We start from the raw sequence: 72,089 nt of genomic DNA, 5'->3' as shown, positions 1-72,089 counted from the left end.
AAACGGCTCCAAATTTCAAAGAGATCAAGCCAGCGAAGAAGAAGCAACGGGAAAAAGAAGAAGCTGTACCTTCAAGCTTTAAACCTTCAGAAATTGAATGGGCATTTGCAAACTTCAACTGTAGCAATCTAATTTTAACGACCACCACTATTTATGGCTTGAGGAACCATTCAAGGTTGCGAGGAAGGATTGAAATATTTTTTGCATATATTGAGGTAAATTTGAATAATTTTTTACATAAACTTTTAGGTCTTATGAGTATTATTTTTTTTTCCGTGAGTCATTTTAATAATTTGTTCCTTGAGTATTTCTTTTTTGTTACCATTCCGACATGTTGATTTATGGCTATGTCTTGAAGAAAATAAGTTATATATTTATTTTTGTTCAGCATTCAATTGCATAAAATACATAGATTTGATAGTTTTTTTTTTTGCCAGGTTTTGTAATTTTAATTATTGGTAATGTACAATTTTATGTTCTTGTTATGAGAAATTCTATCGTTTTTTGCATTCCTTGCGCTAATTCGTTTCCATTTTCTAAAAGATCCATTGTACGCTGCTTTTCATGATGAAGAGTGGAGAGTTCCTGTTCATGATGATAAGTATGTGACTCCTTCCAACTTTATTTACTTTTTTGAGTTTTTGGCTTCCAATTGTTAGACGACCCTATTTTATGGCTTCCTTAATCTTTTGACAATTTGCTGGAACCCTTTTGAATTGTTGAGCTTCTCCACGACATTGTCTGAACTAACATGGCCTGCCTTCTTAACAAAAGGGATATATTTAGGTATCTTAGTATTATATGTTATATTTTCAACAATCAGACAATGGTTGCAGAAATTTGATTATTACAATTTTCATGAGCTCTATTGTCGCTGATTACATATGTGCGTGTCTGAATGTAGAGAAGTCTTTCCGGACTTTGATCCTATTTCAATGTCAAAATTAAATGAGAAGAAAGTAGCAACACTAGGAACTCCTGCCAGCTCTCTTCTGTCGGAACTTAAGCTGGGAGCAATAATAAAAGATGCACCTCAAATCTTGAAGGTAAGTGATGATCGCATTGTTTATTGTAAATTTTACCACACTACAAGATTTACATTTTTCCTGATTAGTTTCAATGATGTTATTAGAATGTTCGTGATCTCTTTGTCAGTGTTATTATTGTTTTTCTTCTTAGGGATAGGCAAACATTGCCTTTTGAACCTTGAGCTGTAGTAAAAAGGCTTCAGATATTTATTAGATTGACAATGATGAAGTTAAGCCCCTGTTTGACAACCATTACTTGGGAAAAACAATGTTTTGTATAGTAATTTTTAGGAGAATATGTGGTTAAAAGTAGTAAAAATTTTGGATTTACAGCAAAATATTTTATTGTGTGATTAAAAATGAGTATGTAGAACACAAAATTTTCAAATAATGATTGTCAAACGGGCTAATATTAGTTTTTATGTTTCTCATAGTTTAGCTAACAAAATAGCTTCTAAGCACTCACTACTCAGGCTTGATACGAAAGCGAGTATCTCCTCGAAAAGGTTAAGTAACTACATGTTTTAGGCAATTATCCAGTATTTTCTTTGACCAGAATGATTGATAAATGACAGGCAAGTAGTATATTGGAGAATTTGAATCACTTTATTTCCTTTTGCATGTATAATTTGGCAACATAATAGAAATGGGTTTACAACTGGTACCTTGAACTTATGGTGCAGTTGGGTTCACCAAGAACCAATGCCAAATTTGTTAATCCAGCCATCACTCCTATTGAACAATAAAGAGGCTATAAAGAAGGTTGAAAAAAAAATTGTAGTTATGAATAATGAACTTGTATGTACAATTGGTCTCACGTTTGTACCTCTCATGATTCAGATAATAGATGACTAGGGTCTTTCGACAAATACACATGGGGTTTTGTTAACTACAAGCCTATAATTTGTAATTTCCACTATCCTCAACCAGTTCCTATTACGACGTCAAAAGAGAATACCATAAGCAAAGACTTGGTTAGAAGAGGGTTAAGAGGAGTTGGACCTACGGTTGTGTGCTCATTTATGCAAGCGGCTGGGATTACAAGTGACCATCTCATCAGTTGTTTCAGATATCAAGATTGTCAGTTGTTTCAGATATCAAGATTGTATAACACCAGATGATTTAAGAAATGAGGATGATGGCCTCAAGACGATAAACGAAGGCGAGACAGTCAAGAGATCACTGAAATGGAACTAGGTAGAGCTATTGATGATTTGGGTTTTACCATTTAGCGGTAATTATTTTAGATTCACTTTGAAAGCGTTGTTATCTATTATGTGAAGAGGTAGTTTAACACACTAGGATTGGCTCATGTATGCCATGAAGTTTAATTGTTATGAATTAATTATTCAATTCTAATGTATCCATACTGAGTAGTAGTATTTGATTTTCTAGGATGATATACTCCATGTCTAGGCTAATTTTTTGTGCATTTTCATCTTAATGACAGTATTCTTTTAAGAGTTTATATTTAAGTCTTTGAATCAGAGTATAGACGGAGTGGCCCCCTCCCTCTTCTCCTTCTAGATGTATGTGCATGCAAAGGCGCTAGGGCTGCTAGTATCATTGTCCATCCCGCTACTTCTAAAGAAAATCAACATCGATTTGGAGACAAATACTCTTGCTGTAGAAAGGATTACCAAAACGACTAAACTAGCCGTTTTGTATGTTTTTTATTACAATCAAATATTCACATGTTCATATTCATTTAGTTATTTCACTTTGTTTACCATTATTTATTATCTTTTAGGGGCGATTGTGGTATGTATGTAGTGAAATATATAGAATTCTTGAGCATCAACGATCCGATAGAACAAGTTAATGGTTTTATATGAATAGATGAAGAGAAAAGATGGTTGTTGATATTTTTGCCCTTGATTATGAGCCCTAGGAACTTTTGATGTATTTGTATGTTTATGAGTTAATGAGTGTGAATATAATTTTCAATTATGCTATAAGTACACCTATTTTTACATTATTTTTTACAGCCTCACACATAACACAAGTGGGCTCGCGATTAAAATAATCGCGGGACCCACTCATGTGAGTGGGCTGTCGAAGTGAGTTTCTATAATTTTATAGTATATGTTAAATGTGGTTTTTTTGTGTTATAAATAGTAGTTTATTTTTTCAGATTGATTTAGTCTATATTACAATGGAGATAATGTTGAATTTTTTCAAAAATGTCGGTTGTTTACTGTAATTGTTTAGGGAAAATGACTGCTGTCTTTTTCCCAAATTACTAGAGTCGTTGAAAAAACTCCAATCTTTTCCTAAAAGAACGACTTTAAGACGTTTAAAAATACCATAGTCGTTTTGTAAAAAGGACCACGAAACGACTATGGTCTTTTTAAACGACTACACTCGTTTTTACGAAACGACTATGGTCTTTTTAAACGACTGCAGTCGTTTCGTAAAGCACAACTATTGTCTTTTTAAACGACTTTAATCATTTTTATATAGAACTAGAGTTGTTTGAAAAGAATCCAATTGTTTAAAATGTAGACAAATTGCATTGTATACAATTTATTGTACTCCTTACACATTGTTCAAGTATATATTGTATTTGATTTCAAGTACACGATTTACAATTGATTTGAATTAGTTAAAAAAAATAAGAAAACAAACTTCATTATATACAATTTAACTTGCTCTGCTAACAATATTCAAGTATACCGTATTTAAATAATAAGTATGCGACTTACAATAATGTATAATGCAAGATGAGGTGAGAATCAAACTTCTAATATTATTAAATCGTGTTTGGTTTTGACCTATTAATTTAAAATGAATAAAAAGACGCACTTCATTACATAGAATTCATCGTGTTCCACTAACAAGTTTAAATAGAAATCAGTTTTGCATTGTTATCTAAACGATATGCTATTAACTAAACAAACAATATATTAATTCTACAATTAGAAGGTATCAGACTAATACATGTTAGTCGGTTGTGTCCCATTTGCGGCATACTTACTATATTTGTGTCTTTTGAAAAATTCTTCAATAGAAGGAATCCTTGTTGTTTTAGTACGTCCACCTCGTCGTAGTACTAACGGCAGCAACACATTGAGGAAGCCAAAATTTTAGGAATTTATCAATCAACTTCATTTGGCACAAGAAAAATAGTAAACTACTCTTAATTTTCAATAGTATAATACAGAGATCAAAACATGTAAATTGAATAGCCACTCGTCTTTGCCACAACTACTACATGCTCGCACGGTAAATGTTTTAATTGAAATCATCTACAAATACAAGTTTTTCATCCAAATTAACTGTAAAATTCATGGTGCCATTTCTAAAGTAATCTAAAGTGATTGTAGTCGTTTTTATGATCGTCTTAAACGATTAAACGTCTATAGCTGTTTAAAACGGCCACAGTTGTTTAAACAGCAATTGAGTCGTTTAAAACGACCAGAGTCGCTTGAAAACGATTATAATTTGAAAAATGGGCGTTATAGTCATTATATACTAAAGGCATATGAAATGTTTCAACAATATGTATAAGGATAATTTGGACATTTCAACCTAAAAAGGGCCTCAAAAACTTTTCTATAGTAAGTAAGGCCAAAAAAAGTTTTCACTGATATGCTTAGGCCTTTTATAAAAATACCCCAAAAATATGTCGTGTTCAAAGTGCCAAAGTTCAAAGATTTCTCACCAAAACTATTTCCAATTCCTTGCAAAATCCTTGTTTGGGCCAACAAGTTCTGTTTTATTTAAAGAAAACTGCAGAAATTCGCATTTTTCGAGGTAAGAAATCTGAAAATTTCAAAAATTTGCCTTTTCTTAGCTTTTGTTTAAACTTCTCTATCTAAGGTCGTTGAGAATTGTTAGATTTTTCTAATTTTCCCACAGATTTTTGCCTCGAGTTAACTTTTGCTTATTTTTGGCTAATAAATGTTTAAAACCTTTAGGAAAGCAGGTCAATGGGGGTGAGGTTCGTGTTGGATCAATCATACTCTGCAGATGGAATTGGTGTATGTATATATAGTTTTGCCTTTGTTCAGAGAGAGAGAGATGAAATAGTAAAGTAACCAACATGGATTTGTGTATTTTACTTGAATATAGAAATGTGCACTAATGGTAGTCCCAAGTTTTAGTTTCGGAGTGTTTATTATGTCTGCTTGTGCAAGCCTTGTCTGGCTTAAATTTCTTTTATTATGCCTAATCTTGGATACTTGTTATTGCATACAGATCTTCATTAAAAGCTCAAAAAGTTCAAACATGACAGATGAAAGAACTTGAAAACCCTATGCGGATTTCTCTTTTGGCTAGAGGTATGTGATTCTTTTCTTTTACATTTGTATCTTGTGATTACCATTTAGAGTGATGACTTTCAATTATGTTGTAATATTTGAATATGGTAACTAGATTTCTTACTTGATCATTTTTGTTTTATCAAACATGATGTCCATTTTGACCTGGATAGAGTTGTAATCACAAGTCCTTTACGTAATTTCTAGGATTTCAATTAAATTGAGGTTTAAACGTCACACACTCCTAGGTTTCTTTCCACCACTTCCTAACCTAAATGCAATTCTTTTCCAATCTTGGGTCTCAGATTGTTCTATAATTATAAATTTATGAGTGTATGGCGATTTTGTACATGGGCTACATTGCACAATAACTGTATAACTATGAGACGTGTGACAATTGCATGATCAAGATATAAAAGACACCTGTGAAGAGAGAGACACAAAGAAATGTTCATAAAAACACAGCCTAAAATTTTTTTTACTGGTGACTTCAAAATAACAGCCTAATGGCAAATGCTCCTACTTTAAGCCACTACATGGTAACATAACACAATATTCAAAGCCACAAATGGATAAACACGAGGAAATTTAGTAACGCCGAGCAAAAAATGAGGACGATAAGACCCAAGTCATGGACCTGCCGTAATTTTGGAGGTTGGAGCAAGAACGAGATATGAGAGCTTTGAAATAACAATTGTATAATAACATCATAATAATTTTCATTCGGCAAAAAATTACAAGTTGTCGTGAAGCAGTTACACATTTTCTGTAATTCAGAATAATGGCATGGATTTTAATCCAAAAATGATGTGTAGAATAACTCCAGCTGTACTTCTATATTGAATCTGCCCATGGCCAATGGAAATATGAAGGGTTGACTAGAGTTTCATGATCATGCATGATCTTATGTGTTAAATTAGTGATAAAACATCAACAAATAAACTCAAAGACGTTGTACCATCAGGATTCTTGACATGCTTCCAACGAATGATATTTTTGAAAGGAATATGCCTTCTAGAGCCAGAACTATCCGTTGCAAACAAGTCCTGTACAACATACGTGCTTCGATCATATGACCTCAGATCAATGGCCACTATGTTGGGGAGCCTTACTAGGTACATCTGCAATAGATGTACATAATATAATTACATCATAATCTTGAAGTACAAGAGGAATATGTGCTCCTCGTGTGGATCCCATGATAACTTTTGTGGATAAGTTGAACATCTTATTTTTTGGAGTTTCTTATCGCTGTATGAACCAAATATGATGCAATTGAACCAAATAGTAGAATTATAGGAGAATGATAGAAGGGGAAAGAAGACGACAAAGGAGGGGGAAAAGAGAAGAAGAGTGGGAGATAGAAGGAGGTAGAAGAATTAGACAAATGAAAGCATTTCATACTTGAAGTAGTGTAAATTATGATACATATGCTCCTTCATTAGGGTTTCAAAGAGCCTATTCAAAGTAGGAAATATCTAATAAAATTCATTAAATCAAATTCTAATTATGTTTCATAAAATAAATTTTAAAATTGGAAACTAGATGAAATAATATCTATAGTATGATTCCCATCAATAAGCTTTAGGGGAAAAAAATGTCTCCAATACCAATTCACGTAGGATGCTAAAAGAAAAATAGAGAAAGAAATGAGACAAGAATTTCGAGAGACAAACACCCAATAAAGCAACATGAAATAAAGTAATGTTTAATAGCAACTGTCTTTCAATGAATGTGCATGAAAGAACTTACTCAACATCTGTAGTTTGTTCCAAAATTAATCACACGTTGCCTCAGTTGTTTCTGTAGGATGATTTGTGAAGTTTGAGTTTAAAATACCAATTTGAATAATTAGCGGATAGGCTTGTTTATAATTTTAGAGAAATATTGGAGTAGTTTTTCATAGCACCTAATTATAAATCAAGATTTAAGGGGGGGAAAAAGAGATGTGCTGAAAAGTTATAGCTCAAGTAATATAAGCGATGAGACAAACATTAGTTGGATCAACAGGGAGGATGCGGCTAGAAATCGTTAGGCAACAATGACTGGACAACGGCCTTGTCCTCTGGTTTAGCCATAGAATCTTGTTTTTTAGGACAAAGTTCTTTCTCATAATATTTCTCCTTGTCCGCAACGGGTCTCTATATTAGAAGTAAATTTGTAAATGCTGCTTGTGCATAAATATATAAATGTAACAATTGCATCAAATAAGTAGAAAAAAGGAGTGATTATTTTTCATAACATCTTATACTGACAGTTTCCTCATCGTCAATCTGGTTCTGAACTGTATGCTTGGCCTGATTTGCACGTTGCCATTCAGTGATGGATTTGTTATCATTTGGCCTCTCATTGAAGTGCTGCTTGGGGATAGAGACCATCCAACACTTAATCACAAAGAGTAGTATATCTGACCACGTATAGCATCATTTTGTTGAACATATTTGAGATACCATATTAGTTCGATGAAGGAGTGCATAGAAGATGGAGATTTTCAAGTCAGGTAGTATACTGTGGCATATTGGTACTATCATTCCTATGTTGATCTTTTGATTTATATGGATTGCAAGGAATGATTCAGCACAACACTACAACAGAGTTTGCTTTTTATGGGATGTAATGTATGTCATAAAAAAATAGTTTACGGTATATAGACGCATGTCGTAAATATTCATATCTTTTTACGGCATTTTATGCATGCCATAAAAAATAAAAAAACACGCCATTAATGAACTAGTTACGGCATGCCTTGCATGCCATAAATGCTTAACCTTTTATGGCACGAGTCTGCATGCAGTAATAAAATAATATTTTTTAAGACAAGCATTTTTGCATGTCGTAATTGTTCGTCTCTTTTTTTACTACGTGCACGAGCATGCCATAAAAATGATGAAATTTTATATGACATTTTACTTTTTGTACGCCATAAAGGTTCAAATTTTAAAAATTTATTTTTTGATAACCATTAAACCTATAATAATTAAATAACATGATTCTTGATAGCAACACGTGTAATCATTTTTTCCATAATTTCAATAAATAAAACCGATACAATTGTTGAAATATAGAGTTAATTTTGACAATTACTAATTAAACCTATAATAATTAAAGAACATGATTCTTGATAGCAACACGTGTAATCATTTTTTCCATAATTTCAATAAATAAAACCGATACAATTGTTGAAATATAGAGTTAATTTTGACAATTACTAAGAACACCATTAGTCTACTCAAATAGTTGATTTCAATATCAAAAGTATAGACTACAACTCCAAAAGTAAGTAATTAAAATAGTACAAAAGAGGAAATTACCAAAATAATCAACTTTTGACTTTGCATATACAAAAATGTCACTTTTTAAAATCTTTCCAAGATTGTCAATTTTGGACATTTTTGTCTCTCTTAAAGATTCAAATACCCTACACTTCATTGAGTTGACAACATAAAAAGTTGTACAAAAAGTGGAGAAAATGTGACAATCAATCACCTCACAAATCACAATTGTACTTCAAAGTCCTTACAATATATATATATATATATATATATATATAAAACAAAATTTTTTAACCCATTCATTTTTCCCTCTCTAGTACTTTTTTTGCAAAATTTCTCCTTTGTTTTCTTCTTTTATATGTTTCCTCTCGTAATTCTTGGAAAACTATATGAAATGCAAGTTTTTCCATTGGGATCTCATTTATTACGTTAATACAAAAGGAAGAAAAAGAATATCTTAGATAAGGTTTCGAACATATGTGTTTTTTCGATCGATTGAAGGTTTTGTTTCAAGTTTTTTACTAATGCTCCTTTTTTTGTGTTTCTCTTAGATAGCACCATTAATTTTGAGATCCCTACATCTAGACTGTGAGTTAGATTGTTCTCCATTTTGGATTCGACTTTGCTTAAAGTGTACATTTACAGGTAATTTGGATTTCTCCATTTTTTTAGGGTTTATAATTTTTTGGGCATTTTGATTTTTTTAAAATATTTTTGGGTGTTATATATGAATTTTTTTTATATTTTTCTAAAAAAATATTTCACGTTCTATCAATTTTTTATTTCACATTTCTTTGAATTTGTTTGATTTGTGGAAATTGATTGTTGTATTATACTTGTCATTCTAACCTCCCTTGTTTATTATATTTTTTTAGGTTAGACATGGGTATTGAGTCTTCTAAGCGAATTGTTTAATTATGTCACAATGAAAGTTTGTACAGTTATGAATTCTCGACACACGAGAACTTCTCAAAAGATCAGTTATGTAACCCATGTGTCGAAATAAACTCTCGTTCCTGACAGTTCGTTTCAGTTATTCTCGGTAGATGAGTCATCTTTCAATATGAGTTGTCATTCTCAACAGTTAAAGACAATATTTCTTGAATATTATAGTTTGTTTTTTGATTTCTTATACGTGTGTTTAGTATTAATATCTGAAAAATTCAAAATTTTAAATACACTCGTCTCATTTCGTAATATGCAAACTAGAAATATTGAATTCATGTCCATTAGTATTGTAATGGTTTTTTTCAATTAGATGGAGGAGGTATAAACCCGTGCTCGGATAATCATGAAGGTCCATTGCCTAGAGGAAACCAAGAGGTGAATGGTATGTGCATTAATTATGAGAAATTCAAAATTTTAAATACTCTCACCTCATTCCGTAATTTGCAAACTAAAAATAATGAACTTATGTCGGTTAGTGTTGCAAATGTTTTTTTCAAATAGATGGAGGAGCCATAGAGCTCGAAGTGTCGTGCTCGGAAACCGAGAAAGTTCCTTCAGCTTGTAGCATGATGGAGGCGGCCACCATACCTATCAAAAGTAACGATATTGTTAACACAAATAGGCAATGATCGACACATATTCGATTTCCTTAAGCATCTATTAGGATTCCATACATCGAGAGGAGAAAGAGAGTAAAGAAATAGTGTGACGAAATTTGTTAATACCACATTAGAATTGATTTGTGTATTAAATAACCTCATTTTGTTTCCCTCCTAGAATGTGGTTATAAACATGATTTGGTGGTTGCATCCACATGTGGTTACACATTTTATCAATTCTCGTTTCTCATACTTGTTGGATTGTTCAATTAGCATGAGAAAAATTGTTGAGTTATGTATTATAGTTTTGTCATGAATAAATATAGTAACGTTTTTATCAAATGTTTTGTAACAACTTTTTCCTTATGCATCTTATTTGTAGTTTCATTTTCTGCTCAAAACCAAATGTCGATAGTTTAATTGTCAAACTAAATTTTCACTAAATATTTGAATTTATGCTGGACCACATGTTGAATTTAGACTTTGAATTGCTGAAGATTGTTTTAAGTTTCATGTTTTGTAGATCATATGTGTAACAATTTGACCTCTGCCTCCAAGTCGTTAACTTACATACTGCCACTCTGGGATAGCTTGATCACATTTTATCCCTCATGAATTTCTATGGCATCCCCAAAACTCAAACCCAAGTCCTTTGCCTATTGAAAGACTTAAGTTGAATCATGTACCAAGTTTATGTCTCTCATATGTAGAGGTCTTGAATTCAAATTTTGGAGGATGCGACACAAAATCTTAATAAGGCAGATGTCCTCCTAAAGTGAACAATACATAAGAGAATGTCTAGACATAAAGTTTGGATCGTTATAAAAAAATATATATGTGCATTTTTGGTAACGATCTTATTTTTATGTCCAAACTGTTAACTTATGTATTGTAGGTTTTGGGATAGCTTTAATGCAATTAGCACCAGGATTCTGCTTAAATCTTTCATGAGGTAGAAGTCTTGAATTCAAATCTTGGGGATACAATAGAAATCCTTGAAGGATAAAATAAGTTCAAGCTCTCTCAACGAAGACATTACATAAAAGAACGATCGGCCACGAGATTCGGGTCATTAAAAAATGCACATTTATGTAACAGCTCGAGTCTAATACTCAGTTGGTCTCTTATGTCCTATCCGTCTTGGAAGTGTTTGAGTCCATCTTACCCCTAATGGATTTCTATTACGTGATAGTACATAAGAGAACGTTTGGACACGAGACTCGAGTAATTATATTATTCTTTATCAATGTATTTTTTTATTTTTTATTTATTAGTATTCAATTCATCTCTTTGCTGTGGTAAAACCAACTGCTGGTGGTAGCAGGGCGACAAGATAGATGGTTGAAGGATTATATAGATTTAAGTTAAATGTTTCAATAGTCGCTAAACTTATAATTTTGTTACGCATTATTCATAGAATGTAAAAGTGCTTTCGAATGATTATCGAACATTAGCATGTTGTACTCCATCACTCAATTATAATGTTTCATTATTTACTGAATTAAAAAAAATATTTTCAAGTGGTCACTAAAATTTAATGTGTTAACTCCATCACTCACTCACCATATCATCAGTCACTGAACTTATATATTTGCCACGCTTTATTCCCTAAACTTTAAAATATTTTTAAGTGGTTAGTGAACATACTCACTAAATCCATCTGTTCAGAAATTGAAAAGTTTGAAATATAAAATACATACACAGAGATAGATCCCTTTTCCTCTTGAATTATCTTGTGACAACTTTAAAACTTATATTTTGTTAGTCTTGATTAATAATATTAACTCTAAATCAAAAATTTCACTACCTATTTGAGATATAATTTTTTTTCTTGATTTAGGTCTACTATCTAAATCAAAATAAATGAAAATTTTCTCTATTTTATTTTCTCGACGTAAAGAAAAATTATGATCTAGATTAAGATTTATGTCAATTTGAGACTAGCATTCTTTTTTCTCCTTGAACATAGATTTTGACAACTAGAGAAATTATGTCCTTTTGGCCTATATCAATATTGTCATCTTAGATTGAGAATCTCATTATCTAGTCAATAGTTATATTTTCTTGGTTTAAGTCGAATTTCATAGAAAATCAACTTTAATAAAAAAATATTATGAAAATCAATGACCACTCAAAAGCATTTTAAAATTTAATAAGTAAAATGTGACGATGGTATAACTTATGTGACTAATGAAAACACGGTGAGCGAGTGACAAAGTGCAAACTGTTAAAGTGTAATGATCACTTGAAAACACGGTGTTAAAGTTTAATGATCGCTTGAAAACATTTTAAAGTTTATTGACTTATCCAACATGGTTAGTGGGTGATGGAGTGCAACTATTTTAGTGATTGCTCGAAAGCATTTTAGTGAGTAAAGTATGACGAAAGTACAAGTTTTTCAACTCTTTAGATTTTCATTTGGTGTTCAATTTTCATGAGCTAGAACAAGACGAAGAAAGCTACTAGTTGAATTGCGCACCCTCAATATTTTATCATGTTTGATCACAACCCAATAGCGAAGAAAAATTTCATAACATTTGACAATAGTTATCGTTTCTTGGCTAGGTTTTATTCATCTAACGAAGAAGATGAGGACATTTTGGTCTTTTTCAAATGAATTTTCATTTTGTTTTTCTTTTACATTTAACTATTAATTATTTTAGGGAGAGAGATTTGTCTTTCTGAAAATCTTCTCTATAATATGAGGGATTACTTTTAATCTCTTAAAGACTGGGACAAAATAAAACAAAAAAATGGTTAGGAACAAGATTACTACTTTAGTGAAAGAATGAGCTACATTGTAATTTAGTGCTTGTTTGGTAGGAATTTTGTTAATTGATTTTTTTTACCGTTAAAGATAAAGTGGATCCTACCTGTGAGAGAAAAATTCAAAAGTGATTGTTGAAATAGTGAAATAACATTCAAAAAATTGATTTTAATTGTATTAAAATCCCTATCAAATATGCTCTTACTCTTAGAATAAAGTGCAGTCCATGCTTCAAATTTTTAGAATAAAGTGCAGTCCATGCTTCAAATTTGATGATCACTTCGGACGGGATGGAATCCAGTCAAAGTGACCATTCACGCCAAGATACAAAAGGTTTTGTCACATTTTCGCTATCTTCTAAAAGTGTGGACCAAGAAAGCAATATGGGCAAAGGTTTAGACCACCAATTTCCCTTCGCCAGACAATACCAATTTCCCTGGAGAATAAATAAAGAAAAATGAAATAGCGGACAAGTTAGGGTTTCAGATCTCCATTTGCAGCAATTTCATCAGCATCACGCATCAGGGAGAGGGTAAAAAAAGGATAATGGCGAAGAATTTCTACAACGGGATAAAGGGGATGAAAGTGAAGGAGGTGCCGGAGCATGTGAAGCCGATGCTCTCCTTGAATTACCTGAAGAGTACCATAAAGAGGGGACTGGACAATTACCACGCCAAGTATATACAGACCAGCTCCATTGATCCGCTTTATCACGTCTGCTTTGGTGGCATGGCCTTCTCTTACCTCGTCGCCCTGCCCGAGGAGCGGCGCCACCTCGAGCACCAGCAGCACGCCAAAGAACACGGTGGCCATTGATCTGACGATGTTTTTAGGTATTTTGGAACCTCCCCATTTGAATTCGGTTTTTAATTACTTATGCTGGATGTCGATTAATTTGGGTAAAATTGACGTGGGGCAGCGGTCCCCCCCCCCCCCCCCCCCGTGATTTGTAGTTTTGTTGATTCCTGTTGGGATCCATGAATTGGTCCTGTTGAAAGTGTTGTCATTGTGGATTTAAATTCAAACGTGGTTATGTTCGCCTGTATTTTTGAATTATTCTAACTGTCTTGTTATTTGGTTTCCAGGTTTTTTTGAATATATTTTTGTCAATCATTCATAACATTGTGTGTCCAGTAGTATGCCAGTCAGAATGTGATTTATTTTTTAATATGTTCGAATCACAAAACCCTAATTCTTTGTTGGCATTGAGTTCCCTTGAAAAGCTTGAAATGGAAAACTATTTGCTGAATGGGAAAAGGGTTGTGGTGGGTGATTCATCTTGTTAATTTTCCATCCCTAGTAGGTTTGTTTGTCATTTTGGCAATATCTTTGTCCTCACATTGTTGATATTTTGTTGACAATTCCATGGATTTCAAGTGTGATATAGGGAAGTGCAGTATGTTTTGTAGGATATGATACTTAGAAGAGCTATTTTTGGAGTTTCAGCACATTATTACATCCCTTACAATGTGCTTCACATAGCTTAAGATTACAGGTTAAATTAATCCCCTATTTGTCATTCTTTACTTTACATTCTTTCCCATCATTTTTTCTACAACACTCATTTTTAACCACACATTTTTCATTAAAATAATATTACACGCAAATCAAAAGTTTTTCCTTCTTTTTTAATTACACATTCCCCATCAGTCACTATTCCATAATACATTTCTTCAAATTAATAGGTCTCAAACAAGGCCTAAGGGACTTCTTGGACAGTGTGTTGGAAAGTTTTCACCACTACCACACCTCATCTTATACACTGTATTGTGGTTATGCCTGAGTTTGTTGTGCAGTGCACTGTGATTTTTCCAACTTTTGTGGCCCTGCGGTCGTTCCCTATTCCCCTCATCTTGGTTTACCTCTTAATGCAGTTCTTAAGCATCAGTGGTTTGAGTTGTAAAGAAATTAATCCCCTGTTTGGCCCCCATTTTAGGAAAATGAAAATGGGTGGAATAGTATTTTTTTGAAAAATGAGTGGTTGAAAAAGAAGGAAAATTTTTCGATTTATGTGTAATATTATTTTATAAAAGATTGTGTGGTTAAAAATAGAAGAGAGAAAAATGAAATGTAATGGAATTTAAATTAATGGGGGCCAAACAGGGGCTAAGCAACAACTGTAATTTTTCTTCAATCAACTATGAAAGTTTTGATGGTCACAATGACCAATTGTTGGTTTCAAAAACCAAATCCATTCTTGGAACCGAAAATCGAAAACAAAGCGGAATGGGAGGTTTAAAATTTGTTTCAGATTTCTCATTCAAGAACAATGGCCAAAATCAAACTCATGGTGTTTATGTGAAAATCAAAAAAATGCATAAATAAAAGGAACACATCTCATAGCGTGATTTCTTTCTCTACTCGTTCAAGCAGATAAATAATGGACACAAACCATTACTTCCAACCATGAAATCTTCCCAAGTATCCTCCAAGGCAGTTATTCGAGTGTAGACTCCTTTTGGATTGGGAATTACAAATGGCAAGACAACGGAAAGAACCACTGCACACCTCCACATGGGGCCTAGTGATGGTGGCTCCTCCTTTATACTAACTGCTTGTCTTCTCTCTATTGGATAATGGAGGCTCCTGGCTAGTAGGGGTTTATATAGCCCCTATTCATTGTATTGCTGTAATTTTTAAGTTTCCATTAATTGCAGTGTAGTCCCTGATCAGATTATCCATACTGCCCTTATGGAGCTACGTAGGCACCATAGCTTGGATTTCAAGGTCCATTGAGTCTCCTAAATAGCTCCATAATTATAAAAGCAGTACTAACATACTTTTGGCTGACTAGGGACCTTACTGCAAATGAGATGGGATTTTGTCAAATTAGAGCAGGGCACATACGGGCTACAAATACCCCTTATAGTTGTGAGTCTCCATCACCTTTTGAGAGAGAAGGCACATAGTGATGTAGAGTTATGAGAGGCTTCCATCGCTGCATGGTGGTTCTCCTCCTTTGTGTTTCTTCTATTTTTGACTTCCAATTCAAAAGAAGGTGCTCACACACTTGTGTAGTTTCCCATGGAGAATATATGAGAAAATCACTTTACAAGAGGTATTCTTTGTTTTCGGGGATTCAGACTCATGCATACTACATGAATATGATTCGTGGCTTTTTGTTTTTTGAAAGAAAGTCTGAAATATTTTGTAAAAACTATACCCAGTTGCATTTTTCCAAAATGACCTGCGAGACAAGAAGATTGGATGAGATTAATTAAGTTGGACAGAGTCCTTTAGGGTAGGATGAAGAGCATAGCTATCAAGTGGTATGGGGATAGGGCAGATGGGAGTTAGGCATTTTGTTGTATTTCTTTGATAGCGACATCTAGGATCAACTGGCATTTAAGATGATCATCTGATCGTGTCCAATCCTGTGTATAGTCGATGCATGTCAAGTACACACCAAATGTTTTCCTTGGTACTGGTAAAATGGTGCTTCTTCGAATCTCCTTGTCTTTCATATGAAGAATCGAGTCTTTGAAAGGGAATGTAAATGTTTTCTCTTGTTAAGTAGCTGGAGAAAGTAACTTTAAAAAAAATGGAGTTTTTTTCTCTCTAATTCCACGGTTAAAGTGAGTTTTTTTGGTTGTTAACTGTTAAATTTCTTTTTGGTCACACCTCTCATGAAATGCGTGACGTGCAACATATAGGAAATATCTCTGTGCGCAGTCTCTTCTTAAAATGATTAAGGTAAAATCTTATGTGAATGCTAATGACATCAGATAATTTGTTTTGACCTTTCATACAATTATGCAGCAAATAGGAACTTTTCCAGGTAGAGGGAGGGATAGAGAATGAAAAAGGAAGCAAATAGCGTGCCCAAATTCAAGTAGATTGCTATTTTGATTTTTGTTTCCCATGCTTTGGCTTATAAAGTGGGCTTTGATGTTTATGACCTATATTTTCTCTCACATAAGATCAACTTTTTAGGAGATAACCATTTATTCTCAACTACAATTGACATACAAACTCTTCAAAATTCTCATAAAAGTTTATTTATAACTTTATGAATGCACCATGGTAAAAGCAGTAAGGCATTCACCACTCACCAAGGGTATTTGGGAACGTATGGAATTTACACCATTGAGAGGCCAATGAGACCACATATTCTTATTTAGTGCCTGTTTGACACACATTATTTTATTTCGTGGTTTACTACATGATCATTTTCAACCATACATTCACACAATAAAATATTTTACACGTATACTAAAAACTATTTTAACCACACATTCTACTAAAAATCACTATTCAAAACTCTTTTTTCTACAATAATGGTTGTCAAACAGGCTCTTATAAAGACGATGTTTGTTTTTTGTTTATATCTAGCATCGATTGGTATTAATATAAAATAACTCTGCCTTTTTTGTCTTTCGAAATTGAAAGAGCAGGCTAAGAAGCATAGAACCTTGGTTGGGAACTCGAAGGTCCACGTAATGCCTTGTATAAGCTACAGTCTACAATCCTTTAGAAGCATCAAATTTATGGAAGTGATGGATCTATGGGAATGCTTTTATATGTTTCTATTCGTGCTAATGCTATACGAAAATTTGATCCCAAAGCACTAATTTGTAGTTCCTGGTTATAGGAAAAATGCTTCTTATACGAAGATTTTGTTTAGACAAACTTCTTAAGCCCCACAAAACATTGTTTTCATAATGGCCAATTCTTCTTGTGCAATGACTTAGTGTACCATTTTATTTTATTTTAGTTTTTTTTTTTTTTTTTAGTACATGAATGAATTTCTTGTGTGGTTTGCAAACATCTGCTGAACAAATATTTACTATCATCATCTCTTATAGCAGCCCAAGTTTTACTAATCCAGGCATTTTACCTTGTGACTGCAGCTTTCTGCCGAAACCATGGGTGTTTCATATGGTGAAGGAAGCTTTGGAGTTTCTTGATTGCTTTCATTTCTATTTGCATTGAATACTCAAATGTAGTGCAGAATTGCACAGATAAAGTAATAAATTTGTCACAAAACCATTATTATGGTTTACCTTTTGACCCATTGGATTGAAATTTGGTGGTGTTATGATTGACTTTAAGCATAGTTTCCCAATTTCAGTTTTCAATGTCTGGGCATAGCACTGCCTGTGTTTTTAGCCTGGCAAATTCCACACTATAGGAGCATATTTAGTACATAAACACAAATTGCATACTTTGTAGAATGTCCCTGGAAGCTACTTTTATATATCTCCCATAGTTCCCACAATGCATCATTTTGATGAACTAACAAATCCCATAGTATTCTACATGATGACCAGACAATATTCTCTTCACTTTACAGTTTCTTCTGCAAATTCTACTGCAGATCTTGCGGTATCTTGTACTGTTTCCTCACCCTTGTCCATGTTTTTCACATCAGCCTCTTTCACCTTCGTTCCCCCTCTTTGCTGTTTTTTGAAATTAAGAAGCTACTATTGAGTTTGATCGGATAATTTTTTTAAATTGTCATGTCTAATTAAATTTTTTTTATCCATACGCTTGAAATTTTCAGAAAAGCTGACTTAATGTGATTTCTTCAAAACCTCTCCTACAAAAAGATCGGAGTAGAAACTATCTCGAACAAGCTACAGATGGCGTTTTCTTGCATGTAATGCTCTTCCTTCTCATCTTCATCCGCCACCACTTCCGTGGCTATGGCAGTGATGAGGAATAAGAAGGTGATGGACAAGAAGAGAATGAATATGACGTATCTTTGAAGCCTGTTTTCATCAATGAAAATGACGTAGAATCCACCAAGTAGAGGTAGTGTATGATTATATGAAATTGATGAGCTTTGGCATTAATAATTTATCTTGAAAATGAAGTTGCTAGCTTTTTGAGGAAAAGAAATTGGGTACACGTTTACACTTGAAGAAACCTGGGGTGGACGGGGGTGGGGTGGGGTGGGGTACAAGTGTAACCAGCTTTTTCCGTAGGGCCAAAAGATGACATCTAGCAAAATATTAGTTGTGCTATGGGCTCGTCACTTTGATTAGTCTCCATTGCTGCTGTTGATGTTCATAAATTTCAGTACAGAAACCATCGGTTTATTTTTAGATGATTAGACAGGTTGATTAATATGATATTAAAATTTAGTAAAATTTATGGGTTTGAGTCTTTATCATTAAAGTCGTTCATTTACAAAAGTTGTACCGTATGAGGTATTCGAATGAATCTAGCTCACAACTGTAAAGACATTTGAAAATGTCAAATAAATAAGTACCAATTATGTTTCTAGAAAGTGGGTGACATTTTTCTTGTGTTCATGTATTGGTTTACTCGATTTGTTTGGCTGAAAGAAGTTTGCTTATTTTTTTCTAGTTAAAATTCAAGCAACATTACCTAAACTCTATCATGAGTTAGTACCAACAATGTACTAAATTCCACACCCTGAAATAAAAAATAATAATAATAATAATAAGTTTAAAGAAAATATTTAATAAATTATTTGACCAATAAGGAGACTTTCTAAATAAAAAATTAATAAATGGATCATTTTCTACTTTGACAATCAAAGCATGACTTTTTGGAAAATTGCACATGTCCCTTTGTACTTATTAATGTATATCAATAAGTAAATAGAAAGAAATGCTCTTTGCTAGCTGTGATGAAGCTTCCGAAGGTATCATGATGCATAAAATTCTCAATTTCTTTCAATTTTGTCCCTTCTTATTATTTTCTTTTTAAATTTTTAAGTATATTTTGATAATGTATAGCACAATACAAAATAGATGTTTTGATTAATTTTCCTTTTTTTTTGTAACATCAATTAAATAGATAGGGCATAAATCAGCTTGCTCGACAAGATGCCAGAATTAAAACGATAAGAAAAATATAATCTTTTATAGTTTTTTTTTAATCAAAAGTCATTGTTTTCTTGTCGTAATTTAGCACCTATTTGATAAATATTAAAACAAAATTCCCTTTTTTTTCTCAGCCAAGCATTCTACCAATAAAATATTTTACACGTAATTCTAAAAAAATTCTACCTTTTAAACACACATTCTTCAAAAAATCTCAAGGAAAATTCTCGTCATAGCCCTATCCAAATAGCAGAGCCCAAATCCCAATTCCAAAATTCATTTTCGCCCAAAAAAAATAATAATAATCATTTTAAAGGTTGTCAAATAGTGGCTTAATTGCAAATATTGTTAGATCATAAATAACTATTTATTATTAAGTTTACTTGTATAATGCATGTTCTATATCTCTATGAATAAAGTATAAGTATTGCTTCAAAACAGAAAAAGAATAAAATATATTTTTACATGTTATGCACTCCAAATCCACGTGTACGTCATTTTCAACGCATTTATCGGAGTGTTCTTGTTACATCTTATAATTCTTCTTTATATAATTTTTTTATTATGAATTATTCTATTTGCCTTTTATTATTTGGAAAATAAATTAGTGTTTTGAAGCTTAAGAATTCAATTTATTTTTATCTATAAATAAAACGGAAGGTTCTCGATGTTTCATATTGGTCGACTTGGTCAAACATTCGTGGAATTAAAGGATCTTTAAAGGCTAAATTTTCTTTTTCTTGGTCTTAGGCCTCGTCTTCATACTTGACACGAGGATGTCGTTTCAGGTGCTCTTTGTCGAGGAAATTTGGATTAAATTATATTCATTTAAGTTGAAAATTGCATAGACGTGGACAATCCTAATTCGTTAGTCCCGGTCAAGAGGAAGATGACACAAGAGATCTAACAAAAATTGGCTTGTTTGAAATGAAACGAGAAAATATTACGAAATAAAAAGAAATTAACTAACATCTAACTAAAGATCACCATTTTCAGTAAATTGAGCATTTAAACGCGATGATTAATATTAAAATTTAGTAGAAGACGTGGGGCTCAAGTCTTATACACTGTATTTATGAAAATTGTACCATGTTAGGTATTTGAACCAAGCTAGCTCGTACAGGCAGATGCATTTGAAAATGTTATTTAAATAAATATAGAAATCTTGACAAACTAGGTAACATTTTTCTTGCCCTCACGTATAAAATAACTTGTATATTATTTGTTGATTTACCAGGTTTGTTTCGTCAAAGAAAGTTTGCCTATTGTTTCTTGAAATTGTGAGCCATTTTCTCTCGTAAAAATTTCGTTGGCAGAAACGATCCAATCCGAAACACGAAAACGAAACAAAGTTCATTCCCTTTCGTCAACTCAACATAAGCCCTCTCATTAGCTGGTATCAACGAGTGTGTATTAAAGTTCCTCATCTTGACCCAATTACTCAAGTTGAATATTCATTTATGGAAATAACAAAAATAAATTAGAGTAAAATTTTAATAATTTGACCAATAAGGAGGCTTACTATGACAATTAAAACATGACTTTTTGAAAAATTGACCATGAGCCTCTATATTTAATATATCACAATTGAACAAATATTGAAAATTGACATGCATGAACTCAACTTTGCCTACCGGTGATGAAGCTACAAATGTCATCATACAGCTGTGTTTCTTATCCCATTTTGATAATAACGTAAGGGTCACGATTTTATGCATAAAATTTTCATTTTCTTTCAATTTTGTCCTCTTTTTCTTTTTCATTTCTTCAATTTTGAGTTTATCTTGATATATTATAAGTAGGGTAGGCAAAAGTTATTAAAATTATTGGACCTCAAAACCGAACTAGGATCGATTGATTTAGTCTGATTCTACTCAAGTTATAATAAATTCCGAGTATTAAAATCAAGAAATCGATCAATTTTGGTTCGATCCGGTTCGTTGTTCTAATACCAAATATCAAAAATAAAAAAATAAAATCAGATTTAACTTGAAATATTTACTTTTATTGATCAAATTTGTATATGGATGAAATGGAAGGTTCTCGACGTTTCATACTGATCGAATTTGTCAAAATATTGATATTGATTATTTTTTAAATTATATTCACTCCAAGAAATTGATAATTGCATTGACGTGGACAATCCCAATAAGCTAGTCTCTAGAGGGAGACGACTGGAAAATCTCAACACTATCTAACTTGATTGAAGGGAAACGAGATAATATTAAAGAATAAAAGGAAACTAATTAAAAATCATGTTAATTGTATTACTTATTCGATATACTAAGCTCTTGTTAAATTTGAATAAAAATTAAATTTTTAGTAGATTTTGATAAAAAAAAAAAAAAAAAAATTGTGGGTCCTATGAAATATGTTTTTAATAGGTTGGTAAAAATTGTGAATACATAAAATGTGTGATTAAAATGAATTTGAAGAAAATGAAAGCCAAAGTGGAACTTTGTGTGCAATGGAATTCAAATGTCATTACTTTGGTGCTTGGATGTAGACAAGGGTTTGGCCATGTGCTTGCCTTTCAATATTACCTTTCAATAGTGAAAGCTCATCGGATTTAAATAATTGTTCGATAACGTACCACTAATAAACAAAATTACGAATTGATTGATAGAATTGTAACATTTGAAAGTTCATCAAATATAGATCATTGTTGGATAATGTACCATAATAAGGTCAAAGTATATCTTCCCACAAGTCAAAGAAAAAAAGACATTTCTAATATTTTTCTTTGGTGCTACTCGAGTTCTGAACCCATTTTCTAGCATGCAATCGGAACATTTCATGTTAAATAATTTCTCCATATTTATGTGATTGTAACGTTATTAACGAATTATTGCTATGAAAAAAGATCTTTCGCATACTTTATTTTTTATTATCAATTAATAATATTCTTGTCTGATTGAATATAAAATCTCACAAAAAAAGTATATATATATATATATATTGCACATTAAAAATACGTGTTTTCATATTAAAAATTCGAAAAATCAAAAGAACGTACTATGAACTAAGGTTAAAAACAAGTTTGAGTAAAAGTTGAATTTTTACACATGAGGATTGATCCTCGAGAGATCATTGATCAACTGTAAAGTAACACATACAATGATCAACAATAATATTTTGTGAAAAATGAGATTTTCTTTTCTTATATAATAAAGTTAAATATTAAGTTGATTTTAGTTAATAAAGTTTATACACGTAGCGTGTTTCAAACTTCAAAGATGCGCAATATGTATCACTTTATATCGTCCTTTCAAGTATGCGAACATGTAGAAAATACACATTTATGAGAGACGTTGCATCTAATAAATATAGTTTCACTGCTAGAGTTGCCAAATAATACATCTTGTATGTTTATATTATTAGCATTGGTAAAGGCTGGATTGTACATGCAATATTCTAAATATAGAGTTTGTAAAAAAGTAATTCCGTGTTTTGTGGTATAGGTAACAATAATACGTACCATGATAACGTTCTATGCATTCATAGATCAACAAAAAAGAAAGAAAAGAAAAGAAAACCCGACTTATGAGTTGATTAATAGAAATGCATATGGACTACACATTGTGAGTATAATATAGACGATACCTATATACGATTAATTTGTGATAAGTAATAAAATATTTTAATAAAAAAAATTAGTGGCAAGCCACTTGAGAGTTGAACTCATTTTCATAATTTGTAACTCGTAAAATTTTACATTAACGTCACTTACAAGATTCTAACAATAATATCAAATCATTGACATAGAAAGCATTTTAACAAATCGCAAGAATATATTTTACTATAAATAACTTTAAAATTTGGTCTTTTGCATGATTTAATTATTATTCTCGATTAATATTATTCTTTCAAATTGAATTCAAGATCTTGCATGTAAGTTGCATTTTTATATCTTTGTGTGCTTCATTTAATCCAACATTTAATTTTTATACTCATTATGAGTGAGTAGTGACCGAATAATTTTTTTATAACACAAAAATTTAAGAAAATTAAAGCATTGACAACAAATGTTGCAAAAATTTAATATGAATTATTTCACCCATTGCTGAATTTTATCATCAATTTATCTCATTTTTAATGATGATCTCGTGCTTAGTTATTTTACATACAAGGATTGATCCGTGTATGATCATCAACTTACTATAAAATGACATGTGAAACGATCAATAATAATATTTTGTAAAACATAAGAATTTGTATCATATACGATAAAGTCAAATGTTAAATAGATTTACTTTATAAATACATGAAGCTATATACCATACGACAAGATGTTGCATTTTCATTGCTAGAGCCAAATAACACATTTTCTAATCTGTATTATTAGCATTGGTAAATGTCAAATGTAGTGAATGCAATATTCTTAATATAGAGTTCAAAGTACTACCATAATTTAATGTATAATTAACATAATCAACACATTTTAATCACTTAACATGTAATAATAGATTTTGCGTCACCAATAAAGTCACGAGTACAGGAAAATATGTTAACAGAACTTGTACAGACACTGATGTGGCAAAATATAATTGACTATTTTTTTCTTTTCTTTTTTTCATCTTTCAATAATATCGCACCATGTGTTGTTTGTAGGATTTTTCTGTTAAAAAATTCTGTACCCATAGCATTGTTCTTGCGTCACAATATAATTCAACGCCCTATTCCATTATTCACATGAGTGAATAGTAAATTATAAGTTTGTGATGAGTCGAGCATGCCCACCCCAAAATAACACTTCACCACGCACAACTAGGAATGTTAAAGAGTCGAGCTAAGTCGGCCCATTAGCCAAAACTCGAAGCTCGAGCTCGATTCGAGCAAAACTCATTAGACATTTTTGGCCCAAGCCAAGTCCGGTTGAGCTTTTACTCAACCAAAAAATCAAAACTTGACCCGAGCTTTCAACTCTAGCTTTAACGAGCCAGCTTGATATATTTTTTTTTAATTTGCCTTAACAGGCTAGCCAGGTAATGGCAACAATATAGCTGTCAGTTAAGGCTGCTAGGCTTGATCCAGGAAAAGTCCAAGCAAACCCTGCTCGTGGTTCCGACCAAGCCCTAGTTAAAGCAGCAGGCGTAGCTAGCAAATTGAGCCACGAGTCAAAATTTACATTCCGATCCACAACCATTTCAAAGTAACTCATTTTTCACAAATTTGAACAACTTGCCCATCACGACCACCTCATAGTAACTTTTAAGTTGTTTGGTCTCCATTATTTTCAAAATACATTTTTCTCTATCTTATTTTCAGTCACATATTTTTCAATAAATAATATTACAAGCAAAACCCAAAAAAAAATTATTTTTTAATCACACATTATCAATCAAAATACTATTTCAAAATGAATTTTGTGAAAAATAAAAAAAAAAAAAAGAAAAGAAAAAGGAGTTCAAACGGACTATAAATTTTACTCAATGAAAGATGGAAAAAATCATTTGTACAGAAAATGTTTGTACAAAACTTATATAGATACTCACATGAAAAGTGGGATCCATGTAAATTAAATATTGCAAAAAAAAATCGGGCCCCACATGTTTGTGTGTATTCTGGAGGGCTTCTTCCTTCTGTACCTCAATCAACACTCATGAAAGATAGAGCAAATAACAGCATTTTATCTACAAGGTCAATCCATCTCTAGAGGACTATTGAGTTGCGTTTACATTTTCACAAGATTGATTCTTATTTTTGCAGCTAAAAAATTAGAAAAAGCAATAACTCATATTGACAAAATAACAAACGAGAATTTTACCCGTAAATTTATTTATAAAAAGTTATCACTCCCAACCAAAAGGAAGCCCAATTCAAATGTCTCGAGTTTTGATCCATCGAAAATATTTTCTTATAGCGCAGACATTTTCTTGTTAGAAGCATCCGAAACAATCTTCTCAATTTTATTCAACTAGTATCGTCGGCAACAAACAACATTAAATTAGGAGTTCGTAAAAACGTGAAGAATCTAACAATTTATCTGGGCTCGAATAAACAAGTTCATTTAACTTAGAAACATGCTAACATACAAACGTAAATAGTTACGACATTCATATATTTATATTTTGAGAAAATGCCAAAATCAATTGTGGTCAAATTTATATTGGAAAAAAGTTTCAGGACTAAATTACAAGAAAAAATATTTCTATCCACAGTAAAGAGACAAAGAGTGGAGGTGGGTTTTTCACCTTTTCATTTAAAAATTGTAAGTTGATATCATTATTACTCGCACGCAGAAAAGTAATTTATTTATTTATTTATAATTAATTTTCTGTTGCAATTTTAATTGGGAGAGGTTTTATTGCCAGACCAGACAATCCACCAGTCATTGCGGCTCCCTCAAGGCTCTCTGGCCAAGAATTTAGAGAGAGAAACCAAAATGTTTTAGAGAGAGAGTAGAACAAAGCGGTAGAAATATAGTGATGGGATCACACCAAAATCTTGTTTAACAACGACCCTTCTTGTAATACACACATATACTTACACTGCTACCATATATATTAATATGAACATGTTCCCAAATCTCTTTCAGATTTCAACTTCAGGTACTGCTACTGCACTACACATGTATGTTCAAGAAACAAACCTTCAGTTTTTAACTCTTTTCTTCTTATGCTGCCCTTTTTTACATCTTTTCTTTTTATTCTGCCCCTTTTGCCCTTTACATTCTGTTTATGTCCTGCTATAATGTAAGGGCTACTCCCAAATGGCTGTTTTTTAATGTTCACCCTTTTTTGTGCTAGAAATGGTGAAATGGATAACCCCTTTTTTAATTTTCCTTTTGTTCGTTGATAATTAGTTTTTGGATTTTGTTCTTTTTAGGCGCTTGTTTAGTAAAGTTAGACAAAGTGGGTATCTGTTTAAAGATTGACGTTCCGATTCCATCAAAAGAAACTGAAATCATTGTTCAAATTTCTTGATTTCCAGTGTTGAAAAACAATAGAGTCTGAGATAAATTCTTGTTCAAAGATTTGTGATTTCTGAAAATTAGCGAATTTGTACTCTTTTAGGCATTTTTGCAGTTAAATTGTGCTTTATAAGTGTATTTCATATTTACTTTTATTCCTTATTTTTTGGGAAAAGTCTTCTGGTTTTTTCCTTAATGAGTTGTCAGAGAAAATGAATATGTTCGTATTAAATTCTGTTGTTTTTCCCTGGTTATTGAGGAACAGCCCATGTGCAGCTCACATAGTTAATTACTTGTATTTATTGATATATCATCAGTTTTTGGAACATTCTTGGTATACATGAAGTCGTAGGAGGCAGTTTTTATCTACCTGTCTGAAAGGACTTCGTTCTAGAACTTTTCTTTCAACTATTTGTAATGATATCACAATACAGAGGGAAGTGTTGTTGATACTACTTCGTAATCAGTGATCTTCCGTTGTATCTCTCTCCCCTGTTTTTCAGTAAATCCAGATTCCTTCAATATGACTTCGTGTATTTAGGAATTTTGTATGTTAATGGTGTTTGTAATTTGTGTCTTCATATGTTTCGATTAGCCCCACATTCCCCTCGCACTCATACAATCTCTCTCTCTCTCTCTCTCTCTCTCTCTCTCTCTCTCTCTCTCTCTCTCTCTCTCTCTCTCTCTCTCTCTCTCTCTCTCTCTCTCTCTCTCTCTCTCTCTCTCTCTCTCTCTCTCTCTCTCTCTCTCTCTCTCTCTCTCTCTCTCTCTCTCTCACGCACGCACACTCAGTAAATCAATTCCTTTTGCATTCCATCTCTGTTATCTTGGCCTTTTTTGGGTGATAATTGGTGTTAAAAAATTGATCTTTTGAAATGCTTTGATAAAAATTCTTTTGTTATTGACCTTGTTTTGGCTCATTGTGGCATTTCAAATTTGATATTTTAGGGTCAAGGAAATGATTTTTAGTTTCATCTAGTTTGGTTGGCACATAAGTATAACCTAGAATATGCTCCGTGGTTTTGAAGTGAATCCTTTCAAAAGATCATCAGTGCTTAGTTTGTTCTTTCTTCTCGGTTTATTCAATTCGTTTGAAGGTTGTTAAAATTTTTCCATACATATAATGGTAACTTCATATAATTCTTTGGTCCAACCTTTATCTGTAATGCGAATGAATTCAGCTTGTTAATCCACTTAGTAATACAGCACTGCTCGCGTTTTTCTCTGTCGATAGTTAGCTATGCTTTTTCCTGTTCTAGATATTATTACAAGAGATTTGAATTTATTTTTTGGCATTATCGAACGCATTTTTAATTACAGTATTTGTTTTGCTCTTAGAGGCATAGTAATTCGACGATATAACAGAAATAGCATCTATTGCGTGTGCTTCTACAATTGATTTATAAAAACCCAATGGGTTCTCGATTCCCATCTCATCAGCTCAGCAATGGACTTTATGTATCGGGCCGACCGGAGCAGCCAAAAGAAAGAACGCCGACAATGAGCTCAGTGGCCATGCCCTACACCGGTGGGGACATCAAGAAGTCGGGTGAGCTCGGAAAGATGTTTGATATTCCTGTTGATGGCTCAAAGTCTAGGAAGTCAGGACCTATATCCAGTGCTTCATCGAGGACGGGATCTTTCGCCGGAGCTGCTTCACATTCTGGACCTATTAACTCCAATGCTGCAGCCAGGCCCAGCTATTCTACCTCGGGTCCTGTACCTTCCATGGGGGTAACCGGTTCAACATCAATGAAGAAATCAAATTCTGGGCCACTTAATAAACATGGAGAACCTATTAAAAAGTCATCTGGACCTCAATCTGGGGGAGTGACACCTAATGCCCGCCAAAACTCAGGTCCTCAACCTCCAAATCTTCCTGCAACAGGTCTCATCACATCTGGACCCATTACATCTGGTCCACTGAACTCATTTGGGGCCCAAAAAAAGGTTTCTGGTCCTTTAGACTCAACGGGGTCAGTCAAAGTACATGGTTCCTCAGTTGCAAACAATCAGGCTGTGACGACTCTTGGTCAAGATGATGACTATTCCTTCAAAAGGAACATCCCGAAACCTATATTGTGGGCAATTATTTTACTTTTCTTAATGGGATTCATCGCTGGGGGATTTATTATTGGGGCTGTGCACAATCCTATTCTCCTCATTGTGGTTGTAATTCTGTTCTGCATTGTTGTTGCCGTATTTGTATGGAATTCTTGTTGGGGAAGAAAAGCTATCCTTGGATACATTTCCCGTTATCCAGATGCTGAATTGAGAACTGCCAAAAATGGGCAATACGTCAAGGTCTCCGGGGTATGTACTTTTTAGAATATGTGGTGCCATATATTTTATTGATTTTTGTCCAGTAAAATGGTTTTAATTCCTAACTATAATCCTCAAAACTTGAATACTGTAGTTGTCGGATGCTGATGTTGTGGTTGACTGATTTGTTACACGTGTCCATTAACGAGAACGTTCACCTGTTAAAGAAGAAGAGTTTTTGAACTTTTCAAAACTTCTATCTATAACTTGCTCTTGGAAGCAGTGTATTAAATCTATATGGTCATGTAATCTTGTGAAATACGGCACCTCAGCCAGTAAGGCATGGTCTTTTTTCCCTCAGATTTTTGTTATTGTTATTCTACTTCCTTTTAGTTGTTAGAAGGCATGTTAACCCCATGAGGTTTCATGAAGTTGCTGATTACCCTATGGCAAAAGGTTTGCATGTAGAGGGGTGCTTGTATCATTTTACGTCAAAATTTAGCCTGTTAGCTGGATAACTTGACTAACCGGATGGAATCTGTAAATTATAAGGGAGTTAATAGCCTATTTCCTCATAAGTTACCGGGGATTATTTGATATTTACCCTTTCTTTCTCACTGTGTATTTTTTTCTTAAAAAAAAAAATTTTGGGATGAGAGAACATTGTGATTTAGAAAGTCAGCCCGAGGAAAAGATCCGCTTCAGCTAAGTTACTTAAAAATGTATATTTGCGAGGTGTTTATTGTATATTATATAGGGATGGAACATTTCAGTAACTGGTGGCAAATTAATCTAGATGAATTTTGAACTTGCTGCATTACTGTATAGCTGGTGTGTGCTTTGCAAGTTTTGTTGCAGTAAATTTTGCATTTTATATTCTCATATACTCAAATTTTCTTATCTGATGATTGGTTGTATTGTGGAAGGTGGTGACTTGTGGAAATGTGCCCCTTGAATCATCGTTCCAAAGGGTTTCTAGATGTGTCTACACGTCTACCAGTTTATATGAATATCGAGGATGGGATTCTAAGGCTGCAAATCCTACACACCGTTGTTTTACCTGGGGACTTAGATCATCAGAAGTGAGTACAAAATTTTATTACTCGTGCATCCATTTTAAAATTGTTGTCGGCGAAACACTGATTTTTTAAAAAGTTGCTGAAAACAAAGTATTCTTTAAGAACCTGCATTTTGCTTCAGTTCAGAATTTTCCATATGCAAGAAAGATTCGCAATTATATTATCAGTAATCCTTCTAAAAAAATATTAAAAGGGGAGTAAAAAAGATAAGGGAATATGCAAAAGTGAATAACAAAATTGCTAATCTCTGTAATTTTCGTTACCCCTTTAATCTTTATCATATGTTCTACACTTGAGGTAAGAGCAAATCTTTCCGGGATTTGTGAATTATTTTAAAATGCTGTCATTTTATGGTGCTTGACAAGAGTGCTTCTTTTGTTTTTTTTTTTTTTTTCTCCCTAATACTCCATGCAGAGACATGCTGTCGACTTCTACATATCTGATTTTCAGTCAGGACTAAGAGCATTGGTTAAAACTGGCTATGGTGCTCGGGTGACTCCATATGTCGACGAATCCGTTGTCATTGAAGTCGATCCGCTAAATAAAGAGTTGTCACCAGAATTTGTCCGGTGGTTGGGAGAGCGGAATCTTTCTAGTGATGACCGTATGATGCAATTGAAGGAAGGGTAGGTTTTTATTTGCCCCTCCCCGCTTTTACATGTTAAAGCATGTATGGCTAAGCTTAAAAGTGACTTTTAAGTGCTTTCTTTGCCAAACACATTTGAGCTTTTCTATAAGTTGTCACCGGAAGTGTTTATAAACGGTTTAATTTAAAAATAGGTCTATGTGGGTGTGATTTTTTAAAATCACTTTTCCCCACTCTCATTTCAACCACATTCTCCATAAAAAATCATTTTTTATGTTTTCCCCATTACTTTTCCTTTCTTTTTTTTTTTTTTTTTTATTCACATGATCTCCAAACAAATCACTTTTCAATCAGTTATCTAAAAATATCTCCCACACAAGCATTAGATAGAAATAGGCACTGGATAAGTGAGTAGTATTTATGAGTGCTATAAAAAAAGTGGATAAAAATAGATTTGACCGATTGTGAAATATTTTTGAGTCCCTTCCATGGATTCGGAGTCAAGACCCATGTTGCCTGCACTTTGAGACTTGGATGGTTGAATTCTCGCTGGTCAAACTCTTCAAGAAGCCAATTCAAGCATGCCCTGTAAGCTGCAAAAAGCCACTCCAGGTAAAAATTGTGGCACCGCTGATAGATAAATAGCACGTCAATTTGGAAAGAAGAAGCGGCTCTAATCTCCTCTAACTAATGGATATGCATAAGAATGAATGAGACAGGCCATCTACAACACAAGCTGTCTACTGGCCTTTGGCCGGGGAAGTCACTCACAATGGAGAAGGGAACCCCGTCCCAGTTCAAGGAAAAAGCTGATAATTTATATGGCAACACGATTCATTCACCTGGAAGCGTCAGATTATCCCTTGCACCTGCAAGAAGGGATTTTCTTGGTCTCCAAGAAAGTTCGAAGCTGTCTCTGTCTTTTCTGTTGCGGCATGCTGCTATTTGGCAATATGCAGGACTTCTTGTGGCTCACTCTTTGTTGTCGTAAAGGGAAGGAGCATTTTTGTCTAAAACAATGTTTCCGCTGGCACACATTTATTATCTCGATTGGTAGTCTTAATCTTGATTCACTCCTCATTAAGGAGTCAGGAATAGCTTCTTATAAATTAAATAGGTGCCAACAAGTGCTGGCCCATAGGTTGATTATAAACCTGAACTTTCTGCAAATCTGCCTGCATAATTAGATTGGAGATTTGTTCTGACTTTCTGAATTTGATTTTTGGTATGATAGGTATATCAAAGAAGGAAGCACAGTTAGCGTAATGGGAGTTGTTCAGAGAAACGAAAACGTGCTTATGATAGTTCCTCCTGCAGAGCCATTCACAACGGGATGCCAGTGGACTAAATGTATATTTCCCACTAGTCTCGATGGAATTGTTCTGAGGTGCGAAGATTCATCTAAGATGGATGTTATACCAGTGTAATAGCTTGTCGTGTTCGACTTGTCTCCATGTTTGTGCATTGTAAAAGTTTGTTCTTTTCATTATTGAAAACTAATTATCGTGGAGATTCTAATGTAGTTTTTAATCAAAGTTGTTTATTTGTTAGATTATGAAAGAATTTGTAATGTTAATGGTTTGTATTGTAGAAATGAGCAAGTATACAAGTTTGTGTTCTGCTTCAGCCTTGTCTGGGAAAGACAAAAAAGGCAGATTCTGCAAAAGCTGTGCCTTTATCCTTCTGGTTCTTACTCATGTGTTGGCTAACTTGAAAAGTTATAAATGAGCAAGTTTTAGAATAAATCACTTTCATTTATCAAAGTTGAAAATGAGTCGGTTAATTATTTTGATAGTAAGTTAAAAGTTACTTTTAGAAATATGTAAATTTAAGGGATTAATTTATTTATATATATGGCGTAAAGCAAATCGCACTAAACATACCTTCGCGAAGTAGATGAACATCCAAATTTCATTGTAAACTCTCAAATTTTGTATATTTCTAAAAACGAAATGGTTGCTATATCGGGTTTCAACATATGAAGTGGATTAAAGGAAATTTTCTTTTTCTTATCCACCACTTGTTCTATCAGATCGATTCATAAACACGATATACTTAACCCTTAAGCACGACAAAATGCGATTTCCCTTGAACCAGACATACACTTTTCAAGATATAAAAATGCGACTTTTCGTGCCCCATACATGAATAAGAAAATATAAAAAAATCCCGCGGAATTTAGGCCGGTGGGTTGCGTGTATTTATATCTGTATTTCTACTCAATTATGCACTGTAAATCGCTATAATTGATCTCTATCACACACACAGACACACACGGTAATGTGGTGTAATTGCAGCTGAATTTTGAGAGGTAATAAATGGAGTGAGAGATGGCGAGGGCGAAGCACAAAACTACCAAATTTGTGTTTATATTGGTTGCCATTTTGGGAGCCTTTTTTATTGTAGATCTTCTCTGGGCTTCCTCTTCCTCCGCATCCCAATCAGTAGCATCCAATTGGGCTTTTCAAAATTCTCACGCTTTTATCGTTCCGAACGTTGTTTCTCCCAACAATAACACTATTTCCTCCCTAATTAAGGTGAGTTAATTAATTACTTCGTGCTTAGTGGAATGTGATCTCAATTCTTGAAATTCTAGCATTTGGATAACTGTAATTTTGGAAGAGTCGATTATGTGTTTTAATTGTTTAATTTCTGTCTGTGGATTTATATTTGTTTGACTTTATTAGTTGCATACAAATTTGATTTTAATGTGAGGATCCATAGGTAGCATATTGAAGTCGTAAGAATGTTGTTCCCAGTTTAAAATTTTAATGTGTAAACACGAAATTAGAGTTTCTTGTGGATACTGTGAGTTCTTAAAGACATTAGATATTGGATCTTAATTTATTATTATTTTATTTTATTTTTAGATTGTTATTTCCTTGTATCTATCTATTAATCTTATTACTATCAAGTTTAGGGGGTGTGAGCACGTCTATATACATGAGTAAATACTTCATCTGAGTTGTTCCTCTGTTCCTGATGTGAACTTGAATTTATGGTGCCAATTCTCTTTCTAACAGGAGAAATCTAAGCAAGATAAAAAAGGAGTGGTTCCTGAGAGGGTCTTATCGGCAACTTTTGCTGATTTGCCTGGCCCAGAGTTAAAATGGGAAAAAATGTCAACAGCACCAGTGCCTCGTCTTGATGGTGCAGCGATTCAAATCAAGAATCTTCTTTATGTATTTGCTGGATATGGAACCATTGATTATGTGAGGATTCTAACATGCACACTGATCTTATGAATGGTTGATTGATGAAACATGCTGCTGCTTATGTTAGATTTTCCATTTTCCTGAACTATAACTTTGACAAGAATTAAATATCCTTATAGCAAAATCTCTCCTCTAACAAGTATTGGAACTGCCTGTTGCAAATTTGAAGCGTATGAAGAATTAGAAATGGAAAATGGATAAACTGTTTTTGGAAACAGGCAGGAACTGATTTCTCATATTTACAATTGTACCTCTTGTTTCACAACTTGAGTTAAGGTATTTGAGATTTGATATACCCATGGAAATTAAGCTAAACTCTTGACAGAGACTACCTGTTTTTCATGATATAGTGACTCTGCTTGTCATTTCAGTGATGCATGAGTCCTGGGATATTTATGTAATGTAATAATTTCTTCACTCTGCCAAAGTTTTGTGCTTGATATAAGTTTTGTGCTTGATATAATCCTGTAACTGTCGAGGGTTCAAGGCAATAAGGACTTACACATATGTTTCTTAAATCCATTTTAATATTACTTCCAATTTTGAATAAAATCAATCTCAATTTATAGGCGTGATGATGTTTTATTTTTTTTTTCTTAAAGGTTCATTCTCATGTTGATATTTACAATTTCACGGATAACACATGGGGAGAAAGGTTTGATATGCCAAAAGAAATGGCGCATTCACATTTAGGTATGGTGACAGATGGGAGATATATTTACGTAGTTACAGGACAATATGGTCCTCAATGTAGAGGACCTACTGCAAGCACATTCGTATTGGACACATCGACAAAGCAATGGCAGGACTTTCCTTCTCTGCCCGTTCCAAGGTAGGAATTCCATATGTGCTTCTACACGCTGGTTTCTCTTAATTATACAGTTATAAAACACTTCTTCTTTTTCCCATGTTTTTCTAATGATAATTCATTATGACTGTGATCGGGCAATTTCTAGGAAGAACTGGCATTTATTATTCTCCTCTGAAAGTGATAGTTATTTGATTACTTAATACCAATATATTTGAATAAATAATGCTATCCTCAATCATTAGGTTCTAGCATTCTTTCTTACTGATTGCTATGAAGTGAATATTTGTTCTGTTGAACCACTTGATGTAAAAGATTAAGCTTTAGATTGGGCCAACTGTATATAATTTAGATATTGTCATCAAAACATTCTTGTCTTTCCCTATCTAAGACTGGTTCCTGATGGACACACTTTAATAGTTCTTGTTAGGGTGATTTTCATAAAATTGAGTGTAGTACTAAATTTCCAATATTCATGTATTTTAAGATCATCTATAATAAATGCAGGCATGATTCGCAAGCTATCACTTGATTGATTCATCCGAACCTTTAGCTAGAAAATTTTGTGCCGTGCCAAATTTGTGCAGAAGTTTTTCTGTTTCTCTCATTAACTAAGGAATATTAACTTGGGAGGAGGGGCAACTTGAAATTTTGATAGCTTTTCAGAACATCTTCTGAGTTCTTACAAATGCCCTGATGCATGTTATCCACTCTCTGTTTGATATAATTTGAGTTGGAAGGACTGAATATTGTTTCCCACATGATAAATCCCTGGTACATGAGAATTCTGGATAGCCTTTACAAGATAGAGGAGCATTTTATCAACTGGAGCAATTAAACTTCATTTCCCATTTCAATCCCATGCTACTGTTGCTAATTCTGATAAAATCTTATAATATAGTGCTCAATCCTCTGCCATATAAATATTTTATCTTGTATTTGGTTCTTAAAATGCTCAGATGATTTTGATATCCCAAGACTCAGTTGAGGAACAATATCATTATCAGCTGATAAATATTCCTTGTTGAAACTCTCTGAGAATTTTACTGTGGCCCAATTCATGTTCACTGTATATTTTGATATTAAATAGAATTTCAGTTAGATAGCAGTTCCATTTTAGTGAAATTTATGAACATTGTTATTTCAGATATGCGCCTGCAACCCAGCTTTGGCGAGGCAGACTCCATGTGATGGGTGGCAGCACAGAGAACCGCCATACACCTGGATTAGAGCACTGGAGTATTGCTGTGAAAGATGGCCAAGCTTTAGAAAAAGATTGGAGAACAGAGATCCCCATACCCCGTGGAGGACCGCACAGGTTTTCCTTCCATTCTTTCTTTAAAGTGATTAAATTGCAAAAGGAAAGGGTGTCGTTAAGGGGGATTTTAATGGAGTTTAGAAGTCCTTGTAAATTCAGGTTTGCAAAATTGAGATTTTAATGGATTCTATTAAAAACCATTAACTCTAGGTGTCCCCAGTTGAAGTTTTAATGGATTTCATTAAAATCCACTAAAATTTAGATGTCCCCCAATAACTCATGGTTCTGAAGTGAGAAGAAAGGAAAAAGTTTTGTATTCGAGATTTGTTCATTGTATACTCTGCTGAGACTCATTAATGGAACTAGTAACAGGCTATGTGTATTCTAGGTATCATTAGAGTTTCTAAGCTTAGTCCTAGATCAGTGAGTTCTATTTCTGATACTTTCATCTTATCAACCTATAGGGTATGATCGAGTATGTGAATGAGAAAAATCCATCAGAACGCATGGATTAGTTTTGAACTACTAAACTTGAATATATCCATGAGGAGGGTTTTGTCTGAAACTTCTAGAATGTTGATGTCCCAGAGGACAAAAAAAATTCTTCAATGAGAAGAATTCATTTATCTGTGCTTTTTTCCAGGAAACACTTGGGCTTAGCTTGAAATAAATATAGCTCAGCTTGTTTTTCTTGGCTTGCACAATATCTAATGTTTCCTGCTCTTAATTTTTTTTATGTAGGGCTTGTGTTGTGGCTAATGATCGTTTGTATGTTATTGGCGGTCAAGAGGGCGATTTCATGGCTAAACCAGGATCTCCCATTTTTAAGTGCTCCCGTAGAAATGAGGTTATAACTTATATGCTTTTTAACAGAAATGTAGATAGTTGATTGAACAGGTTAAAGATTTATGAATACTGATGCTATGATAGATTTCCTATTTATCTTCTTACTTCCCGAGAGACAGATAAGGTCTGCTATGTACTGTCATTATGTTTGTTATATACTCTTTGATAGCATTTTGTTTCATCTAAACTTGATAAGCTTTATAAGATAGTGTTGCCAACAGAGGATGGGAGGGATTTACATTCCCCACCCCCACCCCCCAAAAAACAAAGAAGTGGTAAAATTAAATAAATATGCCGCAGTAAATTAATTCCTCCCCCCCACCTTTCTTTTTCATTGTTTGTTGAAACGTTTTGAGATTCCTCATGATTTCATCTTATGTCTGCAGGTTGTATATGATGATGTTTACATGCTAGATGATGATATGAAATGGAAAGTGCTGCCTCATATGCCAAAGCCTGATTCTCACATTGAGTTTGCCTGGGCTATTGTTAACAATTCTATTGTTATTGTTGGAGGCACCACAGAGAAGCATCCTTTAACAAAAAAGATGACACTTGTTGGAGAAATTTTCCAGTTCCAATTAGATACCGAGGTAATTGTCTTCTTATCTTCAAAAAAATCCGAAACAACTAATATTTTATGGTACTTGTTATGATTGGGATTGATGTCCTTCGCTTGTTTTACATCCGTTTACTTAGTTTTCAATCTCCAAATAAAAATTGTTCTCCTTAATATGTTTCTTGGTTACCTCTCTGATTTTCTTGTATTATTTTCACTGGAGGAACCTCTAGTTTGTGCAGATACACTTGGGCATCATAACCATTTGATGCACTAATAGGTCTTATTGTTCCAGAAACAGAAAGTTCCCTGTTAGATAGAATATTTTGTTCCTTTCTCGCCTAGATAACAGTCTCAGGGGTTCTAGGGGTTCTATTATCCTCCTCGAGGTTATGGAACTAAGATTAAACTTGTGAATTACAGCATTGTACCAGTATCTTGTCTCTTGATTTTGTGGAAGAGGTGTCCTAGTGCAACTTGGGTTCACTGTCCAGGATAGCATAGTAGAACTCAACCCCGTTAGCATCCAATTAGTGAACAGCAACTGACTTTTTATCTTTGTCTCACTCATTGATGTCAACTCCCTATATTCCACCATAGTTGTTAGCTTAATGAAATATATGCCAGAAAAAAATTCTAAAGATTGGGATTGATGTCCTTCGCTTGTTTTACATCCGTTTACTTAGTTTTCAATCTCCAAATAAAAATTGTTCTCCTTAATATGTTTCTTGGTTACCTCTCTGATTTTCTTGTATTATTTTCACTGGAGGAACCTCTAGTTTGTGCAGATACACTTGGGCATCATAACCATTTGATGCACTAATAGGTCTTATTGTTCCAGAAACAGAAAGTTCCCTGTTAGATAGAATATTTTGTTCCTTTCTCGCCTAGATAACAGTCTCAGGGGCTCTATTATCCTCCTGGAGGCTATGGAACTAAGATTAAAATTGTGAATTACAGCATTGTACCAGTATCTTGTCTCTTGATTTTGTGGAAGAGGTGTCCTTGTGCAACTTGGGTTCACTGTCCAGGATAGCATAGTAGAACTCAACCCCGTTAGCATCCAATTAGTGAACAGCAACTGACTTTTTATCTTTGTCTCACTCATTGATGTCAACTCCCTATATTCCACCATAGTTGTTAGCTTAATGAAATATATGCCAGAAAAAAATTCTAAAGAATCACTTATCTATTGTGAATAGTAATTTCCCTGTGGAACGTAACAATGCTATTACTGCATGGCAAGCCTTGCCCTTGTTCAGGTAAGCTTATTAGTAACTTTTTAGGAGGAATAGTTTTGGATCCCACGAAATTTGTGGATAATAAATGGGTTGTAGTTATGAATGTTTGGTTGGAAATGTTTTATCAAATAATAAAAGGGAACGTATAAGTAACTTTTTAGCTTAGCGGAATAGAAGCCTTGAATTTTTGTTGGCTACCATTGTTTACGCGGTTTGCTTTTGCCAGTAAGTCGTTCAGTTTACTTAAGTTATGGCTTATTACACATGCCATTTACACACCTTTCAGATTTCGTGTAGGAACTCCTAAAAATCGTATGGTAAGTCGGATAATTTTTCAAAATTGGCTCCACGGTATGATTAAAGTGTTGGTTGTGTTACCCTGACCAATGTGCATCATTTATTTCATGTCTCTTGTCTAATTTTTCTCTTCTTAAACCGGCAGAAATGGTCAGTGATTGGAAAACTGCCATATCGGGTGAAAACCACTCTCGTTGGATTTTGGAACGGAATGTTGTATTTTACATCAGGGCAACGAGATAAAGGACCCAATGACCCGGCACCAAGAAAGGTCGTCGGAGATATGTGGAGAACAAAACTGAATTTATGAGCAATTTTTTCATTTTTTATTTTTTTATTTTCTTGTGTACTAATACAGATGATAGATAGGATTGTTGTGTAATTTCATTTTTTATATTATTTAATATTGCAATATTGGAAGTCATGATGATTTCTTTTTGTATTGGAATGATTCAGATCGGTCTGCAAGAAGGCAATAGAGAGAGATTTATGTAACTGTTTTCTTGTACAAACAAGAGGACAAATTAAAGATCTTATTTATTTACGGGTTAATTCTTTAAATAGTCATTGAACTTTGTCAAAAAGTTTCCAAGAGATCACCGAACTTTAAAACTTTCCTAAATAGTCACTGAACTTTACAAAAAGTTCCTAAGAAGTCAATAAACTTCAAAACTTTCCTAAATAATCATTGAACTTTTCAAAAAGTTCCTAAGAGGTCACTCAATTTTGCAAATTGAGACTCCATACATCACTGATTTAGTGATTTTCTAAGAACTTTTTGTAAAGTTCAATAATTATTTAGAGAAGTTTTGAAGTTCAATGACTTTCTGGAAACTTTTTGCAAATTTCAGTGTCTATTTAGAAAAATTTTGAAGTTTGATGACCTCCTGAAATTTTTTGGCAATTTTCAGTGACTATTTGGGGGTATTAACTCATTTATTTACTTATAAGTCAACTTTCTAAGCTTAGGCAAACAATGCTATCAGTCTTGTATTTTTCGCTTTATGAACGTATTTCATTTGTCACCTTTAAGCTCGAAAGGATCTTTTCACCAGCTCGAAAACTGATAGTGTGGCCATAAAGCATCCTATTAGTTTAAACAGATTTGGCAGGATGAATATATTAGACGCGATACAATGAGATGAGTGAAGTTATTCAAGTGTGCTTGAGATGACTTATGTTTTTATTTCTTGTACAAGAGTTTTTTTTAGAAATTTATCTTAAATCAATTTTCCCTAAAAATTCTTCTAGATAGACATAATACTTTTAGAAAATTATTCAGACATATTCAAAAGTAGCTTTTTAATCTCAAAAATAATTTTTTACTTTTCAAAAATCCTATTAAATGGACCCCTTATCTAGAGTCTAGATAATTATGGGTATATGTGACAATAGCCACATTGTCCAACGAAGTTCGAATGCATTTTTCATATATTGGGTAGCATAGCACCATTGCCACATCGAGCGATGATCATCTAAAACTCTACTAAACAAATTAACTCAAACTTGTCTTTAATGTTGATCAATTTTGCTCAATCTAGCATATTGAACATGTCAATTAGGTTTACTATAAAGGTAGAAGTACACAAGTAACTTAAACTGTGCATCCGTCGTCTCTCAAATCCTTCAGAAAAAGTTAATGCGTAGAAATTTCCAAATGTAAGGTCAATGTCAAGTACAAGATGAAGGTAAATGGGAAGACGGTTCGATTTCATTATATTCATGCAGCCACAATGGCAGAAACTATCTTAAAACTTAATTTACATCAAACAGAGATGAAAAATTACCAGTGAATTCAATTACTTCCACCCTAGAGTTGTTCATATCTTAATCCATAACAAGATGCTTTTCAATTTACAGAACTTGCAGCACCAAGTCTGGGCTGTAAGTTTCAACATCTTCAGGTCGCCAATGCTCAAGGACTTGTTCGACTTTAGCTCATTGAATGCTGCCTTTTCACGGGCATAGGTGAACGTGGAGACAAGCACCTTCCCTTCTTATTTTTTCATGTTTTATAGTTCCGAAATATCTTTTATGATATTAGACAATACTTCCATTCTTGTCACTGATATCTCCATCAAGATTGCCCTCTTCAAAATATACTTCGTCCAAGGGTATTTTAGGCAAGACAAAAGAGCTACTGATTCAGTCACCCAATCAACACCCTCAATAAACCACCTCTCTAAGACTGCAGCACAAGCTCCACAAGGAAAATTCCTCCATCAAACCTCAAACCAGACGATTCGGAAGGCTGAGGTAACCCATCTACCATCCCACCAAAGACGTACAAGTAACGCCCTGAATGATCAACACAAGCTCGATGAAAGGATCTGCAGTTAGGTTTTTGGCCAATGGATCCAAGTCGTCTCCACATTTTTCTTAATAATCCTTTTGAGTTCAGATTACCATGCTGCAATTTAATTGAAGGCAACAAATTAACGTCTAAAACCCAAAAGTCATCTTTCCTGTGCCTGTATGAATCTTCGCCTCCATAAATAAGTAGTCGATTTCCTAATATAAGGTTGGCCGAGTGACCTACTCGTGCGAGGGTAAACCCTTGGGGTATGTCACGTTGTTCAAATAGTTGTTGCATCCATCTCCAATGGCCTTCGAATGCACTCAAGAGCCACACATCATTAAGCACTTCATATCCTGATCCCCTACCTCCAAATAAAATTGTTTGTGTTCCTCCAATATGAGTTAATGTGTGCCCCGAGCGGGATGGGGGACATGGATGAGTCAAAATTTCTCGCCATGTTCCAAAACAAAGATTTTCTGAGAGATCTAGAATCCAAGTGTCGCCTAGTCTAAGTCCGGATAACCCTATCCCTCCATGGATAAGCATCATCTTGTTATCAAGGCAACATCCGGCATGAGCTCCACGCGGGGGAGGGGCAACAGCACCAACATCAAGTAGCCTCCAAGACAAAGTAACCCCAAGTGTTTCTTTCAATATAACTTGTCCTACCCAAGTATCATTTTGGCGAATCCCGTGGTCATTGATCCCTCCAAATAGGATAAGTGAATCGCCAATTACGACACATGAGTGCCCAAACCGCCCGCTTGGAATGCCTGAGTATGTCTTTTGCCACTTCAATGTCCTCCTAAAGTCATCACCTATATATGCTATCCATGTATCATCAAGATGCCTCCCTAGAGGAAAAGAACAAAAAATGACAATACCAAAATAATAAGAAAATTAAGTTAGTTTGAGCCAGATAAACTTATATCAAATGATACTACATGAAAGAGAAATCATTTACTAAAATAATCATCAGAAGTGATAGACAATGGTTCATTTGATGACAGTGGAGGATGTAATTCATTTGTTGTAATTTTTACCTATACAATTTTTTATGGAACTTATCAAAGCCAAAAGATTATTGATGATCATTATTAATTAACGCACAAAGACATTCATTGGATAATTAAATTGAGACAGCATATGTTTACCCAGCTAATAAACCACCTTTAGTTGGAATGGATATTCAGGGACCCTTCTCCCTTTCCTCGTAGCTAATATTTTTCACTTCCACTAGAAGTACAAGTCCTATTTATGCTTTTTCCAAAGCAGAAAATATAATATATGAGGTGCTATCACAGTTCTGGACTATTAGACTTCACAATAATTAAAATGAAGTCTATTGTTTGCGTGATGATTATATGCAGATTAATTAAAGCAACCCTGGATAGTGAAGCCATTTATTTGAATTGCGGGAGGGAGGGACCTAGCTAAGACGGGGTGCCAACAAGATGAAATGCTTGTTGTCACAGGGTAAGGACTATAGCAAATTTTCACCCACTGATGGACTGAGGAATTCAAAGGCACACAACCAAAGGCACTAGGAACAGAACATGGCAATTATGGGAATCACCCAACTGTATCTCTCAAACAAATGAATCTCAGGGAAAACTTAGCTAGCACAACACTTCTCTTGTTTAGTGCCTCAGCAGCTTAACACTATGTATAGAAAATAGGTGTAAGTTGGCACCCCAACTGGTGTCCTAACCAATTCTAGCATTGGCCACTAGCCATGTCCTATGTCACTCAGAAACTGCTTTATTACTCAATTCCCACAACCGCCAAAACATGGTGAGTTTAGAGTCATCAGGTGCAACCGTTACTTGACTTTGCACACTAACTAAGAGTCCACATCACCTTCCTCCAACTTGCCTCTATGCACACTGAAACTTGAGTCCCTCTATCATGTGCAAGAATGCTGCCTGCATGTCATGCTTGCAGCTCTGATAGCCTATAGGGCAATCTACCCATCCCATGCACTGTCATCAGATTGTCACACGCAACACAACTCCATTGCCTCTCTTCTGTTTGATTGTGATGCAGCCATTACAGGCACACCCTCACTTAGACATTGGCATGAGGTAAAGAAACGTGCTTGTCATAGCCACTGCTCATTTCAATGGGTTAACACTTAGACACATTAACACAAGCTTGACTTAATGGAAACACAATGTGCACAACTGATGCAAGTATGGATTATTAATCTGTTGATTTGTCATCACACCTAGAAATTCCTACAAAAATAAAAAAAATATATATATATATAGTTGGAAATGATGATCAAGTCGATCGGGACAGAATGAGGAAGCTTGCATGGAACCTCTATTTTCGAGCATGGATCGACAAGATCAAAGGACCAATTTTTTCTTCATAAATAAGGAAAAATCTTTATTGAAGCATGGGAAAAAATCCCACTACTGCACATCAGAGAAGAAGAATTTTCTTCCAGCATACTTTTGAAGACTACAATTGAATTGCTCCTTTCTTGGTTATAACAATCTGTTAGTAAATCAGCTGTCAGTAATCATGACAAAAGTTAACATGTTACTATCGTTTATGCTCCCTGGACAACGGATATTCTTTCCCTTCTCAAGAAACACTTTACGCATCATCTCTCATGCTTCTTATCTTACATTGAAGTTATTGTTTATTTAAATTTTCAGGCATTTTCAGTGTCCCCTTCTTTACTTTTTCTTTTTGGTGTGCAGGATGAGGTAGCTGGTTGGATCAACTCTGGAAAGCAAAGACTGGAATTTGAACTGCTGGGGCAACTGGAAGCTCTTCGTGTTACATCTAAAACTCCAGCTTGGACATGATGTAGATGACACCAACACAATGTTTACAGTGTACTAGTAATCTTAAAATACTAACTGAATGAATCACTTGAGGGCATCTTTACATCTCTAAAATACATAAATCCTATAAAGTTCTTCTTGCTATTTTATCTTTGGGACATGAACTAGTAATTGTTTGCACAATTCCAAGAGTATTTGCCTAAGAACTAGCAGCTGGAACGTATACTGTCCATTTTTCCTTCATTTGTCCACAGAAGCAACCAGAAATTTCATATTCGAAACCTCAATCCCTTTTCAATCAAATAAAATTTAGCAAATGACTTCAATTCAGGCAATAAAACACTTCCAACTGCATGATGTTTAAAACAATTAACACGAGGGTCCATCGAAAAGATGAATATAATCAGAATAAAGATTAGGGTGCCAAGCATAAAGTATACTGAGAAAGAGAATCGAAAACTATATATATAATTCAACAAGCATAACAAATAAAATAAATAAAAAGTGACTGACCTCCTTCACATCCCCCACCAAACAGAACAAGGCATCCATTCACAAAATTGAGGGAATGAGAAGCTCTAGGACTCGGAAGAACCTCATCGCCATCTGGGGTTTCAAACAATAGTTTATGGCAACAAACAGAGTCTAACTGATGAACCTGCTGGTACAACTTCTTCCATTGAATTCCCTGCACGGAACTTGATGCTTTCAGTGCATCAATAGCGGAATTACCCCAATCCAAGACAAAGTAACCCCAAGTGTTTCTTTCAATATAACTTGTCCTACCCAAGTATCATTCTGGCGAATCCCGTGGTCATTGATCCCTCCAAATAGGATAAGTGAATCGCCAATTACGACACATGAGTGCCCAAACCGCCCGCTTGGAATGCCTGAGTATGTCTTTTGCCACTTCAATGTCCTCCTAAAGTCATCACCTATATATGCTATCCATGTATCATCAAGATGCCTCCCTAGAGGAAAAGAACAAAAAATGACAATACCAAAATAATAAGAAAATTAAGTTAGTTTGAGCCAGATAAACTTATATCAAATGATACTACATGAAAGAGAAATCATTTACTAAAATAATCATCAGAAGTGATAGACAATGGTTCATTTGATGACAGTGGAGGATGTAATTCATTTGTTGTAATTTTTACCTATACAATTTTTTATGGAACTTATCAAAGCCAAAAGATTATTGATGATCATTATTAATTAACGCACAAAGACATTCATTGGATAATTAAATTGAGACAGCATATGTTTACCCAGCTAATAAACCACCTTTAGTTGGAATGGATATTCAGGGACCCTTCTCCCTTTCCTCGTAGCTAATATTTTTCACTTCCACTAGAAGTACAAGTCCTATTTATGCTTTTTCCAAAGCAGAAAATATAATATATGAGGTGCTATCACAGTTCTGGACTATTAGACTTCACAATAATTAAAATGAAGTCTATTGTTTGCGTGATGATTATATGCAGATTAATTAAAGCAACCCTGGATAGTGAAGCCATTTATTTGAATTGCGGGAGGGAGGGACCTAGCTAAGACGGGGTGCCAACAAGATGAAATGCTTGTTGTCACAGGGTAAGGACTATAGCAAATTTTCACCCACTGATGGACTGAGGAATTCAAAGGCACACAACCAAAGGCACTAGGAACAGAACATGGCAATTATGGGAATCAACCAACTGTATCTCTCAAACAAATGAATCTCAGGGAAAACTTAGCTAGCACAACACTTCTCTTGTTTAGTGCCTCAGCAGCTTAACACTATGTATAGAAAATGGGTGTAAGTTGGCACCCCAGCTGGTGTCCTAACCAATTCTAGCATTGGCCACTAGCCATGTCCCTGCAAAAGCTCCCTATGTCACTCAGAAACTGCTTTATTACTCAATTCCCACAACCGCCACAACATGGTGAGTTTCGAGTCATCAGGTGCAACCGTTACTTGACTTTGCACACTAACTAAGATTCCACATCACCTTCCTCCAACTTGCCTCTATGCACACTGAAACTTGAGTCCCTCTATCATGTGCAAGAATGCTGCCTGCATGTCATGCTTGCAGCTCTGATAGCCCATAGGGCAATCTACCCATCCCATGCACTGTCATCAGATTGTCACACGCAACACAACTCCATTGCCTCTCTTCTGTTTGATTGTGATGCAGCCATTACAGGCACGCCCTCACTTAGACATTGGCATGAGGTAAAGAAACGTGCTTGTCATAGCCACTACTCATTTCAATGGGTTAACACTTAGACACATTAACACAAGCTTGACTTAATGGAAACACAATGTGCACAACTGATGCAAGTATGGATTATTAATCTGTTGATTTGTCATCACACCTAGAAATTCCTACACAAATAAAAATATATATATATATATATATATATAGTTGGAAATGATGATCAAGTCGATCGGGACAGAATGAGGAAGCTTGCATGGAACCTCTATTTTCGAGCATGGATCGACAAGATCAAAGGACAAATTTTTTCTTCATAAATAAGGAAAAATCTTTATTGAAGCATGGGAAAAAATCCCACTACTGCACATCAGAGAAGAAGAATTTTCTTCCAGCATACTTTTGAAGACTACAATTGAATTGCTCCTTTCTTGGTTATAACAATCTGTTAGTAAATCAGCTGTCAGTAATCATGACAAAAGTTAACATGTTACTATCGTTTATGCTCCCTGGACAACGGATATTCTTTCCCTTCTCAAGAAACACTTTACGCATCATCTCTCATGCTTCTTATCTTACATTGAAGTTATTGTTTATTTAAATTTTCAGGCATTTTCAGTGTCCCCTTCTTTACTTTTTCTTTTTGGTGTGCAGGATGAGGTAGCTGGTTGGATCAACTCTGGAAAGCAAAGACTGGAATTTGAACTGCTGGGGCAACTGGAAGCTCTTCATGTTACATCTAAAACTCCAGCTTGGACATGATGTAGATGACACCAACACAATGTTTACAGTGTACTAGTAATCTTAAAATACTAACTGAATGAATCACTTGAGGGCATCTTTACATCTCTAAAATACATAAATCCTATAAAGTTCTTCTTGCTATTTTATCTTTGGGACATGAACTAGTAATTGTTTGCACAATTCCAAGAGTATTTGCCTAAGAACTAGCAGCTGGAACGTATACTGTCCATTTTTCCTTCATTTGTCCACAGAAGCAACCAGAAATTTCATATTCGAAACCTCAATCCCTTTTCAATCAAATAAAATTTAGCAAATGACTTCAATTCAGGCAATAAAACACTTCCAACTGCATGATGTTTAAAACAATTAACACGAGGGTCCATCGAAAAGATGAATATAATCAGAATAAAGATTAGGGTGCCAAGCATAAAGTATACTGAGAAAGAGAATCGAAAACTATATATATAATTCAACAAGCATAACAAATAAAATAAATAAAAAGTGACTGACCTCCTTCACATCCCCCACCAAACAGAACAAGGCATCCATTCACAAAATTGAGGGAATGAGAAGCTCTAGGACTCGGAAGAACCTCATCGCCATCTGGGGTTTCAAACAATAGTTTATGGCAACAAACAGAGTCTAACTGATGAACCTGCTGGTACAACTTCTTCCATTGAATTCCCTGCACGAAACTGGATGCTTTCAGTGCATCAATAGCGGAACTACCCCAATCCCTCCTGCATACAGATTCCCATAGAGAATCAGAATATGCCAAAAACTTCAATTTCCTGCAAGTCATGGCAAAACAAAGAATCGATTCAATGGGTAGGAGGAGCAAAATCGAGAAAATGTGATCCTGGGCTATGTCGGTTATCGGTGAAGATGATTCGTCGCTACTGATGGCAGTGGTGCTACTGCTCTCAGCCATGGCTATGGGACACTACTGTGTGTCTCTTTTGTGCTGATTGAAGTTTATTTTCGTGATTTTTTTTTTTTTTTATCACTCTGTTTGACAATTTTTTATTTTGTTTGTATTTTGAGTTTTTACATTTTTACCGGAAGAGTAAAATCTTGGTTTATTAGGAATCAGGTTGGCCTCATTCTCTTTCATTTTTTTTCGACCACACAATTTCATGAAATAGTATTACACATAAATCGAAAAAATTTCATTTTTTTTCAAGCCAAACATTAAAATTTGGGAAAAAAAATGAGGGAAACCGAGGCTTATTTTAACTGCATATTTTGTAATCCGACAATTATTATTTGAATTTATCCATTACTCATTTTCATCAATTTACAATTTTAAGAACTTATTTCTTTCCAGATAGACAATTGATTGAATTATTGTTGTAGGATATTATGTTGATTAGATGTGGACATTTATTTATTGATTTGGTGCTATTTGGATTGAATCAAAATGGACGACGTTGGCCTCTTCAATCCAATCCAATCCAATGGTGAGATTTGCAGTGGCTTCCCAAATGAAAAGTGTCCAATGGGCTTTTTCCACTTCAGATTTGCTTTTTGTTAATATTATCATCTCTCTCAAACATTTTATTTTTGTACAATAAAAAATAATAGTAAATATTGGGTTCGTAAATCTTTGCGTAATTAAGATGTTGCTTTTATAGAAACAAAAATTTCTCTTTTATCCACTTTTGCAAGAATCGCATTGTCCAAAAGTTTTACTCATTGGTTATCGTTTTTCAATCATAGTAATAAATATGAAAATTGAGTATATGAGATTTCCTGCTTCAAAAGTGGCTTATTTCAAATCCTTGATTCTCATCTCTTTCTTTTCTCTGGTATGTCAAACGAATTCTTGCTGTAAAACGGGGAATTGAAAAATTCCAATTCCACCTCATTGGTCACAAATTTCTGATAGAAATGGACATGAAGGCATTTTCTCAAATGCTGAATTTCAAAAAGAAGCAAATTCCAAGTTTAGTAAAAATAAAGAGATGCGTCAGAAAATACAATGTATTGTAGATCGGTAGATGAATACCAATCCAAAATACATTGAATTTTAATTTTATTGACATCTGGCAAAAAAAAAAAGGCAATCAACTGGGTGCCAATCTTAAACATGATAATACCATAGTTTTGGCAGTTTTGCTATATATACATTTACTTTGACAGCTTCACTGACATCCTATGATGTGGCAAATAGTGTGATGATTGATTTGAATAACACTTAGTGCCTGTTTAGTATAAATTTTAAGCCAATTAAAATCAATTTTTTTTATCGTTATTTCACTATTTCAATCGTCATTTTTGAATTATTCTCTCTCACAAGTAGAACCAACGGTCAAAAAATCAATTATTAAAATTCCTACCAAACAAGCACCTAGTCAAGTCAAGGGCTGGATTTTCGCCACGACATGAAATGTTAGACTGGTTGTTCAAAAAGTATGTACAACTAGATCAAATCCAAATACCAATGCCACATTAGCTAAAAATTAATCTGTTTAAGCCCCCGTTTGGCCCCCTCATTCTATACAAATTTTAATTATTGGAATAGTATTTTTTTTTTTTTTTTGAAAAATAGGTGGTTGAAAAAAAATGAAAAGTTTTTTATTTGCTTGTAATATTATTTTATAGAAAATTGCATGATTAAAAATAAGAGAGAAAATGAATGAAAAGGACTAAAGGAGAATGGGGGTCAAACGGAGTTTAAATGTCTATTCCATCCACGAAATGCATTGAAAATGTTTTAGCCCATAGGGGTCTTCACAAATACCCTATATTTTGGGGTAGTTTTGAAAAAACATAATAAATTTAGATTAAATGATAATTAGTTAAAACTAAACGTAAAATAAATGCTCTAAAATAACGACAATCCTCAAAATCAACCTTCAATATGCAAAAATCAAAGAAAATTTGAAAGGAAAAAGAGGAGATCTTCCATAAATATGCAAACAAAATTAGTTCATTCTTCAAATCTCTGGAAAAAGATTGATAGAGGTGTGTAATTAGTCGAGAAAATCTTCCACAAAAATATCGAAAGCTCTGGAAAAAAGTCAAGGAATTCTTCCACAAAAATACAAACAAAGTTACAAGTTTTTTTTTATATATGTTTTGGACTACTTATTTAATTAGTTCTCCAATTTTATTAATTTAAGATTGTATAATATTTTTTTTGCATAGATTTTGAAAGTAACAATCGTTATTATCAATTTTCAGTTGAATGATCTCTCACTTACAAATTCTAATCATCTTAGTTCATTGTCTATCTCACTTTTTATTTGAATTTCGTGATTAGTTTTAGTTGAAATCTTATGATGTATATAATTAATATTTATAAAGTTTCTTTTTGATGATTTTGTTATTGTGATTGGAAATATGTTTGAAAATAACATTGTTGGACTTAAGAGGAAATAGAATGTGTCAATACATATGAAAAATTAGCTTTGAATCAATTAAAATGATGTATATAAGAATACAAGATATTTAACAAAAGGAGAATGTGAAAAAGTAATTGTCACTTTTCTCAAAAAAAGTCACAATATCTCAAATGAGCAATTACACGTGTGAATTTTTTGGAAAATTTAACATATGAATTCAAACCTTGTCTTATGTTATACAAATGAAAAAGAAAATTTTGAATCAATTAAAATGATGCATGCATGGTAAGTGATATTGTGTCACTTTAAAAATAAAATAAAATAAAATCATAGTATCTCATTTAAGCAATTAACTAAATGTACACATGTTAGTTTTTGAAAACTTTAACGTACGAATTCAAACCTTATTTTATGTTAATACGTATGGGGAAAAAAAACTTTAACTCAATTTAATTGATGCATGCAAGTTCTTTGAAAAATGAGAATGTGAAAAAGTGTTCAATTACTTTTCTCAATAAAGTTAAAGTATCTCATTTGAACAATTAACTTTTATGTATATGTATGTGCATTTTTTGAAAATTTTAACATATGAATTCAAACTTTATTTTATGTTAATACATATGAAAAAGAAAATTTTGAATCGATTAAATTAATGCATGCAAAATCTTCGAAAAAAAGGAGACTATGAAAAAGTGACACAATGTAAAAAGTAATATTCTATTACTTTTTTTAAAAAGTCACAGTATCTCATTTGAACAATTAACAATATGCATATGTATTCATTTTTGGAAATTTAAACATACGAATTCAAAATCTTGTTGTATGTTAATACATATGGAAAAAAAATGAATCAATTAAATTGATGCATATAAGTTCTTTGAAAAATGAGAATGTGAAAAAGTGACAAAATATCACTTTTCTATGAAAAAAAGTGACATTTTGTTACTTTTCTCAAAAGAGTTACAATATCTCATTTGAACAATTAATTTTATGCATGCATGTGTGCGTTTTTGGAATTTTAATATATGAATTCAAACATTGTTTTATGTTAATACATATGAAAAAGAAATTTTTAAATCAATTAAATTGACGTATGTAAGATCTTTGAGAATGTGGAAAAATGACACAAATGAAAAGGTAACATTTTGTCACTTAAAAAAATAAAAAATCACAATATTCCATTTGAGCAATTAACTATATGCATAAGTGTTCATTTTTCGAAATTTGAACATACTCATCCAAACCTTATTTTATATTAATATATATGACAAAAAATTGAATCAATTAAATTGATACATGCAATTTGATTACTTGGTGTATTTGTATTAGCATGCACTTGTGTTGGGATATATTAGCAGTAAACATATTGTGAATCTATTGGTGAGGTGGAGTATAGATGCCTAGGGTTATGTAACAGGGATGTGGTATGTGACATTTGGATCACATGTGGAGTGTGAGAAAGATACTTCTATCAATTATGTTGGGTGGAGACATGTTATCCACTTACGCTGGAAGAAGTAATATAGTGATAGGATTATCCCATGAACTTAGGATCTTTAGTGGTTTACCAGTTAGACATGAATTAAGTTATTAGTCTAATAAGCATGGTAGACAATGAGAGGAGATATGTATTCTCAAGATGTTAGCAACATAGAGAATGAAATATGATATGTGTGGTGAGATTTTTTCTTGGATCATTTATGCATTTATTATATATGTGATGGCCACTTGTTGATTAACTAGGTGTTAATCTATTGTCATGTATGAACGAATTTTTTATAAGATTTGTGTGTTATCCTATGTTATGGCCCCGTTTGATTTTCATTTTTATCAAAACATATTTTTTACTCTCTTCTTTTTAACCACAAATTCTTTATTAAAATAATATTACACGTAAATCAAAAACTTTTCTTTATTTTTCAATCACACATTCTCCATCAATCTAGTATTCTAAAATTCATTTTTTCATAAAAATGGCTACTTCTACTTGGATGTTTTTAACCTTAGCCTTGGTGAATTTATGAAGCAGGTATGATATGTGTTTCGGGTCCAAAACACAAGGTAAGGTTGATTATCCCAATTTTATTGATTACCTTAATTATGCCACTATTAACTTTGTGTTTTGATTAATTGCAGATTGATTGGGTATCAAGGTGGAGATTTATTGGGCTTTGATACCCAATGAATCTCGGACTATGATGTAAACATTGGATTGAATTTTATATGCATTAGCTGATGAGTGAAATTATTACCAACAATCAAGTCCAAAGGTTCGACCCGAAAACGTGAACCATCATAAGTAACTAAAGAAATTAATGTTACTCATGGCCCATATATATGTATCAAACATTTAAAATTATAAAATATTATATTTACTTAATAATTCTTACAATTGGTTAATTATAAAATTTTCAAGTTTTCAAAATACAAAAGTTAGATTATTTTTCATAGTTTTAAATTTCAACTAGACAAATTCTACTTAACAGATTTTACAGAAATTTCATATGTAGTTTCGAAGTTTCCAACAAAATAAAAAGTTTCAAAATTATAATAACATAATATAGAAAGTATGATAACTTAAATCTTATCTTAATCTTTATCAGATAAAGTTATTTTTTATTTTTATACAGATAAAGTCATTTAAAATTTTGAAATAAAATACAAAAATTAAAAAAGTTACTAAACTAAAGTCTAATAAAAGATTTTTTCAAAAAAGAAAAAATAATAAAGTGCATCTAGACACGCATTAAGCAGTCAACTTAGCAATAGATCACTTAATTCATGCTTACTGCTAAGGCAAAGCACTTTGCCCGCTAGGCGTCATCTAAGCACGCTTTTTAGAACATTGAATTTTAGAAACTATGATAAACATGTTGACTTAATAATTTATTTTATTCTCTTTTTCTCTTTAGATCATTGGAATTTCTCTTTTTCATTCTTTCCTTTTACTTATTTATTTTTATCTGCCACTGAGACTATAATTCATATAATGCATTGGAGATGCTCTAAACAACAAATCAAAAACCCTTGGCAGCTGTTGGAAGAGAATTTTTTATTCGGTAATTATTATATTCACCATACGTTTTTATTTGTTACACAATATTTTAATTATACTTGATTGCCTCAATATCTTCTCATTGTAACCCATATATTCCTAATTTTTTCAATGTATTCTTATTATTAACCTTTCATTAATTAAGACAAATTGTCTCTAATAATCGATTCCATCAAAAAACATCTGTTAAGATGGCATAAAAAGAGGAGTAGAGCAATGTTATCCAATCTTCCTGTATATCTAGTTAATTCTTGATATGCCATCAATAATTAATATATTATCTCAAATTTACCCTTATTAGGTTCACCACTAACACACTAAATTGATAATATGTCAAGAATTAATTTGATGGACAATAAAATTGAATAAAGGATCTCAACTTTAAGAAGAGTTATTTATCCATCGTATTTAGAAAAAAAAAAATTGATGCAAAAGAGTGAAAAAAAATATTTTTCTCTCATTTTAAAGCACACAAACAGAATATTTGACAAAAATCATCACCAATGATGATATGTTTTATTCAATAGAAGATTAAAGAAAATTTTGAAGAAAAAAGTTAGGAACATGAGTGTTATAATGGGGAAAAAACTTGAGGACTTTAAATGCAATTAGAATATGGCAAAATAATTATATTGCTAATAAACTTAGCCTTTATGATTCTCACGTTGTGTGTGTATGATTTTTGAACCTTGCTAATATAAATTCTCATGTTGTTGATAACTTCACATTCTTCTACCGGCCGAAGTATTGAAATATTTACATGGAAACATGGAAACAAATATTCTTGCTCAAGGTCTCAGACTAGTGTCCATAATGTTCAAATATATTATTGTTCTTGTAAATTAGAATTTAGTATAACGTTTTGACCTTCGCTCTTCAAAAGTAAAGAAATACTGGGACGTCCATGATCCATCTTTTAAGGTCATCTTCAATGGATTCGTGGATTTCAGTTTATACAGTATTTAGAAGGACGGATTTCTAGTCGACGTGACATTGGTGTTTAACTAATAGACAATCATGTCTAAAATTGGTTTTCAATTGGTTCCATCTACATTCTAATATTTCAACCTACGTGTCGTTTATTAACATTTAAACAAAGATAATAAAATAGAGTGGAAGGGAAAGAAAATCTAATATTTTAAAAACTTGAGAAACAAAATTAATTAACATGTCTAACGGGAGTCATTGCTAGCTTGCATTGAAGAGGTTTTTCATTTTTTTTTTTTTTAATTACCTTACATTGCAATTATTTTAAGTAATTCATGATTACATTGGAGATGCTCAAAAAAAGAACTCCTAAAGGCTGGAGTAAAAGCTTTCTTTCAAATTGGATAATTGTTTATCATAGAAGGGCAATGAGTGATTTTTTACAAAGGCCTTCGAACCTTAACGTTGAAAGATTAGGTTCATGTTTGATCTTCATCTTATAATTTCCTCTTTTTTTTTTTTTTCAAACTCATTTTTAACCACAAATTTTATGTGATCCACAATTTTTATCGTCTTTTTAACCACATTTTATCAACATTTTTTAAAATCTATTAAAATCCTTATTTTTATCCAAACCAAACGTAGTTTGTGTTATTCAGAACTATATTTTTGGATTACTTTAGAATTTATTCAAAAATGAAAATTGAGTAGGGAGCAATGTCAAATTTTACATTCGGTTTTGAGATTATTAAGCATAAAACCCCTTATCTCCACCAAATTGTCATTCATCCAAATTTTGGGAAAATCAACTTATTTTTAAAATAATTAGATTTTAATGGAAATGAGCGGCCACCTTTATACTTAACAAGTACTAATTTAATGGCCCTCTGGGGCACATCCCAATTGACAAATGACGGAGCTCTTCAAGGTCGGCGGTTCAGAGGTAGCGGATTTGATTCATTGGACTCTTGGAAGGCAGGTTTTCTCCTGGAAGACATGATATTTTCTGGAAGGCAGGAGTTCTCCTGAAAGGCAAGGCTTATACATGGGTTTGACTCGCTCGTCACTTTGGCAGATCANAAATTTTTTTTTTTTTTTTTTTTTTTTTTGGAAATATGATATAGGGACACCAACTCCATTGTTTTATAATTTTCATGAATGAACTAAGAATTATTTATTTAGGTAAAAGTGAATTTTTAATTTTTATTTTTTGAAGTGAATGAATACCCCTGTCCGAGTTTAAATCAAGAAGTTATTTGATAATTTCTAATAATGTATTGTGTTTATTTCTTTATATTTTCCATGGTGTTTAAAAAATAAAAATAAAAAGAGAGAGAGAGAAAGAAAGAAAACATCAAAAGCCCGTTTGACGTGATTTTTAAGAAATCAAAAAGAGTTTTTGAAAACCAAATGTTATTTTTGAAAATCTTTGGTTTATATATATATATATATATATATATATCTAGTTAAATGAGGTCTTAGAAGAAATTGAGAAGAAAACACTTTTAGAAATAAGTTTCTAAACATCAATTAAAGTAACTTTCTCAACAAACTCTTTTACCAAAAGTAAAAACATATAGCCCCGTTTATTTCTCATTTTTGAAAGAATGAAAATAAAAAATCGAGCAGTTACGGATCCCCTAGAAGAGATAGAAATTCAAATTTGATGACTTAATGTGATAGATAAATGTCATATTTTTTATTTTAATGAGAAAAGAATGGAATCAAACATGATAATAATATAATTAAAGCTGGTCAAACCGATCAGATATTATACATAAAATATTAATAAAACTCCATCCGGTTACATTAATTGCACATGAAAGAGACACAATGTCCCATTGAGCTTAAAATATTAAACATAATAATTATTAATTAAGATACAAAGTTATGGTCGATATTCATCCCTAAACTTGAAAGCAAAGAATCTAAATCTGAATTCACGTCAACCATTCTCTCTCTCTCTTCATTTGATTCTTTTCCAACAACTTTTTTAAACATGGATCCACAACCACCTATACATATCGTATTCCTTCTTAGTAGCCGCGGGCATAATTCAATAGTGTAAAGGATATGAGTAAAGTAGTCTCAGTCTTGCTGGCGGTCGCAGTGTGAGGGTTCGATTCCTGAGATATGGAATTGGACTCTTTGTGAATACCAGTGTACGGATAAGCTCTTGTTCCCTGACCTGTTGAGGAACATTTCGCGATTTACCTCCCTTGTGATGCTCCAGGGATGAGACGGTGGGGGCCCTCAAAGTTGGGGTTCAACCTTTTTTTTTTAATATTCCTTCTCTCTCTCTCTCTCTCTCTCTCTCTCTCTCTCTCTTCATTTGATTATTTTCCAACAACTTTTTTAAATATGGATCCACAATCACCCATACATTCGATATTCCTTATTGGTACGCCCCCAGGGCATATCTCCCAGTGATAAAGGGGAGGGCGGATAGGGCTCAACGCGGCAGTGTGCAGAGTTCGATTCCCCGCAAGGTGGAATTGACTTTGTTACAAACGGAAGTTACCATATAGGTTAACAGCCTTAGCCTATCTATGTGCTCTCCACCCTGGCTCCTGGGAGGCACATCCTGCGATTTACCTCCTCCACGATGGCTCAGGGCAGGGTCGGTGAGGGCCCTTAAGGTTGGGGTTCAACCTTTTTTTTTTTTTTTGATATTCCTTATTGGTACTTATGTTAGCCTCACATTTACATAGTAATAGTAGACGTACTATTTTTGTTGAAGATTTTAATACTTGTCTTGCACCACAATCGTATGTGTGGTTGATGGCTTTGGCACTTGGCCATGGAATAAATCATGTGCTTGTAAACTTGCTTTAACCAACAATTTCCTTGCCATGTCTAAGAAAATTCTAATGCACCCCCACGTTATAGCATTCTCCATTTACTTGATAATGCATCGAATCAGTGATAGAGTTAGAATTTTTTAATGGCTGCAAAACAATATCGAAAGGGGAATACGTTCCTATTATAGTATTTTCTATTTGCTTCGTCCACTTGATAGTGTATACAACCCGTGGTGGAGCCAAAACATTTTAATGAGGCAAAAAAATGTCATCTCTATTAAAACCTTCAAAACTTCTACATAGATTTAAACAAAATTTCAAAATATTGCTAGACGAGTCGCCACCCTTGGTTCGCAAGTGTATTGAACTCTAATTTGATGTCGCTGTGTGATCGTGGGATCCACTAGATAATTAATGTAGCGGAAGACTTGATCATACAAGGTGTTTTTCGGAATCAACAATTTAATTGTAGGTTTATAACATCAACACGTTCCTAAAAATAGACGAACTATTTCTCAATCTCGCGAAGAAAAATAGATTATGTATTGTGATAAATTATCAAGTTCATCGATCATATTAGAGGTATAGATGGAGTAAAAAATATTGCACATCAGTTGTGAAGTAGCCAACTGATTGATAGTCCGATATTCGTATATTAAAAAATAAATAATAATAATAATAATAATAATAATAATAATAATAATAATAATAATTAGAAAACTTTGATTGATACTACAAATTTTGATTAATCACAAGTAAACAGCCATAACTAACCCAAGGGAAAATCCATTTCCCCTAAGAAAAAAATAAAGTATTTCCAGAATTTGGAACCTGGAAAAATAAAGAAGTACATTTTCCTTGACTAACAACAGAAAATCAAAGGCGGCGCCGGTATCAAGCCGATTAAGCTTTTAACACTCACCCCAGCCTTCCAATAGCTGATGTTGCCGATGCTGTCGTTTTCTGGCTTTAAGCAAACGTTCCAGCTTCGATTCTGCCGCAGCTATAAGCTTAGCCGGCACTCCAGAAATTTCCTCCAGTCGCTTCAAAGATTGCCGTGTTCGCGCCCCACTGAATCGCAAGCCGAGCCACATCGAAGCCGCCAGACAAACTCGGAAGGGCAAAACCCTCCAATGATCCAAGCATATCCTCAGCGCATCACAAGACATCTGTACGGCCACGTTACTGCTTAGTCCAAGCCGCGAGCACCAATTGCTGAAAATGCCCTTCGCCTTCAAGTTCACCGCTCCCCTTCGAGTTCTCAATGTATTTTCCGACGTGACCTCGCCTGAACTGTCGTTGCCGGAGGAAGAAGAGTTAAATCCACGAGTTTCCCGATGACTGGAGTATTCTTTTTTCTTTGTCATAGTTCTCGAAACGCAAATCGAAGACTCTGAAGATGAGACCGAAACTAGGTCATTAGACTCATCATCCACCGACGCCGGTAAACAACCACATAAACCGATGCCGGCGATGCAATCTCCGATTATCCCCTTGCATTTCGAGCAAACTGGCCGGCGTACATGGCGAGCTACGAGAAAATTAGCCTGGTGGACCTTAGAATCACAGCTCAAGCAAAGAAAAGCAGAATCTGAAGAACAATAAACTGCAGCATCTCCATCACACAATTCGCAAACCCTAATTTTCATCTTTACAAATTATAAACGAAATTCGTTTGAAGAAAAAAGACAAATTTAAAGGATGCTGAGAAAAAAAGATCGAGAGAGAAAAGTGAGAGGAGAGATTTATGGTGTGAGAGTGAGTATGGGGATTTAGGGAAGAGAAGGATCACATTGAAATGAATAATATGGACTAGATTTAAAGGGAGGCAGATTTTAAGGCAGACCAGTATTGAAGAAAAGTGTGTTTGTGGGTGAGAGAGGAGAGAGAGAGTGAAGGAGGAGGAGGAGGAGGAGGACAGAATGAAGAGAGCAATGAGAGACTGGGAGAGAGAATCAAGAGATTGAGAGAGGAAAAGTTGGTGGGAGAGAGAGAGAGAGAGCCCTTATTACAGCTCTCCTCCTCTCACCATACATACATACATACATATAAATAAACTGCTGCCCCGACGTAGTTCAGTGGTGCAAAGGAGAGAAGTGAGGTTATCTCACGCTTTGTTGACAGTCGCAGTATGAGGGTTCGATTTTTGAAAAATAGAATTGAACTTTTTGCAGGCGCAGTGTACAGTTAGCTCTTGTTCCCTGACCTGTTGGGATACATCTCGCTATTTACGTCCCTCACAAAACTCTAGAAATAGGGCGATGAAGGCCTTAAAGATTGGGATTTAACTTTTTTTTTATATAAATAAACTGCTGTTTACTGTCTTTCTCTCTCCTCTCTCATAAGTATCCATCCCCTTCCACAAAACCTCGTCGTCTCGAACAACTCAAAGTCCTTTTCTTTTGCAAATAATGCCCTCCATATTACGGAATTTGTCAGATAAAGCCCCTTAAGATCTTTAATTCCAAATTTGATCTACTACATATAAAATATACAATAACAATTGACGAAACCCTTTTTTGTCTCTTATTAATTCAAAACTTTTTTTGTATACTTATTTTCAACTACACATTCAAATAATAAATTATTCTGTTCGTAAATTCAAAATTCTTCTTTACTTTGTTTGAGTCCTATTTTTTTTTTTTTTGAAAAATTACATTCTTAAACAGTATTTTAATAATATTTCAACAACACATTTTTCAATAAAATAATATTACATGAAAATTTAAATTTTTTTTTATTTTTTAACCACACATTTCACATCATTATACTATTCAAAAATGCATTTTCTTGACAAAAATGGGGCTCAAAAAAGGGCATAGTATATTATCTCATTTCATGCCATCAATAAACATAATAAAAATACAATATGTTAATTAAATCAAGAATTAATCAATAAGCAATTCATTACCCTTTTGTGAGCTGAATCTTTAAAGTAACAAATTATTATTTATTTGATTTTTTTTATGTACAAGAAAAATACATTTAACGTGATTTTGTTATATGCTTCATCTTTTTGCTCCTCGATTCACACGTAAAATATGATATACAAAATACATATTTTCTAACTACACAAGTAAAGCATTTCATCTTCACGCAATTGCTCTAGAAATTTTGACATTTCTAGTAAAATAAAATAAATCTTACCAATACTTTTGAGGTGGATTTTGGGCAATATTAATTCTACAATTACTCATAAGTTTCTGGGATAAAAAACGAAGTAAATAAAATTGATGGGAGAAAATAACATAAATAAATAGTTGGGTTCCTTTATGAAGAAAATGTATGTCATACTATGATATGGTGTCTGTATGGCCAACCTGTCCAAAATATCTCATTGTACCAACCCCTATAGAGAGAGAGATAAAATCTACACCAGGAATTTTAAAGACTTATAATTGTCGAACACGTGGCGAATTTTGACGTTATGTGATGTGCATTAGCTTCTATGTCTTTCTCTTTCCAATTGTACCATTTAAATATCCACCATTTCCCAATATAAACCAAAAGCTTTTCCATTTCTATTTCGAAACTTGTAAAATAGGGATTTTTTTTTTTTTTTAAATTTTGTATGCGTTTAAGTCACATTATTTTGAATGAATGTATTTTAAAATAGTAAATTGATGAAAAATATATAGTTAAAAAATAAAAAAAATTTAAATTTATATATAATATTATTTTATTAAAAAATATGTGATTGAAATGATGTCAAATCACTGTTTAAGAATATATATTTTTTTAAAGAATATTGCTCAAATAAAGCCTTAGTTTTCAAGCAAAAATTAAAGTAGCTTTTTCAAAAGTTTTTCATAAGCAAAAACAAGAATAAAAATCATGTCAAACGAGCCAAAGTTAAATGTTCATACTTATGACAAAAATTAATTGAGGGGAAATTTTATAAATGTTATCAAGTAAATAAAAAAATAAAAAATTACATAATTAAATTTTAAGCCCCTATTTGTAGAAATTAATCTAAATGTTAATATAAACCAAAGTCAATAATTAATTTAACTACATTTTTTATGATATCCACAACTTTTTAACTACACATTTTATCAATTTTTTTCAAAATTTACTAAAAATTTTGATTTGAATTCTCTCTAAGCAAGGACTAAGTATATATAAAATTCTCTTGTGATGGATTTTGTGCCTTAAACTATAATATTTTCCATAATATATATAACTATATTCTTCAATCTTTACCTGGCCATCTGTCGGGAGTTTCGGATTTAATATCGATATTTTAGCAACAAATCTAATAACAATCAATAAATCTAGTAAGCGGGATCAAGAAGTACCCTATGTTAATACAATGTTATTATTCATCTACTATTTAATTGAATGGGGAATTCCGAATTGGACAGAAAAAATAGCCACTCCCCCAAATCTGGCATTAATCTGCGTGATTGGTGCTAAAACTAATGATTAGCGTTAATTTATTATTTTTACGACATGTTTAATTAAATAGATTCAACAATATTTAAGAGAAAATGTTAAAACTTTGTACATTTTATTTGACATCCCCGGAAATCCCAAAATTCGCTCGTTGTTTACTGGATAAAGTAGATTGTGCATTAATTAATAATACGGAATGTTGCAAAAATAACAAGATCTTTTTTTTTCCTTCTCTCTCGTCAAACGATCGAAAATTAAAGAAATTGTTATTGCATTCAATATGTATTTATCAAATACAATCTTGTTAGATTTTGTCCCAAATTATGGTGGATTTTTTGAAAAATATTGTTTCCTTATTTTCATGTGATTTTATTAGAAAAATATTATTTCCTTTATTCTACATTATTTTTAAAATAATGCTATTCGCCGTCGCTCATTACGACAATCGTCTTACGTGACATACACGTGACAAATGATTATTTAATGCATTAATGTGATAACTTTTTATGGACTCATACATCAAATAACTATCTGTCATGTGTATGTCATGTAGGGCGACTACCAAAGTAAGCGATTACGAATAACATTACTCTTATTTTTTATATTATTTTCATCTTTATAATATTTTTAGGATTTGATATATCCCTATAAATATGTGGCTCTTCATTCAGTTTTAAGTGAAGCTTTATTACTGAATTTTTGTATTCTCTCCACATATTGTCTTTAATAAAAACATCTATTCCTCTACTAATCTCTTTTCAATTTTTTTACTTTAATCTTATTTTCTTTAGTGTGATCCTACATACATTCATTTTATTTCATCACGCTCGTGTTTGGTAGGGATTAAATCAGATTTAGTAAATTTTGATAAGAATTGATAAAATATATTGTTGAAAATTTATAGATCTTTTAAAATACGTATGTGATTAAAATTAACTGTTAATTTAAACTTCAATTAAACCAAACGTGGCATAAATTCGTCACGTTTCCTCTAGAATGAATGATGAACCAAAAACCCTTCATTAATTCGAATTGCATCACTCGCTAATTTCCAAAGAAAATATCATTTTCAAGGGAAAAAAACCGGTGTGTAAAAAGGTGCCAGCATAGGTGTGTTCATTGGTTCACATATTTGGTCAAATCAAAATGAAAGGTTTTACATGTTTAACGGTAGAGAGCCATTTGCTTCAAAGTATAAACTATAATTACCTGGTCCACTGATACAGTGATTTAGGAGACGTGTCAAATTTCTAACGGTGATAAATGAGCCGACCACACAATTTAATAGCAATCCAATGGCCACAAGATGTGTATGTACGTGGCGGAAGCAGAGATGGTGGTTACTGGCTGCTCGACCGTGGCCACGAATCTTCCGGCGGTGGTTGAATTGAAAATTTGAGTATGCCTGTACTACCACGTTACGTATCGATTTTGTATGTAGTTTTTTTTTTTTTTTTGCCCCCAGGACATATCTTTCAGTGACAAAGGGGAGGGCGGATAGGGTTCAGCGCGGCAGTGTGCAGAGTTCGATTCCCCGCAAAGTGGAATTGGCTTTGTTGCAAGCGGGAGTTACCATATGGATTAACAGCCTTGTCCTATCCATATACTCTCCACCCTGGCTCCTGGGAGGCACATCTTGCGATTTACTTCCTTCACGATGGTCCAGGGCAGAGTCAGTGAGGGTCCTTAAGGTTGGGGTTCAACCTTTTTTTTTTTTGTAGTTTTGATAGTATTAGGTGGGTCCATAGAAAAGTCCAATAAAATAGAGTAATAGTATAAATTGGATAATATTGATTGTATAACTAATTTCATTGGACCTTTACTAATTTTATTGGAAAGGTCCAATAAAATTTGGCCTTGAGTAAGGATATATTTGAACCACATTTTTTTAAAAGAATACATTTTTAAACAGTGATGTAATATCATTTCAACCACACATTTTTCAATAAAATAATATTACACCTAAATCCAAAAAATTTCTTTATTTTTTTAACCACATATTTTCCTTCAATACATTATTCAAAAATATATTCTAAAAAAAATAATGTGGCTTAGACAAGGCTAAAGTACTTTTGTTGTATATTATTGGAGAACGTTATTAAGTATTGTAAATAAAATTACACGTAATTTTCATGTAATTCATGGTTGAAAGGTAAAATTGTCAAATTATTTAACTTTTGTCTCCAATTCGATTAAAAATTGTATGCAAGTTGAATGACCAAATTAATGATTTTTCGTAATGTGGGGTCCAAATTTACATAAGAATATAGATATGAACCCAATAAGTAAAACTTATCATTGAAAGATTGTGAATTCATTATCATACTACATGAAATGTTAGGGAGCCAAAACCTAATTTACCAGCCAGAAAATATTTTAATAATGTAATTATAATGATCCCCTCTAAAATTAAGAAGTCCATAATCCATAATGGGCCGTAACAAGCACATTTGAAGCCTAATGGGCTTTTACTGTAAATGTCCAATGGGAAAAATTCATAATTCAAATATATTATATACACATATTCAAAAATTAGATAGATAGTTTGAAATTTCAAAATTCGGATATATATTTAATTAATTAAAATATTATTAAATAAAGATAATAAAGTCACAATTACACGATTAATTATCACAGATTCATAATTAAAGGTCACAGATTTATTTACTGGTTAAATTTCATCAAATTAATTGGTTACAAATTATTTCAAGATGACAAATCAAAAATTTTGTATGTCGCATATTATTTCGAGATCAAAAATCAAAAAATTTTTAGGTCACATATTACCAAATTTTAAGGTCACAGACCAAATCGTTGGTCACTTATACCATACACTATACTCTCGACTCCAATCCACCACCAATACTTGGTCATAAGGCAACCAAATAGTTGGTCACAATCACTATTACACTCCCCCCCCTCCCCCGCCACAACACCAACATGACCACTGCCAATAACAAAAACAACCATCAAAACACAACGACCAACGACACGACACCACATCTACAGCGTACCACCACCGCTAGCAAACACTACAAATTGCAAAAACACCACCATAACAACACTAAAACACCCAAACAACAACAAAAAGACCACTAAAAGGGACTTGAAAACAGCAAGTCGCCAACACCACCCACACCGCCATCCTACCTAGATTCCCCTTGCACTAGCACACTACACCATCACCAACCAAAGTCACCAACACCATCCACATCGACGTTGCACAAAGAAGCTGCTAGAGCGTCGCCACCACAGCATCATCGTCGACTGCCACCCCTACATCAACCCCTCACGAGCACCTCCAACCAAATCGTAGCCAGATTCCCATAGTCGCCTACTCGAAAAACCCTAAAACCTCCCTCCTCCTCAAAAAGTGTAGATCGGAACTGCAACTTCACGAACATCTCCTCCCCCACATCGGTACCGTCACATTTGCTTCGCGTCGGTTGCAGTGTCGAAGAGAGAGAAGGTAGAGACAAACCTAAACCACTTTTGTAGATGGAAAAAAAAGAAGGATGATTGCAACATCGCGATGCTGCGTTCACATCAGCGTCATCTTCCCTCGCCGACTCAGGCACCAGCGCATCCCTTCGTCCCAGTTACAGTGTTTGAATGGGTCGAACGCGTCGAAAAGAAAGAAGCTGGCGATGAGAAGAGAGAAGGAAGAGACGGGATTGTGAAATTTGAAAATGGGTAAAATGGTGAGAATTTTTATTTGAATTGGGTAGGTTAATTATATACAATACCTGATTTTTGTATAAATAAACTTTACCTAAATTTTGAATTTTAAAGTTTTAGTACCTGGCTTCTTGTAATTTCCTCATGTCCAATTGGCCACATGTGAAGGCCCGTGGTTCATATGTTTTTAAGCAACTTTAAAAGCTTAGTTAAAACATTCTCAACAAACTCTATATTTTTAAAGATCATATTCTATAATTAGAGGGCATTTACAAATTTAGAGAGTACAAACTTTTAATTACTCCAACAGATTTTTTATATTTTAAACTCAATTTCACTACTTCAAAATAATATTTTTTCTATATTTTAGTTTCACCAACTTTCTTTCAAATTATTATATAATTTTTCTTCATCGAATATTGAAAAGATTTTGAATACATTTTATTGTAAAAGAGTGTGTTTGGTTCTCCAAAACTCACTCTTTATTTTAAAATATTCATTTAAAAAGTTTTTTGGAACATAATTTTAAGGATTAACTCTTTGAAATAGAAAACATCTTATAATTAAAGAATCTCTTAGAGACGCTCCTATTTAACACCTTATTAGCTCAAGAATTTTTATATACAATTTTTAAAATTGGTTTAGCCTTTTTGATAACTTTTCTTTAAAGTTTTAATTTGTATTAACTGGAATTTCTGAAGAATTATCCTTAATTAGAATAAAATATATAAACTTCTTCTCATGACTCCTAAACATGGAGGCGAAGAAAGGAAAAGTTGGACTAGTGTGGCATGCGGGGGTCGGAGGGTGAGGTGAGTTGCGGGAGGCAAATGGATTAGGTTAAAACTTCTCATTTTTATTTCCCATTTTTATTTGAAATATTTACATTTACATTTTTGCCTTTCAAATAGTGCAACATGTATTATGGGTTAAAATTGGATATTTTGCATACAAAGTGGATTTATAAAGTTGGTTGACAAAAAAGTGTTGAATTTAAAAATCTGTTTTTTGAAATGATTGGTGTAAATATTACTTTGTCAACTAATTTTGTACATATAACATAACTCTAAAATTAGGACTAAATGGATTGGAAAATCAAAGAATTAATGTAGGGCATATTTGGTAGAATTTTTATTCTTATTTCTATTTCTTGTAAAACAACTTTTTGAGAAATTTATTTTAAATCAAATTTTACTGAAATTCTTCTAATCAGATGAAATATTTTTTTTTAAAAATTATTCAAATATATTTAAAAGCAACTTCTTAAATTGAATACAGGTTTAAATTCTCAAAAACTCTGTCAAAGAATTAATAAAGAAACACACATTCTCCTAATAAAATAATTTTATACGTAAATTCATATTATTTTTTACTTTTTTAACTACACATTTTACAAATAAAATTATTTTTTTTCACATAATTACTTCTCAAGGCTAAATTATTTAAAAATCATATTTTATCGGGTTGTTCTACTGTGACAGCCCCTTGGTTGTCCAGGGGCGTAATAAAATTATTTTTTCACATAATCACTTCTCAAGGCAAAATCATTTAAAAATCTTATTTTCTCAAGAACTTCTACTGTAACAACCCCCTGATTGTCCAGGTAGGTAGGCGCCCCCAATAGGAGACCACTATATAACCCCGGGATAACATTTGTCCAAGGGGTTTAAACCGATTTTACCCAAGTACAAAAGAAATAAATAAATCAGTTCATATATTTTAATGGGGCTTTCATTTAAAAAGCCTAATCAAACAAAACATTAATTTAAAAAGTCACAAACTAAGTTTTTGGGATAGAAGGCCCAAAGATATTGAAAATGAAAAATATAATTCATAAATGACTAAAATGACCTTACATAAAAAAAAAAAAGACATTACTGCCCCTAATTCCCATTTCAATTCCCATTTGACCCCAATTAAATTCTACATACCTTCCATTTGTTCTTCAAAAACCGACTGTAGAGATATGCAATTCCTTTCTTTGTCATCGTCATTTTTCTCTACATTCACTTTTCCTTGAACACTCATTTGGTTGAAGTGAGTAATAAAATCTTGCAATATTAATGTTGGGTATTTGGAGAAGAAATGGGTGTTGTAATTTTCAATTTTTGGATTAGTTTCTTTGTCCATTTTTTTGAATAATTCCTTCATGTTGTTGTATATATGTTTATGGTTTTTATTTGTGAACAATGATTTTGAATTAATCTTATCATTATATTAGGGTTTTGATGTGGGTTACTTCCAAACCCTTTTCTCATTACCCATCATTTGCATCAGTTAGAGTAAAATGTAAATTTGTAAAGGCATGTTTCGCTATTCTTTTTATTGGTCTACTATAATACTTACCTTTAATTTTCGTCTGTACATAACGACATACATGTCATTTTCTGCAATCTATAACAACTTACATATCGTTATTAGTATTGTACAATGTTTGAAATTTGATGAAATTTTTATATTGAATTACGGTTATGGACACTACGAATATAGTACGGATATCAGTTTGTTTTTCAGTTGAATATGAGCAGTCGGTTGAATATGTTTAAAAATGAAAATATACAGGGAATAGCAAAGGAAAAACAACTCATATTCTTGTTGCAAAAACGATTTCTTATGTGGAATTATATGATAAAGTCAAAGAGGTGTTGAACATCAATTTACAACTATTTCGGAATTTAATTGAAAAAATGGAATGATTGAAGAATCTATTCACAATTTCAAATGGTTACGACTATAGTCATAAGATATCAGTGGACTGCGTGTTTTTATTCCGAAATAAAATGGAACAAACCAATACCTTGGAATAGAAACCAGTACCTTAGCTTCTGTTGGAGCATACTATTTTATTATTTCATTTATATTTATAGTGGATAATTAATTTGAAATTATTTCCTGCAAACTACATAATCATCATATGTGTTATTTTGCTCATTTATTTGTTTTCAATATAAAAATTCAAAAACTTGGATTTTTTATTTTGTGATTTCGTATTGTAGCTCTCTTGAGGGACATACTTACTCAACTTTGTGCTAAGAAGAATTGGACATAGCAGGTCGAATATTGTGTTAGCCTTTCCCGTCCCCGACCCAAAGAAAAATGGGGAACCTCGTATTTTTTTTATTTTTCTTTAGGTGCTACTGTTGGATGACTTGTTTACACAAAAACAATTGGTCCAGCATCTTAAGCAATTTATTCCTTCAGTTTCATCAAGATGTATGTCGAAAGCGTGTGTATATATGTGTGTATGATAGAAACTATAATGTAATTGCTGGCTTATCTATTAGGTGAACTTCTTGGTTTATCATCATAATTCATAATCCAAGTTTCTAAGTTTGTGACAATGTTGAGATTATAAATGATCAAAATTATTCAATGGATCCATATAGACTATATTAATTGACCGTTCATTTCTATTTTTGTAGATTCTTCCCAATACATTCTTGATTTTTAAAGTTCTCAAGTAATAATCGTTTGAGATTAAGATCGTAATATTGTCCTGGCTTGTAACTTTATTTTTTTGTACTCATTCGAAGCACAAGATGATATATTAAAATTTGTAGTCATTGTGCTATTGAAATGTTTTTGCACTATTGAAATGCAAACGATGTTCATATAGTTACAGTTGATATAAATGCACACAATCTAATGACGATATACATTTTCTACCTTCTGAAACAAAGTGTTTAAGATCGTTGTAGTACAAAAATGCATTAATTTTAATTACGACATTGCAGTCATTCTTGAAGCACAAAATGATATAGATGTCGTTCTGATACAAAAAGTAGAGTGAATAACATAACGATATTGAAACCATTCCTGTAATAAAAAATAATTTCTATATCGTTTCAGTATGAAATACACAATGCTTAACTTATTTTAGTAATGACATAAAAGTCGTTATGACTATGTATAAACGATATATAAGTCGTTCTATTACAAAAATGCACTCATTCTAAGAGTGGCATTAAAGTCGTTCCTGAAACCCAAAAACGATATAGATATCCTTCTAATAAAAAAAATGCACTGAACAACCTAACAATATTGAAGGCATGATGGGTAGTTGTGGACAGTCGAATCGTTACTTTTAGCTAGAACGATATAATTATCGTTTTATAAGAAAAGAAATGATATATATGTCGTTATACTTGTTATTTGAATTAAAACGATTTCAAACTCTTCAAATTTGTACTAAAACGATATGAATGTCATTACTTTATTTGTAATTTTGATACATAACGATATCATTACCATTTCAATACAAGTTTGATAACGTTTATATCGTTTTAGTTTAAATCATAACTAAAACTACACACATATCGTTTCAGTTAAAATAAAACGACAATTATATCATTTTTACTAAAAATAACGATTCGACTGTCCACGACCACCAGACATGCATTTGACATATATTAGATGATCAAAATATGTAATCAAGTGACACGACCCGTCCAAAATCACTCTAGTGGACCCGAAACATGACGTGCGCCGATGATAGATATTGACTAGATGTCAAATCTATCACCAAAATTGATTATGATTTATTTAAAAAAAATTCAACAAAATCAAATGTTTATAAAAACATAATGCGATGAGCCCAAAATTTACTTCGTGGTTTATCAAATTGAATCATATAATTCAATATGTCGTGTGGCTCTAACTCTGAAATCACCAGACTCCTCAAACTATCAAGGACCAATATTACCTAGAAGAATAATTTTAGAAAAATATGAGTTGACAGCTCAGCGAGTTGAATAGTTCAAAAATAATCATACTTCCCCCTTTAAACATTTTTATCAAACATCAAGTTCATATCATTTAATATTTCACATGATAGCCTCATACAATTTATAAACAAAAAGTGAGACATTCTCATAACACTGTAAATATCATCTCTTAATCACGATATAGTCATCAGCTAATATCTATACCCTCATCTCATCACATCACATGTGATCCGCAAAAAATGTACCCTTTGACTAAAATCTGTAATTCGCCCCTCGAGCTAAGCACTTTCCCCACGGGCCTTTGGCCCCCTTCATGAACGAAAGATGGTCTCAAAGACCTCTGGTAATTAATTATAGAATACGGTCAAGACCCCTCTGTGAACTATATGTACACGGTCGAGACCAATATCCGATCAAGACCCTCTGTGTAGGATAGAACACGGTCAAGGCACCTCAGTAAACTAAAAAATATATATAATCACAAGTACTTTTCTGATCGATCTCAGAATCATGTCTCATATTCCAATTCACAATGTATCAATTCGAACACATAATTGTAGATAATTGCACATATTTTAAGAAAATACTTAATTTATAAATACTATAAAAATATTTATATTTTTCCTTCATAGATCTATGGATAAAAATTTGATTAAATTGACGAACATTTCCAAGCTTCCACGTTCCCACCTGAAATAACGATATAATTTCTCGAATTAAAATCTAACAATTAAATTAATATAAATCCACCATTTAACCTCTCAACTTCTATACTTACTCTTACATCTCCAATTCTCCAACTTTTCTTCTCTTTAATGATTTATCAACTAGTCACCATATATTATCAAATCCATTACAACACTCACACTTCCTTAAAATCACTACCTTAATACATATACAACCCCTATACATAGTTAGTCCAATACACAGGCTTCAATATTTATCATATAAATTCATTCAAACCATGAAAAATCTGGAAATCCAAGGTTTGACAAAAACAGCACTAAAATTTATCATATAAATTCATTCAACTTTTCATTTTAAATTTTTCCTTTCTTTCTCTACAACTATTCATTCCTTGCAATACCCATAGACATATTCTGCTTATCTTCTTCTCTTCTAATTTTCCATTTTCACTTTTCAATTATGACCATATATAACACAATTTATTACTACAGTCTTCAATTCCTCATTCTTTTCTTTCCATGCTTCACGTTTCATTGTCAATTTAATTCTCTCAAGCACAACAATTATATATAGAGAGAATCCAAAGTTTTGCACAACTCCAAATATACTTACTCATAATAAAGTAAGAAACTCAAGCTTACCAAATTCTTAAATAAAGAAAGAAAAACACAACACCTAGACTTTATCTCTATTCCCCTTTTTTTAATTATTGGGAATCATCTCGACCAAATAACTTGTTTACCATAATTAGTATTCCATCTTCCTTGGTAGTACAATGTGATGATATGTCCTTGCTGACTTTCTGTAATGTGTCCACAAAATCCTGTGCACTTAAATGACATGCTCAAAACTACCTCATATCTAATAGAACATTTTTTCACCTTTTAGGCTCTAAAGTACAATAACATGTCATACCTGAAATTTTTATCAAATCTTTATGATCAAAATAAGATATTCTACTCATGAAATTCAACATATAACTGACATGATAGTCATCCCAATGGAATCACAAATAACTCTTAAAACTAAGCCATATTTATAATTTAATATGTCGTCCTCAATAACTTATAAACCAACATAATAAAGCCAATAATGGCTAAAGGAAAATCAATTCACATTTTAATCAGACTATATTGTAACATAATTCTGTTTATGTAAAACAGTCATTTCCTTTGTTTTATCACTATTCACAATGCCTTTCATAATAAAATAACCTTGCTAAGTGAAAATCATCGTACCATATAACAACAAAATTTAATCATGTCTCGTCTCCCAAGTTGAACAAGATGATTCACCGTACTTAATTTGTTGACCCTTATTAAAAATCATTATACCCATATTTAACGATCGAATATCGATACCACTGTATACCCAATTCACAACCTTAATGGATGTCCACACCTCTCTTTATTATTTTCTTTCCTTTCTCATTCTTTCGATAAATATACATACTTATATAGAACCCGATGTCATTTCTTTCCTCCTATCCTTAAATTTATGCTACTATTGCACATAACATGTAAACAGTGATTTAACACTAATTCATACTCTTTTCTTTCTATTCCTGGTCACTTCCGACCACACGTCCCCAATTATATATTCCTATCAAAGTTTTATTTCCTTGAATGGAACTCTTAGTCCTTCCCTCTATTATTCCTTTTTTTTTCCGACCATTTTCCTTAACCGCTATACTACCATACATAAT

The 72,089-nt window shown here is 33.0% G+C and overlaps 5 protein-coding genes and 1 long non-coding RNA gene across 8 annotated transcripts; 4 read left to right on the top strand and 2 right to left on the bottom strand.

Annotated features, from left to right (window-relative positions):
* The first annotated feature begins 4,880 nt into the window (after positions 1–4,880).
* Positions 4,881–7,939, top strand: LOC111366439. The gene is made up of 3 exons (XR_002697653.1): positions 4,881–5,011; positions 5,229–5,311; positions 7,548–7,939. It is a non-coding gene; the product is annotated as an uncharacterized LOC111366439 (long non-coding RNA).
* Positions 7,940–13,276: 5,337 nt separating this feature from the next.
* LOC111367134 lies at positions 13,277–17,954 on the top strand. The gene is made up of 2 exons (XM_022987859.1): positions 13,277–13,709; positions 17,727–17,954. Exon 1 carries the CDS (start codon positions 13,423–13,425, stop codon positions 13,690–13,692), a length of 270 nt encoding a protein of 89 aa, XP_022843627.1. The 5' UTR covers positions 13,277–13,422; the 3' UTR covers positions 13,693–13,709; positions 17,727–17,954.
* Positions 17,955–25,989: 8,035 nt separating this feature from the next.
* Positions 25,990–32,136, top strand: LOC111367133 (uncharacterized membrane protein At1g16860-like). 2 transcript variants are annotated; one of them, XM_022987858.1, is made up of 5 exons: positions 25,990–26,243; positions 27,922–28,896; positions 29,772–29,927; positions 30,339–30,550; positions 31,745–32,136. In XM_022987858.1, the coding sequence occupies exons 2-5, from the start codon at positions 27,997–27,999 to the stop codon at positions 31,935–31,937; spliced, it is 1,461 nt and encodes a 486-aa protein (XP_022843626.1). In that variant the 5' UTR covers positions 25,990–26,243; positions 27,922–27,996; the 3' UTR covers positions 31,938–32,136. The 2 variants fall into 2 exon arrangements, with proteins under 2 accessions (XP_022843626.1, XP_022843625.1); XM_022987857.1 differs by having other exon boundaries at positions 25,991–26,221.
* Positions 32,137–32,672: 536 nt separating this feature from the next.
* Positions 32,673–39,338, top strand: LOC111367132 (kelch repeat-containing protein At3g27220-like). The gene is made up of 7 exons (XM_022987856.1): positions 32,673–33,047; positions 33,534–33,722; positions 34,328–34,557; positions 35,681–35,851; positions 36,533–36,638; positions 37,024–37,230; positions 38,880–39,338. Exons 1-7 carry the CDS (start codon positions 32,841–32,843, stop codon positions 39,042–39,044), a joined length of 1,275 nt encoding a protein of 424 aa, XP_022843624.1. The 5' UTR covers positions 32,673–32,840; the 3' UTR covers positions 39,045–39,338.
* A 1,021-nt stretch (positions 39,339–40,359) lies between these two features.
* Positions 40,360–47,777, bottom strand: LOC111367130 (F-box/kelch-repeat protein At1g51550-like). 2 transcript variants are annotated; one of them, XM_022987854.1, is made up of 3 exons: positions 47,500–47,775; positions 44,345–44,563; positions 40,360–41,887 (listed from the first exon to the last, which is right to left on the bottom strand). In XM_022987854.1, exons 1-3 carry the CDS (start codon positions 47,699–47,701, stop codon positions 40,917–40,919), a joined length of 1,392 nt encoding a protein of 463 aa, XP_022843622.1. In that variant the 5' UTR covers positions 47,702–47,775; the 3' UTR covers positions 40,360–40,916. The 2 variants fall into 2 exon arrangements, with proteins under 2 accessions (XP_022843622.1, XP_022843623.1); XM_022987855.1 differs by lacking the exon at positions 44,345–44,563 and having other exon boundaries at positions 47,281–47,777.
* A 9,829-nt stretch (positions 47,778–57,606) lies between these two features.
* On the bottom strand, positions 57,607–58,908 carry LOC111367129 (B-box zinc finger protein 32-like). The gene has a single exon (XM_022987853.1). It carries the CDS (start codon positions 58,547–58,549, stop codon positions 57,812–57,814), a length of 738 nt encoding a protein of 245 aa, XP_022843621.1. The 5' UTR covers positions 58,550–58,908; the 3' UTR covers positions 57,607–57,811.
* Positions 58,909–72,089: the final 13,181 nt, after the last annotated feature.

This window comes from Olea europaea, chromosome 18 (genome assembly GCF_002742605.1).
Source record: "Olea europaea var. sylvestris chromosome 18, O_europaea_v1, whole genome shotgun sequence".
NCBI classification, from domain to species: Eukaryota; Viridiplantae; Streptophyta; class Magnoliopsida; order Lamiales; family Oleaceae; genus Olea; species Olea europaea.
The sequence above is the reverse complement of the archived record's forward strand: the minus strand, read 5'-3'. Positions and strand labels throughout refer to the sequence as shown.

Coding starts and splice junctions, on each gene's coding strand:
- LOC111367134 (XM_022987859.1), top strand. CDS start 13,423: ATGGCGAAGAATTTCTACAACGGGATAAAGGGGATGAAAGTGAAGGAG.
- LOC111367133 (XM_022987858.1), top strand. CDS start 27,997: ATGGGTTCTCGATTCCCATCTCATCAGCTCAGCAATGGACTTTATGTA. Junction 28,897..29,771: donor AATACGTCAAGGTCTCCGGG/GTATGTACTTTT, acceptor GTATTGTGGAAG/GTGGTGACTTGTGGAAATGT. Junction 30,551..31,744: donor ATGATGCAATTGAAGGAAGG/GTAGGTTTTTAT, acceptor TTGGTATGATAG/GTATATCAAAGAAGGAAGCA.
- LOC111367130 (XM_022987855.1), bottom strand. CDS start 47,701: ATGGCTGAGAGCAGTAGCACCACTGCCATCAGTAGCGACGAATCATCT. Junction 41,888..47,280: donor TGGTGGGGGATGTGAAGGAG/GTCAGTCACTTT, acceptor CTTTTCCTCTAG/GGAGGCATCTTGATGATACA.
- LOC111367129 (XM_022987853.1), bottom strand. CDS start 58,549: ATGAAAATTAGGGTTTGCGAATTGTGTGATGGAGATGCTGCAGTTTAT.
- LOC111367132 (XM_022987856.1), top strand. CDS start 32,841: ATGGCGAGGGCGAAGCACAAAACTACCAAATTTGTGTTTATATTGGTT. Junction 33,048..33,533: donor CTATTTCCTCCCTAATTAAG/GTGAGTTAATTA, acceptor TCTTTCTAACAG/GAGAAATCTAAGCAAGATAA. Junction 34,558..35,680: donor CCTTCTCTGCCCGTTCCAAG/GTAGGAATTCCA, acceptor TTGTTATTTCAG/ATATGCGCCTGCAACCCAGC.